The sequence below is a fragment of the Phyllobates terribilis genome, unplaced genomic scaffold (assembly GCF_046119375.1).
Source record: "Phyllobates terribilis strain yellow unplaced genomic scaffold, ASM4611937v1 Scaffold_392__1_contigs__length_1777392, whole genome shotgun sequence".
NCBI lineage: Eukaryota > Metazoa > Chordata > Amphibia > Anura > Dendrobatidae > Phyllobates > Phyllobates terribilis.
Window position 1 is genome coordinate 1,258,223 of NW_027363152.1, and position 72,089 is coordinate 1,330,311.

Below are 72,089 nucleotides of genomic sequence, written 5' to 3' on the forward strand. Positions count from 1 at the left end.
CCAAGGGGCAATAAAATTTTCTTTTTAAGCAACTGTGACCTCCACGTTTCTTCCACGGGGCAGAGATATTTTCTTTTTATTCCACTGCGACATCCACCACTCTTCCAAGGTGCATTGATATTGTCTTTTTATTCCACTGCAACCTCCAACACTCTTCCAAGGGGCAGTAAAACTGTCTTGATAAGCTACTGTGACCTCCACATCTCTTCCACGGGGCGTTGATATTGTCTTTTTATTCCACTGTAACCTTCACCACCTTTCCAACGTGCATTAGAACTGCCTTGTTAAGTTACTGTGGCCTCCCCGTCTCATCCAAGGGGAATTAAAACCATCTTGTTAAACCAATCTGAACTCCACAGCTCTTCCAAGGGGCATTAAAACCGTCTTGTTAAGCTACTGTGACCTCCACGTATATTCCACGGGGCATTTATATTGACTTTTTAATCCAATGCGATCTCCACCACTCTTCCAAGGGGCATTAAAACTGTGTTGTTAAGCTACTGTGACCTCGACATCTCTTCCACGGGGCATTGAAATTGTCTTTTTATTCCACTGTAACCTCCACCACTTTTCCAATGGGCATTAAAACTCTCTTTTTAAGCTACTGTGACCGCCACGTCTCATCCAAGGATCATTAATACCGTCTTTATAAACCACTCTGAACTTCACAGCTCTTCCAAGGTGTATTAAAACCGTCTTGTTAAGCTACTTTGACCTCCACGTCTCTTCCACGGGGCATTAATATTGGCTTTTTATTCCACTGCGACCTACACCACTCTTCCAAGGGGCATTAAAACCATTGTGTTAAGCTACTTCTACGTCCACGTCTCTTGCACGGGGCATTGATATTCTCTTTTTACTCCACTGCGACCTCCACCACTCTTCTAAGGAGCACTAAAACTGTATTGTTAAGCTACTGTGACCACAATGTCTCTTCCAAGGGGCATTAAAACTGTCTTGTTAAACCTCTCTGAACTACACAGTTCTTCCAAGGGGCCTTAAAACAGTCTTGTTATGCTACTGTGACCTTCATGTCTGTTCCACTGGGTATTGATATTGTCTTCTTATACCACTGCGACCTCCACCACTCTTCCAAGGGGCTTTAAAATAGTCTTGTTAAGATACTGTGACCTCCACGTCCCTTCTACGGGGCATTGATATTGTCTTTTTATTCCACTGTATCCTCCACCACTCTTCCAAGGGGCATTAAAACTGTCTTGTTAAGCTACTGTCATCTTCACGTCTCTTCCAAGGGGCATTAAATCCTTCTTGTTAAACCACTCTGAATGCCACAGCTCTGCCAAGGGGCATTAAAAAGTGACTTCTTAAGCTACTGTGGCCTCCACGTCTTTTCCACAGGGCATTGATATTGTCTTTTTTTTTTCATTGTAACCTCCACCACTCTTCCAAGAGGCATTAAAACTGTCTTGTTAAGCTACTGCTACCTCCACGTCTCTTCCAAGGGGCATTAAAACCATCTTGTTAAACCACTCTGTGCTCCACAGCTCTTCCAAGGGGCATTAAAACCATCTTGTTAAGCTACTGTGACCTCCACGTCTCTTCCACGGGGCATTGATATTGTCTTTTTATTCCACAGCGACCCTCACTACTCTTCCAATGGGCATTAAAACCGTCTTGTTAAGCTACTCTGACCTCCACGTCTCTTCCACGGGGCATTGATTTTGTCTTTTTATTCCACTGCTACCTCCACCACTCTTCCACGGGGCATGAAAACCATTTTGTTAAATTTCTGTGACCTCCATGTCTCTTCTACGGGGAATTGATATTGTCTTTTTAGTCCAATACGACCTCCACCACTCTTCCAAGGGGCATTGATATTGTCTTTTTATTCCACTGCAACCGCCACAACTTTTCTAAGGGCCATTAAAACCATCTTGTTAAGCTACTGTGACCTCCACGTCTCTTCCACGGGGCATTGATATTGTTTTTTTATTCCACTGCGACCTCCACCACTCTTCCAAGGGGCATTAAAACCGCTTTGTTAAACTACTGTGACCTCCACGTCTCTTCCACAGGGCATTGGTATTGTATTTTTATTCCACAGCGACCTCCACGACTCTTCCAAGGGGCATTAAAACCGTCTTGTTAAGCTACTGTGACTTCCACGTCTTTTCCAAGGGGCATTGATATTGTCTTTTTATTCCACTGCGACCTCCACCAATCTTCCAAGCGGCAATAAAACTGTCTTGTTAAGCTACTATTACCTCCACGTCTCTTCCACGGGGCATTGATATTGTCTTTTTATTCCACTGCGACCAACATCACTCTTCCAAGGAACATTGATATTGTCTTTTTATTCCAATGTAACCTACACCACGATTCCAATTGGCACTAAAACCGTCTTGTTAAGCTACTGTGACCTCCACGTCTCTTCCAAGGGGCATTAAAACTGTCTTGTTAAACCTCTCTGAACTCCACAGTTCTTCCAAGGGGCATTAAGACAGTCTTGTTATGCTACTGTGACCTTCACGTCTGTTCCACTGGGTATTGATATTGTCTTCTTATACCACTGCGACCTCCACCACTCTTCCAAGGGGCATTAAAATAGTCTTGTTACGCTACTGTGACCTCCACGTCCATTCTATGGGGCATTGATATTGTCTTTTTATTCCACTGCAACCTCCACCACTCTTCCAAGGGGCATTGTTATTGTCTTTTTATTCCACTGCGACCTCCACTACTCTTCCAAGGGACTTTGATATTGTCTTTTTATTACTCTGCGACCTCCACCAAGGGGCAATAAAGCCATCTTTTTAAGCTACTGTGACCTCTAAGTCTCTTCCACGGGGCATTCATATTGTCTTTTTATTCCACTGTAACCTCCACCACTCTTCCAATGGGCATTAAAACTGTCTTGTTAAGCTACTGTCATCTTCACGTCTCTTCCAAGGGGCATTAAATCCTTCTTGTTAAACTACTCTGAATGCCACAGCTCTGCCAAGGGGCATTAAAAAGTGTCTTGTTAAGCTACTGTGGCCTCCACGTCTTTTCCACAGGGCATTGATATTGTCTTTTTTTTTCACTGTAACCTCCACCACTCTTCCAAGAGGCATTAAAACTGTCTTGTTAAGCTACTGCTACCTCCACGTCTCTTCCAAGGGGCATTAAAACCATCTTGTTAAACCGCTCTGTACTCCACAGCTCTTCCAAGGGGCATTAAAACCATCTTGTTAAGCTACTGTGACCTCCACGTCTCTTCCACGGGGCATTGATTTTGTCTTTTTATTCCACTGCTACCTCCACCACTCTTCCACGGGGCATGAAAACCATTTTGTTAAGTTTCTGTGACCTCCATGTCTCTTCTACGGGGATACGGGGAATTAATATTGTCTTTTTAGTCCAATACGACCTCCACCACTCTTCCAAGGGGCATTGATATTGTCTTTTTATTCCACTGCAACCGCCACAACTTTTCTAAGGGCCATTAAAACCATCTTGTTAAGCTACTGTGACCTCCACGTCTCTTACACGGGGCATTGACATTGTTTTTTTATTCCACTGCGACCTCCACCATTCTTCCAAGGGGCATTAAAACCGCTTTGTTAAACTACTGTGACCTACACGTCTTTTCCACGGGGCATTGATATTGTATTTTTATTCCACAGCGACCTCCACTACTCTTCCAAGGGGCATTAAAACCGTCTTGTTAAGCTACTGTGACCTCCACGTCTTTTCCAAGGGGCATTGATTTTGTCTTTTTATTCCACCGCTACCTCCACCACTCTTCCACGGGGCATGAAAACCATTTTGTTAAGTTTCTGCGACCTCCATATCTCTTCCACGGGGCATTGATATTGTCTTTTTAGTCCAATGCGACCTCCACCACTCTTCCAAGGAACATTGATATTGTCTTTTTATTCCACTGCGACCTCCACCCCTTTTCTAAGGGCCATTAAAACCAACTTGTTAAGCTACTGTGACCTCCACGTCTCTTGCACCGGGCATTGATATTGTATTTTTATTCCACTGCAAACTCCACCACTCTTTTAAGGGGCATTACAACTGTCTTTTTAAGCTATTTAGATCTCCACGTCTCTTCCCCGGGGCATTGATATTGTCTTTTTATTCCACTATAACCTCCACCACTCCTCTAAGAAGCAGTAAAACCGTCTTGTAATGCTAATGTGACCACCACGTCTCTTCCAAAAGGCATTAAAACCATCTTGTAAAACCAATCTGAACTCCACAGCTCTTCCAAGGGGCATTAAAACTGTATTGTTAAGCTAGTGTGACCTCCACGTCTCTTCCAAGGGGCATTGAAATTGTATTTTTATTCCACAGCGACCTCCATCACTCTTCCAAGTAGTATTAAAATCGTCCTGTTAAGCTGCTGTGAAATCCATGTCTCTTCCACGGGGCATTGATTTTGTCTTTTTATTCCACTGTAACCTCCATCACTCTTCCAAGGGGCATTAAAACCATCTTGTAAAGCTAATGTTACCTCCACGTCTCTTCCAAGGGTCAATAAAACCATCTTGTAAAACCATTCTGAACTCTACCACTTTTCCAAGAGACATTTAAACCATCTTGTTAAGCTACTGTGACCTCCACGTCTCTTCGAAAGGGCATTGATATTGTCTTTTTATTCCACTGCGACCTCCAGCAATCTTCCAAGGGGTATTGATATTGTCTTTTTATTCCACTGCAACCTCCACCACTCTTCCAAGGGGCCTTGATATTGTTGCTTTATTAAACTGCGAACTCCACCACTCCTCCAACGGGCATTAAAACCGTCTTGTTAAGTTACTGTGACCTCAACGTCTCTTCCACGGGGCATTGATATTGTCTTTTTATTTCACTGTAACCTCCACCACTCTTCCAAGGGCATTAATACCGTTTTTTTAAGCTACTGTAACCTCCACGTCTCTTCCAAGGGGCTTTCAAACCGTCTTGTTAAACCACTCTGAACTCCACAGCTCTTCCAAGGGGGAGTAAAACTGACTTGTTAAGCTACTGTGACCTCCACGTTTCTTCTACTGGGCATTAATATTGTCTTTTTATTCCACTTCGAACTCCAACACTCTTCCAAAGGGCATTTAAACCGTCTTGTTTAGCTACTGTGACCTCCACGTCTCATCCAAGGGGCATTCATTTATTTTTTTTTATTCCACTGCGACCTCCAAAACACTTCCAATGGGCATTGATATTGTCATTTTATTCCATTGCGACCTCCACCACTCTTCCAAGGGGCCGTGATATTGTCTTTTCATTCCACTTCGAAATCCACCATTCTTCCAAGGGGCATTGATATTGTCTTTTCATTCCACTGCGAAATCCACCATTCTTCCAAGGGGCATTAAAACCATGTTGTAAAGCTAAAATGACCTCCACGTCTCTTCCACTGGGAATTGATGTCTTTTTAATCCACTGCGAACTCCACCACTCTTTTAAGCGGCATTACAACTGTCTTTTTAAGCTATTTAGATCTCCACGTCTCTTCCCCGGGGCATTGATTTTGTCTTTTTATTCCACTGTAACCTCCATCACTCTCCAGGGGGCATTAAAACCATCTTGTAAAGCTAATGTGACCTCCACGTCTCTTCCAAGGGTCAATAAAACCATCTTGTAAAACCACTCTGAACTCCACCACTTTTCCAAGGGGCATTTAAGCCGTCTTGTTAAGCTACTGTGACCTCCACGTCTCTTCCAAGGGGCATTGATATTGTCTTTTTATTCCACTGCGACCTCCAGCAATCTTCCAAGGGGTATTGATATTGTCTTTTTATTCCACTGCAACCTCCACCACTCCTCCAAGGGGCCTTGATATTGTCGTTTTATTAAACTGCGAACTCCACCACTCCTTCAACGGGCATTAAAACCGTCTTGTTAAGTTACTGTGACCTCCACGTCTCTTCCACAGGGCATTGATATCGTCTTTTTATTCCACTGCAACCTCCACCACTCTTCCAAAGGGCATTGATATTTTCTTTTTATTCCACTGCAACCTCAAGCACTCTTCCAAGGGGCAAAAAAAACATTTCGTTAAGCTACTGTGACCTCCACTTCTCTTCGACGGGGCATTGATATTGTCTTTTTATTTCACTGTAACCTCCACCACTCTTCCAAGGGGCATTAATACCGTTTTTTTAAGCTACTGTGACCTCCACGTCTCTTCCAAGGGGCTTTCAAACCGTCTTGTTAAACCACTCTGAACTCCTCAGCTCTTACAAGGGGGAGTAAAACTGACTTATTAAGCTACTGTCACCTCCACGTTTCTTCTACGGGGCATTAATTTTGTCTTTTTATTCCACTTCGAACTCCAACACTCTTCCAAGGGGCATTTAAACCGTCTTGTTTCGAACTCCAACACTCTTCCAAGTGGCATTTAAACCGTCTTGTTAAGCTACTGTGACCTCCACGTCTCATCCAAGGGGCATTCATTTATTTTTTTTTATTCCTCTGCGACCTCCACAACTCTTCCAATGGGCATTGATATTGTCATTTTATTCCATTGCGACCTCCACCACTCTTCCAAGGCCCCGTGATATTGTCTTTTTATTACACTGCGAACTCCACCATTCTTCCAAGGGGCATTAAAACCATCTTGTAAAGCTAAAATGACCTCCACGTCTCTTCCACGGGGAATTGATGTCTTTTTAATCCACTGCGACTTCCACCACTCTTGCAAGGGGCATTAAAACCATCTTGTTATGCTTCTTTGACCTCCACGTCTCTTCCCCGAGGCATTGATATTGTCTTTTATTCCACTGCGAACTCCACCATTCTTCCAAGCGGCATTGATATTGTCTTTTTATTCCACTGCGACCTCTACCTCTTCCAAGGGGCATTAAAACCGTAGTTTTAAGATAGTGTGACCTCCACGTCTCTTCCAAGGGGCATTCAAACCGTCTTGGTAAACCACTGTGAACTCCACCACTCTTCCAAGGGGAATTTAATCTGTCTTGTTAAGCTACTGTGACCTCCACGTCTCTTGCAAGGGGCATTGATATCGTCATTTTATTCCACTGTGAGCTCCACCACTCTTCCAAGGGGCATTGATATTGTCTTTTTTTTCCACTGCGACCTCCACCACTCTTCCAAAGGGCCTTGATATTGTGTTTTTATTCCACTGCGAACACCACAACTCTTCCAAAAGGCATTAAAACCATCTTGTTATGCTACTGTGACCTCCATGTCTCTTCCACGCGGCATTAATATTGTCTTTAAATTCCATTGTAACCTTTACCACTCTTCCAAAGGGAAATATAACCATATTGTTAAGCTACTTTGAGCTCCACGTCTCTTCCAAGGGGCATTGATATTGTCGTTTTATTCCCTGCGACCTCCACCACTCTTCCAAGGGGCATTAAAACTGTCTTGTTAAGCTACTGTGACCTCCACGTCTCTTCCACGGGGCATTGATATTGTCTTTCTATTCCACTTTAACCTTCACCACCTTTCCAAGGGGCATTAGAACCACCTTGTTAAGCTACTGTGGCCTCCATGTCTCATCCAAGGGGCATAAAAACCGTCTTGTTAAACCACTCTGAACTCCACAGCTCATCCAAGGGACATTAAAAACGTCTTGTTAAGCTACTGTGACCTCCACATCTATTCCACGGGGCATTGATATTGTCTTTTTATTCCACTGCGACCTCCACCACTCTTCCAAGGGGCATTGATATTGTCTTTTTATTCAAGTACGATATCTACCACTCTTCCAAGGGGCATTAAAACTGTCTAATTAAGCTACTGTGTCCTCCACGTCTCTTCCAAGAGCCATTGATATCGTCTTTTTATTCCATTGCAACCTCCAACACTCTTCCAAGGGGCATTAAAACCGTCTTGTTAAGCTACTGTGACCTCCACGTCTCTTCCACCGGGCATTGATATTGTCTTTTTATTCCACTTTAACCTTCACCACCTTTACAAGGGGCATTAGAACCTCGTTGTTAAGCTACTGTGGTCTCCACGTCTCATCCAAGGGGCATTAAAACCGTCTTGTTAAACCACTCTCAACTCCACAGTTCTTCCAAGGGGCATTAAAACCGTCTTGTTAAGCTGCTGTGACATCCACGTCTATTCCACGGGGCATTGATATTGTATTTTTATTCCACTGCGACCTCCACCACTCTTCCAAGGGGGATTGATATTGTCTTTTTATTCCACTTCGATCTCCACCACTCTTCCAAGGGGCATTAAAACTATCTTGTTAAGCTACTGTGTCCTCCACGTCTCTTCCAAGAACCATTGATATCGTCTTTTTATTCCACTGCGACCTCCACCACTCTTCCAAGGGGCATTAAAACTGTCTTGTTAAGCTACTGTGACCTCCACGTCTCTCCACGGATCATTGATAGTGTCTATTTTTTCCACTGTAACCTCCACCACTCTTCCAAGGGGCAATAAAACCGTATTGTTAAGCTAATTTGACCTCCACGTCTCTTCCACGGGGCATTGATTTTGTCTATTTCTTCCCTGCGACCCCCAACACTCATCCAAGGGGCATTGATATTTAGTGTTGAGCCACCCCCTTAGTGTTCGGGTTCGGTTCGGTTCGTCGAACACCGGGATGTTCGAGGAACTGTTCGTCGGACTGTTCGTCGAACACCTTAGAACACCGTCGAACACCGTTAAAACCAATGGCAGGCAAACAAAAACACATAGGAACACATAGAAAACACCTTCAAAGGTGTCCAAAAGCTCACAAACTGCTCAGAAGACGCTTTCTTTAAAAAAGCCGGCCGGCAATTCAGCAGCGGCATACACCGGTACCCGACAATTTAGACATGAAGGAATAGAGCATCACACATAGATTAGATAGATAGAAACATGTCAGTCACATATATATGAAGTACAGTGACAGTGTTGCTTACTGTACATGTCATTTAGTGTAAAGGATTTATTAAAAAATATAATAGTGTTTTCATGCACCGTCTCTTTAAAAAAGCCGGCCGGCAATTCAGCAGCGGTACCCGACAATTTAGAACAGAAAGATAGAGCTTCACACATAGATTAGATACAGGGCCGGCTCCAGGTTTTTCTGGGCCCCGGGCGAAAGAGTCTCAGTGGGCCCCTTTAACACATACCACGATTCATGATGCAGAGATACGGCGGAGAAATATATATATATAGTACAATGCAAAGATTTCACTTCATGAGTGATATCTATTGTAAATTCCACAATAGCTCAGAAACCGGTGAATCGCTCCACACAGAATAGTGGCCCCCATATAAGGCTCCATACGGAATACTGGTCCCCATATAACGCCCATACGGAATACTGGCCCCCATATAACGCTTCATACGGAATACTGGTCCCCATATAAGGCCCCATACGGAATACTTGCCCCCATATAAGGCCCCATACGGAATACTGGCCCCCATATAAGGCCCCATACGGAATACTGGCCCCATATAAGACCCCATACGGAATACTGGCCCCCATATAAGACCCCATACGGAATACTGGCCCCCATATAAGGCCCCATATGGAATACTGGCCCCCATATGGAATACTGGCCCCCATATAAGGCCCCATACGGAATACTGGCCCCCATATGGAATACTGGCCCCCATATAAGACCCCATACGGAATACTGGCCCCCATATAAGACCCCATACGGAATACTGGCCCCCATATAAGACCCCATACGGAATACTGGCCCCCATATAAGACCCCATACGGAATACTGGCCCCCATATAAGGCCCCATACGGAATACTGGCCCCCATATAAGGCCCCATACGGAATACTGGCCCCCATATAAGGCTCCATGCGGAATACTGACCCCCATATAAGGCTCCATGCGGAATACTGACCCCCATATAAGGCTCCATGCGGAATACTGACCCCCATATAAGGCTCCATGCGGAATACTGGCCCCCATATAAGGCTCCATGCGGAATACTGGCCCCCATATAAGGCTCCATGCGGAATACTGGCCCCCATATAAGGCCCCATACGGAATACTGGCCCCCATATAAGGCTCCATACGGAATACTGGCCCCCATATAAGGCTCCATACGGAATACTGGCCCCCATATAAGGCTCCATACGGAATACTGGCCCCCATATAAGGCTCCATACGGAATACTGGCCCCCATATAAGGCTCCATACGGAATACTGGCCCCATATGGAATACTGGCCCTCATATAAGGCTCCATACGGAATACTGGCTTCCATATAAGGCTCCATACGGAATACTGGCCGCCATATAAGGCTCCATACAGAATACTGGCCCCCATATAACGCTCCATACAGGATACTGGCCCCCATATAACGCTCCATACAGGATACCGGTCCCCATATAATGCTGCATGCAGGCTGTTACCCCCCACATAATGCCCCATACAGGCTGTCCCCCCCTTATAATGCTCCATGCAGGCTGTTACCCCCCACATAATGCCCCATACAGGCCCCTCCCTTTTAATGCTCCATGCAGGCTGTTACCCCCCACATAATGCCCCATACAGGCTGCCCCCCCCTTATAATGCTCCATGCAGGCTGTTACCCCCCACATAATGCCCCATACAGGCCCCCCCTTTTAATGCTCCATGCAGGCTGTTACCCCCCACATAATGCCCCATACAGGCTGCCCCCCCCCCCTTATAATGCTCCATGCAGGCTGTTCCCCCCCACATAATGCCCCATACAGGCCCCCCCCTTTTAATGCTCCATGCAGGCTGTTACCCCCCACATAATGCCCCATGCAGGCTGTCACCCCTCCTCTTTATACTGCCCCATGCAGGCTGTCACCCCTCCTCTTTATAATGCCCCATGCAGGCTGTCACCCCTCCTCTTTATAATGCTCCATGCAGGCTGTCACCCCTCCTCTTTATACTGCCCCATGCAGGCTGTCACCCCTCCTCATTATAATGCCCCAAGCAGGAATCCCCCCCTCTTTATAATGCCCCATGCAGGCTGTTCCCCACCTTATAATGCCCCATGCAGGATGCCCCATGCAGGATGCCCCCCCCCCTCCCCTCTTTATACTGCCCCATGCCTCCATACATTAAAAAAAAAAAAAAATCAAATACTCACCTCCCTTCTCCTCACCTGCTACCTGCTGCCCGCTGCCTGCTGCCTGCTGCCCGCTGCCTGCTGCCCGCTGCCTGGCTCCGAACTCCAGCGTTGTCGGCGTTGTCCCACTCAGCGCTCCCTGTGACGGCTCAGGGGAGGGCGCGGTGTAAAGACGTCACCGCGCCCTCTGACCTGAGACGTCACAGGGAGCGCAGAGCAGGAAGACAGCTGATCTGCGGAGGCACGGGGAGAGGTAAGTATCGGGCTGCCGGGGCCCTGAGCAAGCGGCGGAGAAGGGCGGGCGCAGACACCGCTCTCCTCCGCCCATAGCCCAGCGGGGTGCGCGACCGCCAGTGGGCCCCTCTGCCTGCTCAGGGCCCCGGCATTTGCCCGGGTGCGCCGGGTGCTGACGCCGGCCCTGATTAGATAGATAGAAACATGTCAGTGACATATATAATAAGTACAGTGACAGTGTTGCTTACTGTACTTGTCATTTACTGCAAAGGATTTATTAAAAAAAATAATAGTGTTTTCATGCACCGTCTCTTTAAAAAAGCCGGCCGGCAATTCAGCATCTGTACCCGACAATTTAGAATAGAAGGAATAGAGAATCACACATAGATTAGATAGATAGAAACATGTCAGCCACATATTTATGAAGTACAGTGACAGTGTTGCTTACTGTAATTGTCATTTAGTGTAAAGGATTTATCAAAAAAAATAATAGTGTTTTCATGCACCGTCTCTTTAAAAAAGCCGGCCGGCAATTCAGCATCTGTACCCGACAATTTATAACAGACAGAATAGAGCTTCACACATAGATTAGATAGATAGAAACATGTCAGTCACATATATAATAAGTACAGTGATAGTGTTGGTTACTGTACTTGTCATTTAGTATTAAAATAAAGGATTTATTATTAAAAAAAATTGGCGTGGGGTTCCCCATAATTTTAGTCTCTAGCGGAGGTTAAGCAGACAGCTGGGGCAGATGTTTGAAGCCTGGGAAGGGGGTAATACCCACGGAGCTTCCCAGGCTACTAATATCAGCCCCCAGCTGAATACCTAGCCTTTACTGGCTATTAAAATGGAGGACCCCCCCAAAAAAAATGACGTGGGGTCCCCCCTAATTTAATAGCTAGCAAAGGCTAGGCAGACAGCTGGGGGCTGATATTAATAGCCCAGGAAGGGAGCCATGAATATTGGCCCCCTCCCAGGCTAGAAACACCAGCCGTCAGCCGCCCCAGAAATGGCGCATCCTTCTGGCACTTAGCCTCGCTCTTCCACGCTGCCCTGGTGCGGTGGCAGTGGGGTAATAGGGCTGGGGATGATGTCAGCTTATAATGCCAGCTGACATCAAGCCCAGGTTAGTAATGGAGAGGCGTCTATAAGACACCCCCATTACTAACCCCATAGTCAAAGTTAAAAAAAAAACACAAACACCCAGAATAAAGTCCTTTAATTGAAATAAACACACAATTCTTTATTGTTCTAAATTAAACCATACTTACCATCACGCCCATTCCAGCTGAAGCCAACGATCTCCTGCAATAAAAGAAAAATAATAAAGCAACATCATCCTTACCTTTCCATGGTTCCCACGACAGCTTCAGCTCTGCTACATCGAGATGACAGGCTGGACCGCAGCAGAAAGCTGCCATCCAGCCTGTCATCCCGCAGACACTGAGAAGAGTACGCATGCTTGCGCTCCTCAGTGTCTCGCTGTGACGGCATAAAGATGAGACAAGTTCATGTCCAATGAACTCGGCGCACCTCATGCACGTCACTGACAGCGTGGGAGAATTCTCCTGCACTCAGCACTTCAGCGTGAGAATTCTCCCACGCTGTCAGTGACGTACATGAGGTCAGCTGAGTTCATTGGACATGAATGAGCTCACCTCATGCACGTCACTGACAGCGTGGGAGAATTCTCCTGCACTCAGCGCTACAGCGTGAGAATTCTCCCACGCTGTCAGTGACGTGCATGAGGTGAGCTCATTCATGTCCAATGAACTCAGCTGACCTCATGTACGTCACTGACAGCGTGGGAGAATTCTCACGCTGAAGTGCTGAGTGCAGGAGAATTTTCCCACGCTGTCAGTGACTTGCATGAGGGGCGCCGAGTTCATTGGACATGACCTCAGCTCATCTGGATGCCGTCACAGCCAGACACTGCAGAGCGCAAGCATGCCTGCGCTTCTCAGTGTCTGCGGGATGACAGGCTTGATGGCAGCTTTCTGCTGCGGTCCAGCCTGTTATCTCGATGTAGCAGAGCTGAAGCTGTCGTGGGAACCATGGAAAGGTAAGGATTATGTTGCTTTATTGTTTTTCTTTTATTGCAGGAGATCGTTGGCTTCAGCTGGAATGGGTGTGATGGTAAGTATGGTTTAATTTAGAACAATAAAGGAATGTGTCTTTATTTCAATTAAAGGACTTTATTCTGGGTGTTTGTGTTTTTTTTTTAACTTTCACTATGGGGTTAGTAATGGGGGTGTCTTATAGACGCCTCTCCATTACTAACCTGGGCTTTATGTCAGCTGGCATTATAAGCTGACATCAACCCCAACCCTATTACCCCACTGCCACCGCTACAGGGCAGTGGGAAGAGCGAGGCTAAGTGCCAGAATTGGCGCATCCTAAGGATGCGCCATTTCTGGGGCGGCTGACGGCTGGTGTTTCTAGCCTGGGAGGGGGCCAATATTCATGGAACCCTTCCTGGGCTATTAATATCAGCCCCCAGCTGTCTGCCTAGCCTTTGCTAGCTATTAAAATAGGGGGGACCCCACGTCATTTTTTGGGGGGGTCCCCATTTTAATAGCTAGTAAAGGCTAGGTATTCCGCTGGGGGCTGATATTAGTAGCCTGGGAAGCTCCGTGGGTATTACCCCCTTCCCAGGCTTCAAACATCTGCCCCAGCCGTCTGCTTAACCTCCGCTAGAGCCTATAATTATGGGGATCCCCACGCCAATTTTTTTTTAAATAAATCCTTTATTTTAACACTAAATGACAAGTACAGTAATCAACACTGTCACTGTACTTCATATATATGTGACTGACATGTTTCTATCTATCTAATCTATGTGTGATTCTCTATTCCTTCTATTCTAAATTGTCGGGTACAGATGCTGAATTGCCGGCCGGCTTTTTTAAAGAGACGGTGCACGAAAACACTAATATTTTTTTAAATAAATCCTTTACACTAAATGACAAGTACAGTAAGCAACACTGTCACTGTACTTCATATATATGTGACTGACATGTTTCTATCTATCTAATCTATGTGTGATTCTCTATTCCTTCTATTCTAAATTGTCGGGTACAGATGCTGAATTGCCGGCCGGCTTTTTTAAAGAGACAGTGCATGAAAACACTATTATTTTTTTTTAATAAATCCTTTACACTAAATGACAAGTACAGTAAGCAACACTGTCACTGTACTTCATATATATGTGACTGACATGTTTCTATCTACCTAATCTATGTGTGATTCTCTATTCCTTCTATTCTAAATTGTTGGGTACAGATGCTGAATTGCCGGCTGGCTTTTTTAAAGAGACGGTGCATGAAAACACTATTATTTTTTTTAATAAATCCTTTACACTAAATGACAAGTACAGTAATCAACACTGTCACTGTACTTCATATATATGTGACTGACATGTTTCTATCTATCTAATCTATGTGTGAAGCTCTATTCTGTCTGTTATAAATTGTCGGGTACAGATGCTGAATTGCCGGCCGGCTTTTTTAAAGAGACAGTGCATGAAAACACTATTATTTTTTTTAATAAATCCTTTACACTAAATGACAAGTACAGTAAGCAACACTGTCACTGTGCTTCTTATATGTGTGACTGACATGTTTCTATCTATCTAATCTATGTGTGAAGCTCTATTCTTTCGGTTCTAAATTGTCGGGTACCGGTGTATGCCGCTGATGAATTGCCGGCTTTTCATGTTTCACTGTGAGCACTGTTCCCATCGATTTGGGCAATCACTGTAATGCCACAACCACCATAGCTGTGGCATTACAGTGAGTGGCAGACAATCCCTGCATGATTGGTGCTCTAAATAGCGCCAGACATGCAGGACACGCTTTTAGTGCACGAACAGTTATCGAACATAACCTCGAACAGCCGAATTTTTTGCAAATCGTTCGGGTTCGTCGAACAACTCGAACACCGCCCAAAACAGCTCGAATTTGAGATTGGCGAACAGTTCTAGTCGAACACCGCTCATCTCTATTGATATTGTCTTTTTATTCCACTGCAACCTTCACCACTCTTCCAAGAGGCTTTAAAACCATTTTGTTAAGCTACTGTGACCTCCACGTCTCTTCCACGGGGCAATGATATTGTCTTTTTATTTCACTGTAATCTCGCCCACTCCTCCAAGTGGCATTAATACCGTCTTTTTCAGCTACTGTGACCTCCATGTTTCTTCAAAGGGGCATTCAAACCTTCTTGTTAAACCACTCTGAACTCCACAGCTCTTCGAAGGGGCATTAAAACTTTCTTGTTAAGCTACTGTGACTTCCACGTCTCTTCTACGGGGCATTAACATTGTCTTTTTATTCCACTGCGAAATCCACCACTCTTCCAAGGGGCATTTGAACCATCTTGTTAAGCTAATGTGACCTCCACGTCTCTTCCAAGTGGCATTGATATCGTCTTTTTATTCCACTGCGACCTCCACCACTCCTCCAAGGGGCATTGATATTGTCTTTTTATTCCACTGCGACCTCCACGACTCTTCCAAGGGGCATTGATGTTGTATTTTTATTCCACTCCAAACTCCACCACTCAACCAAGCGGCATTAAAACCATCTTGTTAAGCTACTGTGATCTCCACGTCTCCACCACGGGGCATTGATATTGTCTTTAATTTCCACTGTAACCTCCACCACTCTTCCAAGGGGAAATAAAACCGTATTGTTAAGCTACTTTGACCTCCACGGTTCATCCAAGGGGCATTGATATTGTCTTTTTATTGCCTGCGACCTCCAGCACTCTTCCAAGGGGCAATAAAACCATCTTTTTAAGCTAATGTGACCTCCACGTTTCTTCCACATGGCAATGATATTGTCTTTTTATTCCACTGCGACATCCACCACTCTTCCAAAAGGCATTGATATTGTCTTTTTATTCCACTGTAACCTCCAACACTCTTCCAAGGGGCATTAAACTGTCTTGTTAAGCTACTGTGACCTCCACGTCTCTTCCACGGGGCATTGATATTGTCTTTTTATTCCAATGTAACCTTCACCACCTTTCCAAGGGGCAATAGAACTGAATTGTTAAGCTACTGTTGCCTCCAAGTCTCATCCAAGGGGCATTAAATCCGTCTTGTTAAACCACTGTGATCTCAACAGCTCTTCCAAGGGGCATTAGAACCGTCTTGTTAAGCTACTGTGACCTCCACGTCTATTCCACTTGGCATTGATACTGTCTTTTTATTCCAATGCGACCTCCACCACTCTTCCAAGGGGCATTAAAACCGTCTTGTAAAGCTAATGTGACCACCACGTCTCTTCCAAGGGGCATTAAAACCATCTTGAAAAACCACTCTGAACGCCACAGTTCTTCCAAGGGGCATTAATATCGTAATGTTAAGCTACTGTCACCTCCACATCTCTTCCACGGGGCATTGATATTGTCTTTTTATTCCACAGTGATCTCCACCACTCTTCCAAGTAGCATTAAAACCGTCTTAATAAGCTACTGTGACGTCATAGTCTCTTCCACGGGGCAGTGATTTTTTCTTTTTATTCCTCTGTAAACTCCAGCAGTCTTCCAAGGGGCATTAAAACCGTCTTGTAAAGCTAATGTGAACTTCACGTCTCTTCCAAGGGGCATTAAAACCATCTTGTAAAACCACTCTAAACTCCACAGTTCTTCCAAGGGGCAATAAAATCGTATTGTTAAGCTAATGTGACCACCATGTCTCTTCCACGGGGCATTGATGTTGTCGTTTTATTCCACAGCGACCTCCACCACTCTTCCTAGTAGCATTAAAACCATCTTGTGAAGCTACTATGACTTCCACGTCTATTCCACGGGGCATTGATATTGTCTTTTTATTCCACTACGACCTCCACCACTCTTCCAAGGGCCATTGATATTGTCTTTTTATTCCACTGTTACCTCCTCCACTGTTCCAAGAAGCATTAAAACCATCTTGTTAAGCTACTGAGACCTCCACATCTCTATCAAGGGGCATTAAAACCGTCTTGATAAACCACTCTGAACTCCACAGCTCATCCAAGGGGCATTTAAACCGTCTTGTTAAGCTACTGTGACCTCCACGTCTCTTACAGGGCATTGTTATTGTCTTTTTATTCCACTGAGACCTCCACCACTCTTCCAAGGGGCTTTAAAACCATCTTGTTAAGCTACTGTGTCCTCTACGTCTCTTGCACGGGGCATTGACATTGTCTTTTTATTCCACTGCGACCTCCACCACTCTTCCAATGGGCATTGATATTATCTTTTTATTCCACTGTAACCTCCTCCACTGTTCCAAGGGGCATTAAAACCGTCTTGTTAAGCTACTGAGACCTCCACATCTCTTTCAAGGGGCATTAAAACTTGTTAAACCACTCTGAACTTCACAGCTCTTCCAAGGGGCATTAAAACCGTCTTGTTAAGCTACTGTGACCTCCAAGTCTCTTTTATGGGGCATTGATATTGTCTTTTTATTCCACTGCGACCTCCACCACTCTTCCAAGGGGCATTGATATTGTTTTTTTATTCCACTTCGACTTCCACCACTCTTCCAAGGGGCTTTAAAACCGTCTTGCTAAGCTACTGTGAATGCCACGTCTCTTTCATGGTTCATTGATATTGTCTATTTACTCCACTGTAACCTCCACCACTCTTCCAAGGGGCATTAAAACCGTCTTGTAAAGCTACTGTGACCTCCATGTCTCTTCTGAGGGGCATTAAAACCATTTTCTTAAACCACTCTGAACTGCACAGCTCTTCCAAGGGGTACAAAAAGCGTCAACTTAAGCTACTGTGTCCTCCACGTCTCATCCACGGGGCATTGATGTTGTTATTTTTTTCCACTGTTCCCTCCACCACTCTTCCAAGCGCCATTAAAACAGTCTCGTTAAGCTACTGTGACCTTCACAGCTCTTCCATGGGGCATTAAAACCGTCTTGTTAAGCTACTGTGACCTCCATGTCTCTTCCATGGGGCATTGATATTGTCTTTTTATGCCACTGCGACCTCCACCACTCTTCCAAGGTGCACTAAATCTGCCTTGTTAAGCTACTGTGACCTCCATGTCTCTACCACGGGGCAATGACATTGTCTTTTTATTCCACTGCAACCTCCACCACTCTTCCAAGGGGCAATAAAACCGTCTTGCAAATCCACTGTGACCTCCACGTCTCATTCAAGGGGCATTAAAACCGTCTTGTTAAACCACTCTGAAAACCACAGCTCTTCCAAGGGGCATTAAAACCGTCTTGTTAAGCTAATGTGACTTCCACGTCTCTTCCACAGGCCATTGATATTGTCTTTTTATTCCACTGAGACCTCCACCACTCTTCCAAGGGCATTAAAACCGTCTTGTTAAGCTACTGTGACCTCCACGTCTCTTCCAAGGGGCATTAAAACCATCTTGTTTAGCTACTGTGACCTCCACGTCTCTTCCACGGGGCATTGATATTTTCTTTTTATTCCACAGCGACCCCCACTACTCTTCCAATGGACATTAAAACCATCTTGTTAAGCTACCCTGACCTAAACGTTTCTTCCACAGGGCATTGATTTTGTCTTTTTATTCCACTGCTACCTCCACCACTCTTCCAAGGGGCATGAAAACCATTTTGTTAAGCTTCTGTGACCTCCATGTCTCTTCCACGGGGAATTGATATTGTATTTTTAGTCCAATACGACCTCCACCACTCTTCCAAGGGGCATTAATATTGTCTTTTTATTCCACTGCAACCTCCACCACTTTTCTAAGGGCCATTAAAACCATCTTGTTAAGCTACTGTGACCTCCACGTCTCTTGCACGGGGCATTGATATTGTCATTTTATTCCACTGCGACTTCCACCACTCTTCCAAAGGGCATTAAAACCACTTTGTTAAGCTACTGTGACCTCCACGTCTCTTCCATGGGGCATTGATATTGTCTTTTTATGTCACTGTAACCTCCAGCACTCTTCCAAGGGGCATTAAAACCGTCTTTTTAAGCTACAATGACTTCCACGTCTCTTCCTAGGGGCACTCAAAATGTCTTGTTAAACCACTCTGAACTCCACAGCTCTTCCAAGGGGCATTAAAACTGTCTTGTTATGCTACTGTGACCTCTACGTCTCGTCTACGGGGCATTAGTATTGTCTTTTTATACCACTAAAAACTCCACCACTCTTCCAAGGGGCATTAAAACTGTCTTGTTAAGCTACTGTGACCTCCACGTCTCTTCCAAGGGGTATTAATACCGTCTTTTTAAGCTACTGTGAGCTCCACGACTCATCCAAGGGGCATTCAAACCATCTTGTTAAACCACTCTGAACTCCACAGCTCTTCCAAGGGGCATTAAAGCTGTCTTGTTAAGCTACTGTGACATCCACGTCTCTTCTGTGGGGCAATAATATTGTCTTTTTATTCCGCTGCGAACTCCACCACTCTTCCAAGGGGCACTAAGAACATCTTGTTAAGCGACTGTGAACACCATGTCTCTTCCAAGGGCATTAAAACCGTCTTGTTAAACCTCTCTGAACTCCACAGCTCTTCCAAGGGGCATTAAAACCGTCTTGTTATGCTACTGTGACCTCCACGTCTGTTCCACGGGGCATTGATATTGTCTTTTTATTCCACTGTAACCCACACCACGTTTCCAAGGGGCACTTAAATGGTCTAGTTAAGCTACTGTGACCTCCACGTCTCTTCCAAGGGGCATTAAAACCGTCTTGTTAAACTTCTCTGAACTCCACAGCTCTTCCAAGGGGCATTATAAAAGTCTTGTTATGGTACTCTAACCTCCATGTCTGGTCCACGGGGCATTGATATTGTCTTTTATTCCACTGCGACCTCCACCACTCTCCCAAGGGGCATTAACAGCGTCTTGATAAGCTACTGTGACCTCCACCACTCTACCGAGGGGCATTGATATTGTCTTTTTATTCCACTGCGAACTCCACCACTCTTCCAAGGGACATTGATATTGTCTTTTTATTCCACTGCGATCTTCACCACTCTTCCAAGGGGCAATAAAACCATCTTGTTAAGCTACTGTAACCTCCATGCCATTTTCATGGGGCATTGATATTGTATTTTTATCCCACAGTAACCTCCATCACTCTTCCAAGAGGCATTAAAACCATCTTCTTAAGCTACTGTGACCTCCACGTCTCTTCTACGGGGCATTGATATTTTCTTTTTATTCCCTGCGACCTACACCACTCTTCCAAGGGGCAATAAAATCTTCTTTTTAAGCAACTGTGACCTCCACGTTTCTTCCACGGGGCAGAGATATTTTCTTTTTATTCCACTGCGACATCCACCACTCTTCCAAGGTGCATTGATATTGACTTTTTATTCCACTGCAACCTCCAACACTCTTCCAAGAGGCATTAAAACTGTCTTGATAAGCTACTGTGACCTCCACATCTCTTCCACGGGGAATTGATATTGTCTTTTTCTTCCACTGTAACCCTCACCACCTTTCCAACGTGCATTACAACGACCTTGTTAAGTTACTGTGGCCTCCCCGTCTCATTCAAGGGGCATTAAAAACGTCTTGTTAAACCACTCTGAACTCCACAGCTCTTCCAAGGGGCATTAAAACCGTCTTGTTAAGCTACTTTGACCTCCACGTCTCTTCCACGGGGCATTGATATTGGCTTTTTATTCCACTGCGACCTCCACCACTCTTCCAAGGGGCATTAAAAGCATCTTGTTAAGCTACTTCTACGTCCACGTCTCTTCCACGGGGCATTGATATTGTCTTTTTACTCCACTGCGACCTCCACCACTCTTCTAAGGGGCACTAAACCTGTATTGTTAATCTACTGTGACCACAACGTCTCTTCCACAGTGCATTGATATTGTCTTTTTATTCCACTGCGACCTCCACCAATCTTCCAAGCGGCATTAAAACTGTCTTGTTAAGCTACTATTACCTCCACGTTTCTTCCACGGGGCATTGATATTGTCTTTTTATTCCACTGCGACCAACATCACTCTTCCAAGGAACATTGATATTGTCTTTTTATTCCACTGCGACCCCCACAACTCTTCCAACGGGCATTAAAACCGTCTTGTTAAGCTACTGTGACTTCCACGTCTCTTCCAAGGGTCATTAAAACCGTCTTGCTAAACCTCTCTGAACTCCACAGCTCTTCCAAGGGGCATTAAAACGTCTTGTTATGCTACTGTGACCTCCACGTTTCTTCCACTGGGCATTGATATTGTCTTTTTATCCCACTGTAACCTACACCACGTTTCCAATTGCCACTAAAACCGTCTTGTTAAGCTACTGTGACCTCCACGTCTCTTCCAAGGGGCATTGAAACTGTCTTGTTAAACCTCTCTGAACTCCACAGTTCTTCCAAGGGCATTTAAACAGTCTTGTTATGCTACTGTGACCTTCACGTCTGTTCCACGGGGTATTGATATTGTCTTTTTATACCACTGCGACCTCCACCACTCTTCCAAGGGGCATTAAAATAGTCTTGTTAAGCTACTGTGACCTCCACGTTCCTTCTACGGGGCATTGATATTGTCTTTTTATTCCACTGCAACCTCCACCACTCTTCCAAGGGGCATTGTTATTGTCTTTTTATTCCACTGCGACCTTCACTACTCTTCCAAGTGACTTTGATATTGTCTTTTTCTTACTCTGCGACTTCCACCAAGGGGCAGTAAAGCCATCTTTTTAAGCTACTGTGACCTCCAAGTCTCTTCCACGGGGCATTCATATTGTATTTTTATTCCACTGTAACCTCCACCACTCTTCCAAGGGGCATTAAAACTGTCTTTTTAAGCTACTGTCATCTTCACGTCTCTTCCAAGGGCATTAAATCCTTCTTGTTAAACCACTCTGAATGCCACAGGTCTGCCAAGGGGCATTAAAAAGTGTCTTGTTAAGCTACTGTGGCCTCCACGTCTCTTCCACAGGGCATTGATATTGTCTTTTTTTTCACTGTAACCTCCACCACTCTTCCAAGAGGCATTAAAACTGTCTTGTTAAGCTACTGCTACCTCCACGTCTCTTCCAAGGGGCATTAAAACCATCTGGTTAAACCACTCTGTACTCCACAGCTCTTCCAAGGGGCATTAAAACCATCTTGTTAAGCTACTGTGACCTCCACGTCTCTTCCACGGGGCATTGATATTGTCTTTTTATTCCACAGCGACCCCCACTACTCTTCCAATGGGCATTAAAACCGTCTTGTTAAGCTACTCTGACCTCCACGTCTCTTCCACGGGGCATTGATTTTGTCTTTTTATTCCACTGTAACCTCCATCACTCTTCCAAGGGGCATTAAAACCATCTTGTAAAGGTAATGTGACCTCCACGTCTCTTCCAAGGGTCAATAAAACCATCTTGTAAAACCACTCTGAACTCCACCACTTTTCCAAGGGGCATTTAAACCGTCTTGTTAAGCTACTGTGACCTCCACGCCTCTTCCAAGGGGCATTGATATTGTATTTTTATTCCACTGCGACCTCCAGCAATCTTTCAAGGGGTATTGATATTGTCTTTTTATTCCACTGCAACCTCCACCACTCTTCCAAGGGGCCTTGATATTGTAGTTTTATTAAACTGCGAACTCCACCACTCCTTCAACGGGCATTAAAACCGTCTTGTTAAGTTACTGTGACCTCCACGTCTCTTCCAAAAGGCATTGATATTTTCTTATTATTCCACTGCAACCTCCAGCACTCTTCCAAGAGGCAATAAAACCATTTTGTTAAGCTACTGTGACCTCCACTTCTCTTCGACGGGACATTGATATTGTCTTTTTATTTCACTGTAACCTCCACTACTCTTACAAGGGGCATTAATACCATTTTTTTAAGCTACTGTGACCTCCACGTCTCTTCCAAGGGTCTTTCAAACCGTCTTGATAAAACACTCTGAACTCCTCAGCTCTTCCAAGGGGGAGTAAAACTGACTTGTTAAGCTACTGTGACCTCCACGTTTCTTCTACAGGGCATTAATATTGTCTTTTTATTCCACTTCGAACTCCAAAACTCTTACAAGGGGCATTTAAACCGTCTTGTTAAGCTACTGTGACCTCCACGTCTCATGGAAGGGGCATTCATTTATTTTTTTTTATTCCACTGTGACCTCCACAACTCTTCCAATGGGCATTGATATTGTCATTTTATTCCATTGCGACCTCCACCACTCTTCTAAGGGGCCGTGATATTGTCTTTTTATTACACTGCGAACTCCATCATTCTTCCAAGGGGCATTAAAACCGTCTTGTAAAGCTAAAATGACCTCCACGTCTCTTCCACAGGGAATTGATGTCTTTTTAATCCACTGCGAGCTCCACCACTCTTACAAGGGGCATTAAAACCATCTTGTTATGCTTCTGTGACCTCCACGTCTCTTCCCCGGGGCATTGATATTGTCTTTTATTCCACTGCGACCTCCACCACTCTTCCAAGGGGCATTGATATTGTCTTTTTATTCCACTGCGACCTCTACCACTCTTCCAAGGGGCATTAAAACCTTAGTTTTAAGATACTGTGACCTCCACATCTCTTCCAAGGGGAATTCAAACCGTCTTGGTAAACCACTGTGTACTCCACCACTCTTCCAAGCATTTAAACTGTCTTGTTAAGCTACTGTGGCCTCCACGTCTCTTGCAAGTGGCATTGATATCATCATTTTATTCCATTGTGAGCTCCACCACTGTTCCAAGGGGCATTGATATTGTCTTTTTTTTCCACTGCGACCTCCACCACTCTTCCAAGGGGCCTTGATATTGTCTTTTTATTCCACTGCGAACTCCACAACTCTTCCAAAAGCATTAAAACCGTCTTGTTAAGCTACTGTGACCTCCACGTCTCTTCCACGCGGCATTGATATTGTCTTTAAATTCCACTGTAACCTTTACCACTCTTCCAAAGGGCAATATAACCATATTGTTAAGCTACTTTGATCTCCACGTCTCTTCCAAGGGGCATTGATATTGTTGTTTTATTCCCTGCGACCTCCACCACTCTTCCAAGGGGCAATAAAACCGTCTTTTTAAGGTACTGTGACCTCCACGTTTCTTCCAAGGGGCATTGATATTGTCTTTAAATTCCACTGCGACATCCACCACTCTTCCAAGGGGCATTAAAACTGTCTTGTTAAGCTACTGTGACCTCCATGTCTCTTCCACGGGGCATTGATATTGTCTTTCTATTCCAATTTAACCTTCACCACCTTTCCAAGGGGCATTAGAACCACCTTGTTAAGCTACTGTGGCCTCCATGTCTCATCCAAGGGGCATTAAAACCGTCTTGTTAAACCACTCTTTACTCCACAGCTCATCCAAGGGGCATTAAAAACGTCTTGTTAAGCTACTGTGACCTCCACGTCTATTTCACGGGGTATTGATATTGTCTTTTTTTTCCACTGCGACCTCCACCACTCTTCCAAGGGGCATTGATATTGTCTTTTTATTCCATTGCGATATCCACCACTCTTCCAAGGGGCATTAAAACTGTCTAATTAAGCTACTGTGTCCTCCACATCTCTTCCAAGAGCCATTGATATCGTCTTTTTATTCCACTGCGACCTCCAACACTCTTCCAAAGGGCATTAAAACAGTCTTGTTAAGCTACTGTGACCTCCACGTCTCTTCCACGGAGCATTGAGAGTGTCTTTTTTTTCCACTGTAAGCTCCACCACTCTTCCAAGGGGCAATAAAACCGTATTGTTATGCTAATTTGACCTCCACGTCTCTACCACGGGGCATTGATATTGTCTTTTTATTCCACTGTAACCTCCACCACTCTTCCAAGGGGCAATAAAACCGTATTGTTATGCTAATTTGACTTCCACGTCTCTACCACGGGGCATTGATATTGTCTTTTTATTCCACTTTAACCTTCACCACCTTTCCAAGGGGCATTAGAACCTCGTTGTTAAGATACTGTGTTCGCCACGTCTCATCCAAGGGTCATTAAAACCGTCTTGTTAAACCACTCTCAACTCCACAGTTCTTCCAAGGGGCATTAAAACCGTCTTGTTAAGCTACTGTGACATCCACGTCTATTCCACGGGGCATTGATATTGTCTTTTTATTCCACTGCGACCTCCACCACTCTTCCAAGGGGGATTGATATTGTCTTTTTATTCCACTGCGATCTCCACCACTCTTCCAAGGGGCATTAAAACCGTCTTGTTAAGCTACTGTGTCCTCCACGTCTCTTACAAGAGCCATTGATATCGTCTTCTTATTCCAATGCGACCTCCACCACTCTTCCAAGGGGCATTAAAACCGTCTTGTTAAGCTACTGTGACCTCCACGTCTCTTCCACGGAGCATTGAGAGTGTCTTTTTTTTCCACTGTAACCTCCACCACAACCGTATTGTTAAACTAATTTGACCTCCACGTCTCTTCGACGGGGCATTGATTTTGTCTATTTCTTCCCTGCGACCTCCAACACTCTTCCAAGGGGCATTAAAACTATCTTGTTAAGCTACTGTGACCTCCAGGTCTCTTCCACGGTGCATTGATATTGGCTTTTTATTCCACTGCGACCTCCACCACTCTACCAAGGGGCATTGATATTGTCTTTTTATTCCACTGTCACCTCCACCACTCTTCCAAGGGGCATTGAAACCATCTTGTTAAGCTACTGTGATCTCCACGTCTCTTTCTTGGGGCATTGATATTGTCTTTTTATTCCACTGTAACCTCCACCACTCTTCCAAAGGGCATTAAAACCGTCTTGTAAAGCTACTGTGACCTCCAAGTCTCTTCAGCGGGGCATTAATATTGTCTTTTTATTCCACAGCAACCTCCACCACTCTTACAAGGGGCATTAAAACCATCTTGTTATGCTACTGTGACCTCCACGTCTCTTTCACAGGGCATTGATATTGTCTTTTTATTCCACTACGACCTCCACCACTCTTCCAAGAGGCATTGATATTGTCTTTTTATTCCACTGCAACCTTCACCACTCTTCCAAGAGGCTTTAAAACCATTTTGTTAAGCTACTGTGACCTCCACGTCTCTTCCACGGGGCAATGATATTGTCTTTTTATTTCACTGTAATCACGCCCACTCTTCCAAGGGGCATTAATACCGTCTTTTTCAGCTTCTTTGAGATCCACGTCTCTTCCAAGGGGCATTCAAACCGTCTTGTTAAACCACTCTGAAGTCCACAGCTCTTCGAAGAGGCATTAAAACTGTCTTGTTAAGCTACTGTGACCTCCACGTCTCTTCTACGGGGCATTAATATTGTCTTTTTATTCCACTGCGAAATCCACCACTCTTCCAAGGGGCATTTAAACCGTCTTGTTAAGCTACTGTGACCTCCACATTTCTTCCAAGTGGCATTTATATCGTCTTTTTATTCCACTGCGACCTCCACCACACCTCCAAGGGGCATTGATATTGTCTATTTATTCCACTGCGACCTCCACGACTCTTTCAAGGGGCATTGATGTTGTATTTTTATTCCACTCCAAACTCCACCACTCTACCAAGCGGCATTGAAACCATCTTGTTAAGTTACTGTAACCTCCACTTCTCTACCACGGGGCATTGTTATTGTCTTTAAATTCCACTGTAACCTCCACCACTCTTCCAAGGGGAAATAAAACCGTATTGTTAAGCTACTTTGACCTCCACGGTTCATCCAAGGGGCATTGATATTGTCTTTTTATTGCCTGCGACCTCCACCAGTCTTCCAAGGGGCAATGAAACCATCTTTTTAAGCTAATGTGACCTCCACGTTTCTTCCACGTGGCAATGATATTGTCTTTTTATTCCACTGTGACATCCACCACTCTTCCAAAAGGCATTGATATTGTCTTTTTATTTCTCTGTAACCTCCAACACTCTTCCAAGGGGCATTAAACTGTCTTGTTAAGCTACTGTTACCTCCACGTCTCTTCCACAGGGCATTGATATTGTCTTTTTATTCCAATGTAACCTTCATCACCTTTCCAAGGGGCATTAGAACTAAATTGTTAAGCTATTGTGGCCTCTACGTCTCATCCAAGGGGCATTAAATCCGTCTTGTTAAACCACTGTGATCTGCACAGCTCTTCCAAGGGGCATTAGAACCGTCTTGTTAAGCTACTGTGACCTCCACGTCTATTCCACGGGGCATTGATACTGTCTTTTTATTCCAATGCGACCTCCACCACTCCTCCAAAGGGCATTAAAACAGTCTTGTAAAGCTAATGTGACCACCATGTCTCTTCCAAGGGGCATTAAAACCATCTTGAAAAACCATTCTGAACTCCACAGCTCTTCCAAGGGACTTTAATACCGTATTGTTAAGCTACTGTCACCTCCACGTCTCTTCCACGGGGCACTGATATTGTCTTTTTATTCCACAGTGATCTCCACCACTCTTCCAAGTAGCATTAAAACCATCTTGATAAGCTACTGTGACCTCAACGTCTCTTCCACGGGGCAGTGATTTTGTCTTGTTATTCCTCTGTAACCTCCAGCACTCTTCCAAGGGGCATTAAAACCGTCTTGTAAAGCTAATGTGACCTCCACAGCTCTTCCAAGGGGCAATAAAACCGTATTGTTAAGCTAATGTGACCACCATGTCTCTTCCACGGGGCATTGATGTTGTCTTTTTATTCCACAGCGACCTCCACCACTCTTCCTAGTAGCATTAAAACCATCTTGTTTTGCTACTGTGACCTCCACGTCTATTCCACTGGGGCACTGATATTGTCTTTTTATTCCACTACGACCTCCACCACTCTTCCAAGGGGCATTGATATTGTCTTTTTATTCCACTGTAACCTCCTCCACTGTTCCAATGAGCATTAAAACCATCTTGTTAAGCTACTGAGACCTCCATATCTCTATCAAGGGGCATTAAAACCGTCTTTTTAAACCACTCTGAACTCCACAGCTCTTCCAAGGGGCATTAAAACCGTCTTGTTAAGCTACTGTGACCTCCACGTCTCTTTTACGGGGCATTGATATTGTCTTTTTATTCCACTGCAACCTCCACCACTATTCCAAGGGGCATTGATATTGTCTTTTTATTCCACTGTAACCTCCTCCACTGTTCCAAGGGGCATTAAAACCATCTTGTTAAGCTACTGAGACCTCCACATCTCTATCAAGGGGCATTAAAACCGTCTTGTTAAACCACTCTGAACTCCACAGCTCTTCCAAGGGGCATTTAAACCGTCTTGTTAAGCTACTGTGACCTCCACGTCACTTACAGGGCATTGTTATTGTCTTTTTATTCCACTGAGACCTCCACCACTCTTCCAAGGGGCATTGAAACCATCTTTTTAAGCTACTGTGTCCTCCAAGTCTCTTTCACGGGGCATTGACATTGTCTTTTTATTCCACTGCGACCTCCACCACTCTTCCAAGGGGCATTAATATTGTGTTTTTATTCCACTGTAACCTCCTCCACTGTTCCAAGGGGCATTAAAACCATCTTGTTAAGCTACTGAGACCTTCACATCTCTATCAAGAGGCATTAAAAGCGTCTTGTTAAACCACTCTGAACTCCACAGCTCTTCCAAGGGGCATTAAAACCGTCTTGTTAAGCTACTGTGACCTCCACGTCTCTTTTACGGGGCATTGATATTGTCTTCTTATTCCACTGCGACCTCCACCACTCTTCCAAGGGGCATTGATATTGTCTTTTTATTGCCTTCGACCTCCACCACTCTTCTAAGGGGCAATAAAACCATCTTTTTAAGCTAATGTGACCTCCACGTTTCTTCCACGTGGCAATGATATTGTCTTTTTATTCCACTGCGACATCCACCACTCTTCCAAAAGGCATTGATATTGTCTTTTTATTCCACTGTAACCTCCAACACTCTTCCAAGGGGCATTAAACTGTCTTGTTAAGCTACTGTGACCTCCACGTCTCTTCCACGGGGCATTGATATTGTCTTTTTATTCCAATGTAACCTTCACCACCTTTCCAAGGGGCATTAGAACTAAATTGTTAAGCTACTGTGGACTCCAAGTCTCATCCAAGGGGCATTAAATCCGTCTTGTTAAACCACTGTGATCTTCACAGCTCTTCCATGGGGCATTAGAACCGTCTTGTTAAGCTACTGTGACCTCCACGTCTATTCCACGGGGCATTGATACTGTCTTTTTATTCCAATGCGACCTCCACCACTCTTCCAAAGGGCATTAAAACCGTCTTGTAAAGCTAATGTGACCACTATGTCTCTTCCAAGGGACTTTAAAACCAACTTGAAAAACCACTCTGAACTCCACAGCTCTTCCAAAGGGCATTAATACCGTATTGTTAAGCTGCTGTCACCTCCACGTCTCTTCCACGGGGCATTGATATTGTCTTTTCATTGCACAGTGATCTCCACCACTCTTCCAAAGGGCATTAAAACTGTCTTGATAAGCTACTGTGACCTCAACGTATCTTCCACGTAGCAGTGATTTTGTCTTTTTATTCCTCTGTAACCTCCAGCACTCTTCCAAGGGGCATTAAAACAGTCATGTAAAGCTAATGTGACCTCCACGTCTTTTCTAAGGGGCATTAAAACCATCTTGTAAAACCACTCTAAACTTCACAGCTATTCCAAGGGGCAATAAAACCGTATTGTTAAGCTAATATGACCACCATGTCTCTTCCACGGGGCATTGATGTTGTCTTTTTATTACACAGCGACCTCCACCACTCTTACTAGTAGCATTAAAACCGTCTTGTTTTGCTACTGTGACCTCCACGTCTATTCCACTAGGGCACTGATATTGTCTTTTTATTCCACTACGACCTCCACCACTCTTCCAAGGGGCATTGATATTGTCTTTTTATTCCACAGTGATCTCCACCACTCTTCCAAGTAGCATTAAAACCGTCTTAATAAGCTACTGTGACCTCAACGTCTCTTCCACGGGGCAGTGATTTTGTCTTTTTATTCCTCTGTAACCTCCAGCACTCTTCCAAGGGGCATTAAAAAAAGTCTTGTAAAGCTAATGTGACCTCCACGTCTCTTCCAAGGGGCATTAAAACCATCTTGTAAAACCACTCTAAACTCCACAGCTCTTCCAAGGGGCAATAAAATCGTATTGTTAAGCTAATGTGACCACCATGTCTCTTCCACGGGGCATTGATGTTGTCGTTTTATTCCACAGCGACCTCCACCACGCTACCTAGTAGCATTAAAACCGTCATGTTAAGCTACTGTGACCTCCACGTCTATTCCACGGGGCATTGATATTGTCTTTTTATTCCACTACGACCTCCACCACTCTTCCAAGGGGCATTGATATTGTCTTTTTATTCCACTGTAACCTCCTCCACTGTTCCAAGGAGCATTAAAACCATCTTGTTAAGCTACTGAGACCTCCACATCTCTATCAAGGGGCATTAAAACCGTCTTGTTAAACCACTCTGAACTCCACAGCTCTTCCAAGGGGCATTTAAACCATCTTGTTAAGCTACTGTGACCTCCACGTCTCTTACAGGGCATTGTTATTGTCTTTTTATTCCACTGAGACCTCCACCACTCTTCCAAGGGGCATTAAAACCATCTTGTTAAGCTACTGTGTCCTCCACGTCTCTTTCACGGGGCATTGACATTGTCTTTTTATTCCACTGCGACCTCCACCACTCTTCCAAGGGGCATTGATATTGTCTTTTTATTCCACTGTAACCTCCTCCACTGTTCCAAGGATCATTAAAACCATCTTGTTAAGCTACTGAGACCTCCACATCTCTATCAAGGGGCATTAAAACCATCTTGTTAAACCACTCTGAACTCCACGTCTCTTCCACGGGGCATTGTTATTGTCTTTTTATACCACTATAACCTCCACCACTCTTCCAATTGGCATTAAAATCGTCTAGTTAGGCTACTGTGACCTCCACGTCCCTTTCACTGTACATTGATATTTTCTTTTTATTCCATTTCGACCTCCACCATTCTTCCAAGGGGCTTTGTTATTGTCTTTTAATTCCACTGAGACCTCCACTACTCTTCCATGGGCATTAAAGTCGTCTTGTTAAGCTACTGTGACCTCCACATCTCTTCCACGGGGCATTGATATTGTCTTTTTATTCCACTGCGACCTCCACCACTTTTCCAAGGGGCATTGATATTGTCTTTCAATTCCACTGTGACCTCCTCCACTCTTCCAATCAGCATTACAACCATCTTGTTAAGCTATTGTGATCTCCACATCTCTTCCCCAGGGCATTGATATTGTCTTTTCATTCCACTGTAACCTCCACCTCTCTTACAAGGGGCATTAAAACTGTCTTGTAAAGCTAATGTGATCTCCACATCTCTTCCCCAGGGCATTGATATTGTCTTTTTATTCCACTGTAACCTCAAACACTCTTCCAAGGGGCAGTAAAATAGTTTTCTTAAGCTAATGTGATCTCCACGTCTCTTCCTAAGGGCATTTAAACCACTCATAACTCTACAGCTCTTCCAAGGGGCATTAAAACCATCTTGTTAAGATACTGTGACCTCCACGTCTCTTTCACGGGGCATTGATATTGTATTTTTATTCCACTGAGACCTCCTCCACTCTTCCAAAGGGCATTAAATTCGTCTTTTTTAAGCTACTGTGACCTTCACGTCTCTTCGACGGTGAATTGATATTGTCTTTTTATTCCACTGTGACCTCCACCACTCTTACAATGGGCATTAAAACCATATTATTTAAGCTACTGTGACCTCCACGTCTCCTCCACGGTGCATTGATATTATTTTTTTATTCAACTACGATCTCCACCACTCTTACAATGCGCATTGGTATTGTCTTTTTATTCCACTGCGACCTCCACCTCTATTTCAAGGGGCTTTAAAACCGTCTTGTTAAGCTATGGTGAACTCCACTTCTTTTCCACGGGGCATTGATATTGTCTTTTTATTCCACTGTAACCTCCACTACTCTTCCAAGGAGCACTAAAGCCGTCTTGTAAAGCTACTGTGACCTCCACTTATCTTTCAAGGGGCATTAAATCCGTCTTGTTAACCCACTCTGAACACTACAGCTCTTCCAAGGGGCATTACAACTGTCTTGTTAAGCTACTGTGACTTCCATGTCTCTTCCACAGGGCAGTGATATTGTTTTTTTATTTCACTGCGACCTCCACCACTCTTCCAAGGGCATTAAAACCGTCTTGTTAAGCTACTGTGACCTCCAAGTCTCTTCCACGGGGCATTGATGTTATCTTTTTATTCCACTGCGACCTCCAACACACTTTTAAGGGGCATTACAACTGTCTTGTTAAGCTACTGTGAACTCCACGTCTCTTCCACGGGGCATTGATATTTTCTTTTTATTCCACTGTAACCTCCACCACTCTTCCAAGGGGCAATAAAACCATCTTGTAAAGATAATATGACCTCCACGTCTCTTCCAAGGGGCATTAAAACCATATTGTAAAATGACTCTGAACTCCACATCTCTTCCAAGATGCATTTAATCTGTATTGCTAAGCTACTGTGACCTCCACATCTCTTCCACGGGGCATTGATATTGTCTTTTTATTCCACAGCGACCTCTACCACTCTTCCAAGCATCATTAAAACCATCTTGGAAAGCTACTGTGACCTCCACTTCTCTTTCAAGGGGCATTAAATCCGTCTTGTTAACCCACTCTGAACACTACAGCTCTTCCAAGGGGCATTATAACTGCCTTGTTAAGCTACTGTGACCTCCATGTCTCTTCCACGGGGCAGTGATATTGATTTTTTATTCCACTGCGACCTCCGCCACTCTTACAAGGGCATTAAAACCTTCTTGTTAAGCTACTGTGACCTCCAAGTCTCTTCCACGGGGCATTGATATTGTCTTTTTATTCCACTGCGAGCTCCACCACTTTTCCAAGGGGCATTGATATTGTCTTTTTATTCCACTGCGACCTCCAACACACTTTTAAGGGGCATTATAACTGCCTTGTTAAGCTACTGTGACCTCCACATCTCTTCCACGGGGCATTGATATTGTCTCTTCATTCCACTGCGACATCCACCACTCTTCCAAGGGGCATTAAACCCGTCTTGTTAAGCTACTGTGACCTCCACGTCTCTTCCACGGGGCATTGATATTGTCTTTTTATTCCACTGTGACCTCCATCACTCTTCCAAGTTGTATTAAAACCGTCTTGTTAAGCTACTGTGACCTCCACGTCTCTTCCACGGGGCATTGATATTGTCTTTTTATTCCACTGCGACCACCACCACTCTTCCAAGGGGCATTAAATCGGTCTTGTTAAGCTACTATGACCTCCACGTCTCCTCCAAGGTTCATTGATATTGCCTTTTTATTCCACTGTGACCTCCACCACTCTTCCAAAAGTCATTGATATTGTGCTTTTATTCCACTGTGACCTCCACCTCTCTTCCAAGGGGCATTAATACCGTCTTTTTAAGCTACTGTGACCTCCCTCTCTCCTTCATGGGGTATTTATATTGTCTATTTATTCCACTGTAACCTCCACCACTCTTCCAAGGAGCATTAAAACCGTCTTGTTAAGGTACTGTGTCCTCCAAGTCTCTTCCAAAGGGCTTTAAAACCATCTTGTTAAACCACTCTGAACTTCACAGCTATTCCAAGGGGCATTAAAACCGTCTTGCTAAGCTACTGTGACCTCCACTTTTCTTCCACGGGGCATTGATATTGTCTTTTTATTCCACTGCGACCTCCATCACTCTTCCAAGGGGCATTAAGACAGTCTTGTAAAGCTACTCTGACCTCCACGTCTCTTCCACGGGGCATTGATATTGTCTATTTATTCCACTGTAACCTCCACCACTCTTCCAAGGGGCATTAAAATCGCCTTATTAAGCTACTGTGACCTCCAGATCTCTTCCAATTGGCATTTAAACCATCTTGTTAAACCACTCTGAACTATACAGCTCTCCCAAGGGGCATTAAAACCTTCTTGTTAAGCTACTGAGACCTCCACTTCTCTTCCACAGGGCATTGATATTGTCTTTTTATTCCATTGTGACCTCCACCACTCTTCCAAGGGGCATTAAATCCGTCTTGATAAGCTACTGTGACCTCAATGTCTCCTCCACGGGTTATTGATCTTGTCTTTTTATTCCTCTGTGACCTCCAAGTCTCTAACAAGGGGCATTAAAACCATCCTGTTAAACCACTCTGAACTCCACAGCTATTCCAAGGGGCATTAAAACAGTCTTGTCAAGCTACTGTGACCTCCACGTCTCTTCCACTGGACATTGATATTGTCTTTTTATTCCTCTGCTACCTCCACCACTTTTCCAAGGGGCATTGATATTGTCTTTTTATTCCACTTTGACCTCGACCACACTTCCAAGGGGCTTTAAAACCGTCTTCTTTAGCTACTGCGACCTCCATGTCTCTGCCACTGGGGCATTGATATTGTCTTTTTATTCCACTGTAACCTCCACCACTCTTCCAAAGGGCATTGAAACCATTTTATAAAGCTACTGTGACCTCCACATCTCTTCCAATGGACATTAAAACCATCTTGTTGTACCTTTCTGAACTCCGCAGCTCCTCCAGGGGGCTCTAAAACCATCTTGTTTAGCTACTGTGACCTTCACGTTTCTTAAAAGGGGCATTGATAATGTATTTTTTTTCCACTGTAACCTCCACCACTCTTCCAAGGGGAATTAAAACCGCCTTGTTAAGCTACTGTGACCTCCATGTCTCTCCAAGGGGCATTAAAACCATCTTGTTAAACCACGATGAACTCCACAGTTCTTCCAAGGGGCATTAAAACCGTCTTGTTAAGCTTACTGTGAACTCCACGTCTCTTCCACGGGGCATTTATATTCTCTTTTTTTTCCACTGCGACCTCCACAACTCTTCCACATAGCACTAAATCTGTCTTGTTAAGCTACTGTGACCTCCACGTCTCTTCCACGGGGAATTGATATTGTCTTTTTATTCCACTGCGACCTCCACCATTCTTCCAAGGGGCATTGATATTGTCTTTTTACTCGGCTGCGACCTCCACCACTCTTCCAAGGGGCATTAAAACCGTCTTGTTAAGCTACTGTGACCTCCACGTCTCTTCCAAGAGGCATTAAAACCTTGTTACTAAACCACTCTGAACTCCACAGCTTTTCCAAGGGCATTAAAACCGTCTTGATAAGCTAATGTGACCTCCACGTCTCTTACACTGGGCATTGATATTGTATTTTTATTAGACTGCGAACTCCACCACTCTTACAAGGGGCATTGATATTGTCTTTTTATTCCACTGCGACCTCCACCACTCTTCCAAAGGGCATTAAAACCGTCTTGTTAAGCTACTGTGACCTCCACGTCTCTTCCACGGGGCATTGATATAGTCTTTTTATTCCACTGTAACCTCCACCACTCTTCCAAGGGGCATTAAAGCCGTCTTGTAAAGCTACTGTGACCTCCAAGTCTCTATAAGGGGCATTTATATTGTCATTTTATTCCACTGCAACCTCCACCACTCTTCCAAGGGGCACTAAATCGGTCTTGAAAAAGCTACTGTGACCTCCAAGTCTCTTCCACGGAGCATTGATATTGTCTTTTTATTCCACTGTGAACTCCACCTCACTTCCAAGGGGCATTAAAACCGTCTTGTTAAGCTGCTGTCACCTCCACGTCTCTTTCACTGGACATTGAAATTGTCTTTTTAATCGACTGCGACCTCCACCACTCTTCCAAGGGGTATTAAAACTGTCTTGTAAAGCTACTGTGACCTCCAAGTTTCTTCCAAGGGGCATTATAACCGTCTTGTTAAACCACTCTAATCACCACAGCTCTTCCACGGGGCATTAAAACCGTCTTGTTAAGCTACTGTCACCTCCACGTCTCTTCCACGGGGAATTGATATTGTCATTTTATTCCGCTGCGAACTCCACCACTCTTCCAAGGGCATTAAAACCGCCTTGCAAAGCTACTGTGACCTCCACGTCTCTTCCAAGGGCCATTAAAGCCATCCTTTTAAACCACTCTAAACACCACAGCTCTTCCAAGGGGCATTAAAACCGTCTTGTTAAGCTACTGTGACCTCCACATCTCTTCCACCGGTCACTGAGATTGTCATTTTGTTCCACTGCGACCTCCACCACTATTCCAAGGGGCATTGATATTGTCTTTTTATTCCACTGCGACCTCCACCTCTCTTCCAACGGGCATTAAAACCATCTTATTAATCTACAATGACCTCTACGTCTCTTCCACGGGTCATTAAAACTGTCTTGTTAAACCACTCTGAACTCCACAGATTTTCCAAGGGGCATTAGAACCGTCTTGTTAAGCTACTGTGATCTCCACGTCTCTTCCACGAGGCATTGATATTGTCTTTTTATTCCATTGCGACCTCCACCACTCTACAAAAGGCATTAAAACCATCTTGACAATATCAATGCCCAGTGGAAGAGACTTGGAGGTCACAGTAGCTTAAAAAGATGGTTTTAATGCACCTTGGAAGAGTGGTGGAGGTCACATTGGAATAAAAAGACAACATTGATGCGCCTTGGAAGAGTGTTGGAGGTCGCTGTGGAAAAAAAAGACAATATCAATGCTAAGTGGAAGAGACGTTGAGGTCACAGTAGCTTAACAAATGATTATAATGCCCCTTGGAAATGATGTGAAGGTTTCAGTGGAATATAAAGACAATATCAATGCAATTTGGAAGATTTTTGGAGGTCACAATGGAATAAAAAGACAATATGAATGCCCCGTAGAAGAGACGTGGAGGTCATAGTAGCTTAACAAGATGGTTTTAATGACCCTTGGAGAAGTGGTGGAGGTCGCCGTGGAATAAAAAGACAATATCAATGCCCCTTGGAATAGATGTGGAGGTCACAGTAGCTTAACAATACAGTTTTAATGCCCCTTGGAAGAGCTGTGGAGTTCAGAGAGGTTTAACAAGATGGTTTTAATGACCCTTGGAAGACATGTGGAGGTCACAGTAGCTTAACAAGACAGTTTTAATGCCCCTTTTAAGAGTGGTGGAGGTTACAGTGGAATAAAAAGACAATATCAATGCCCCTTGGAAGAGATGTGGAGGTCACAGTAGCTTAACAAGATGTTTTTTTTGCCCCTTGGAGGAGTGGTGGAGATCGCTGTGGAATAAAAAGACAATATCAATGCCCCGTGGAAGAGACGTAGAGGTCACAGTAGCTTAACAAGACGGTTTTAATGCCTCTTGGAAGAGCTTTGGAGTTCGAAGTGGTTTAACAAGATGGTTTTAATGCCCCTTGGAAGAGACGTTTGTAGCATCAACGTCTCTGCCTCAATACCATGGCATCTTGCCCCGGACCACGGCTTTCTGCACCTCCTCGTTTCGGAGTTGACCCCGCTCAAACTCGGGGCTTCATAAACCAGTGCACCCTGCGCTTTGAACTCTTGGCTCATCAGTTTATCTCCGACCGGGCCAAAGTGGCATTCATCATGTCCCATCTCAATGGGAAGGCACTGGCATGGCTTAACCCCCTGTGGGAGAGAGGGGACCCCCTGGTTTCCGACCTGTCGTCTTTCCTCACTGATTTCCGGAGAGTCTTCGATGAACCGGGGCGTAAGACCTCATCAGCCTCCTCTCTGCTATGTCTCCGCAAGGGACTCTCACCGTGGGCCAATATGCCATATGGTTCCGCACCCTCGCTTCTGAGCTTGCCTGGGATAACAAAGCCCTGGTGTCCATCTTCTGGGAGGGTCTTTCCGCTCTGATTAAAGATGAGCTCGCCGGTCGGGACATTCCTACCACCCTCGATGACCTGGTGTCGCTGGCTACCCGGATTGACATCCGGTTTCAAGAACGCACCAAGGAGACCACCCGTGAGAGAAGGTTTCCCCGCCTCGCTCCTACTTTCCACAGACCTGTCTCCTCTTCTGTCACTCCCCGGGTGCACTCACCCGAGCCCATGCAGATCGACCAGACCATGATGGTCAAATCTCGCCAAGAGTCACGCCGAGCCGAGGGGAGCTGCTTCTATTGTGGCAGTAAGGAGCACCTGATCCGTTCCTGCCCGGAGAGGCCGGGAAACTCCAGTGTCTAGGACCACTCGGAGAGGTCGCCCTAGACAAAAGTAAGCCCTCTCCATCCCTGACTTAGTCTGTTTCTATCTCCTGGGGAGAGGACAGTCACTTTGAACTCGCCCACCTGGATTCTGGATCCGCTGGAAAACTCATCTCCCAGTCCCTGGTTGAGAAATACCATATTCCCACCAAGTCTCTGGCAGAACCATTGTCAGGCGCCTCCGTGGATGGAAGACTCCTTCCGGTGACCATCCTGCTCGTCACGGAACCCATAACCCTGCAGGTGGGAATGCTGCACTCTGAGGTAATCTCCTTCCATGTGCTACCCGGACTCTCCCACTCCCTATTGCTAGGCCTACCTTGGCTCCAGACACATGAACCCGTGTTGAACGGGCATTCCGGTGAAGTACTCCGGTGGGGGCCGCCCTGCCATAAGAGCTGACTGGTTCCGGTTCGTCCGGTTCGTCCACCACCTACCCCAGCTAATTTACCTGGTCTTCCGGCTCCTTACTGTCCCTATGCTGACATCTTCGGTAAAAAGGAAGCGGAGACATTGCCACCTCATAGGCCATATGATTGCCCGATCGACCTGGTACCTGGCGCCACTCCACCCCATGGGCATATTTATCCGTTGTCTGCAGCTGAAACCCGGGCCATGTCTGAGTACATAGAGGAAAATCTGGCTAGGGGATTCATCCGGAAGTCTACTTCCCCGGTTGGAGCCGGATTCTTCTTTGTCAAAAAAAAGGATGGCTCGCTACGCCCCTGTATTGACTATAGAGGACTCAATCAGATCACGGTTAAAAATAAATACCCCCTAACGCTCATCTCCGAGTTATTTGATCACCTTAAAGGTGCCAGAATCTTTTCCAAGCTAGATCTACGTGGAGCGTATAACCTGGTCCGTATCCGTCAAGGAGAAGAGTGGAAAACGGCATTTAATACCCGGAATGGACACTACGAGTACCATGTGATGCCCTTCGGCCTCTGCAATGCTCTTCCAAGTACTGGTCAATAACATCTTCCGTGATCTTCTTTACTCCTGCGTGGTGGTATACCTGGACGACATCTTGATCTTCTCTCCGGATCTTCCCACACACCGGAGGGATGTTCATCAGGTCCTGCTTAGGCTCAGGCAGAACCACCTCTATGCTAAATACGAGAAGTGCCTTTTTGAGCAGACCTCTCTTCTATTCCTGGGCTATGTTATCTCCCAGACAGGCTTGCGAATGGATCCCGAGAAGCTCTCTGCTGTCCTAAAGTGGCCCCGTCCGGAGGGGTTGAAGGCGATACAGCGATTCCTGGGCTTCGCTAATTACTATCGTCTCTTCATTCCACACTTCTCGTCTCGGACTGCTCCTATATCTGCGCTCACCTGTAAGGGAGCAAATCCCAAGGTATGGCCACCCGAAGCTGAGGAGGCCTTCCTTTCCGTGAAGCAAGCCTTCTCCTCTGCCCCTATGCTGCACCGTCCGGACTGCAACAAACAGTTCTACCTGGAGGTTGATGCTTCCTCCTCTGGAGCCGGAGCGGTGCTCACCCAAAAGTCTTCATCCGGGAGAATGGTAACCTGCGGCTTTTTCTCCAAAATCTTCTCCTCCTCTGAGCGCAATTACTCCATAGGAGACCAAGAATTGCTAGCCGTCAAATTGGCACTGGAAGAGTGGCGCTATCTGCTTGAAGGGGCTCTATACCCGGTGATCATCTACACGGATCACAAAACTCTGGCATATCTCCAAAATGCCCAGAGACTTAATCCACGTCAGGCCCGGTGGTCTTTGTTTTTTGCCCGCTTCGATTTCATCCTTCATTTCCTCCCGGTGGACAAGAATGTCAAAGCTGATGCCTTGTCCCGATCCTTCCTGTCCTCCGACCAAGAGGAGGAGCCTATGCAAATTATCGACCCCTCCAAGGTGATGAATGTGGCCCCCTTGGATTTGACTCGTCTTCCACCCGGCAAGACGTTCGTGGCGGTTCCTGACCGTGAGAAGGTTTTTCCCTGGGGTCATTCTTCTAAACTAGCTGGCCATGCCGGCCAAAAGAAGACCTTCCTGCTCATTTCCCGGCATTACAGGTGGTCTACCTGCGTAAGGATGTGGTAGACTTCGTCTCTGCCTGTTCATCTTGTGGCCGCAACAAAGTTCCCAGACACTTACAAGCCAGTCATCTCCTGCCGCTTCCCATAACTGTTGCCCCATGGCAACACATCGCTATGGACTTCATTACCGATCTCCCTGTTTCTGCCGGGTGTACTGTCATTTGGGTGGTCGTGGACCGCTTTTCTAAAATGGCCCACTTCATTCCCCTGCCTGGTCTCCCGTCTGCACCTGAGCTGGCTAAGGACTTTATCCGCCATATCTTCCGTCTCCATGGCCTACCCCTCCACATCGTGTCGGATCGAGGGGTTCAGTTCACCTCACGCTTCTGGAGAGCCACATGTAAACTGCTGGATGTAACCCTGGATTTCTCCTCCGCTTACCACCCTCAGTCCAATGGTCAAGTGAAGCGGATCAATCAGATCCTTACCAGCTACCTCCGGCACTTTGTTAATGCCCATCATTCTGATTGGGTGGACCTACTTCCTTGGGCCGAATTCTCTTATAATAACCACGAGAGCGAATCCTCTTCCAAGTCCCTGTTCTTTTTTGTCTATGGCCAACATCCCCGGATTCCGTTTCCCGTCTCCGCTTCTGTGGACAACCCTGCCGCGGAGTCTCTTGTCAGCGAGTTTTCTACCGTTTGGGAGAGTACTAGGTCCGCACTTCTTCACTCCTTCGAGCGGATGAAGAGATATGCTGATAAGAGACGTCTGGATCCGCCTCAATTCCATCCGGGAGACAAGGTTTGGCTCTCCTCCAAACATGTGCGGCTCAAGATACCCTCCTACAAGTTAGGTCCTCGCTTCATCGGCACTTTCGAAATCCTCAAGCAAATTAATCCAATGGCCTACAAGTTAAAAATCCCGGCCACCTTACGGATTCCCAACTCCTTCCACGTATCTCTCCTCAAACCCGTTGTCTTAAACTCTTTTTCCAACAATCCAGGTACTCCCCCTGCTCCGGTTTTCGCTGAGGACGTCTTTGAGGTAGAGAGTATTCTGTCCACCAAGAGGGTAAGAGGAAAGACCTTTTTTCTGGTGGATTGGAAGGGGTTTGGTCCTGAGGAGAGAACTTGGGAACCCAGGGAGAACATCCACGCCCCGCTTCTCCTTGAAAAATTTCTTACAGGCCAAAAAAAGAGGGGGCCTAAAGGGGGGGGGTACTGTAGCATCGGCATCTCTGCCCCTTGCTAGGCAGAGATGCCATCCCTCTCACCTGCCCGCTCCTGGCGCGGTGTCCTCCAGCGCTTCTCCCCCCGCTGCTGCCGGCACGCGCTCCTTCCCCGGCAATGTGCTTAGGGGGCTCGCACGCGCGCTTCCCCTCTCTTAAAGGGACCACACACGTCGTCTTAAGGAGTCTCCGGCCGATTGCCGGAGGACCTCCCGTATATAAGGCACCTCCTGCAAAATGGAGGTGCCCGAGCAAGTTGTTGCACAGTTACTTATCTCTGCTTCAGCCCTCAGGTCCCGCTGCTAGCCTGACTCCTCGTCCTGTCTGCCAGCCTGTTATCTGCCCGTTACCTGCCGAGCCTGCCAGCCTGCTCACCTGGAGCGCTCACCTGTTACCTGCCTGTTACCTGCTCTGTCTGCCAGTCCGCTCACCTGGGAGCATCTGCCTGTTACCTGCCCTGTCTGCCAGTCCGCTCACCTGGGAGCATCCGCCTGTAACCTGCCCTGTCTGCCAGTCCGCTCACCTGGGAGCATCCGTCTATTACCTGCAGAGTCCGTCAGCCCGCTCACCTGGGAGCGCTAACCTGTTACCTGCCTGTTTCCTGCCATGTCGATCTGCCCGCTCACCTGGGAGTGCCCGCCTGTTTCCTACCAGCCTGTCTGGAGGCTCTGCCGTCACTTGCTGTGACCACCTTCCTGGTAAAACTAGAGACTACTACCTGCTCTGCCGTCACGTAACGTGACCACCTGTCAGCCACCAGAGATTTCTGCCTGCTTGCCATGTTCATCCGCCATACCGGTCAGTCCCAACCATCTGACCCGTGGGAGCCACCTGCTCTCTTACAAGGTCGTCCCCAGAGTAGCACCTGGTCCCTCAGACCGGATCCTCCCTGGTCACGGTGTCGTTAGCTGCTGTCCGACCAGGGTCGGTTCGGGTTGATACTTAGTCACGCCTCTCTGGGTCCCTCCTTGCACCTCGGCACAGAGGTTTCACCACACGGACCCGTAACAACGTTGAGGTCACAGTAGCTTAACAATACGGATTTAATGCCCCTTGGAAGTGTGGTGGAGGTCGCAGAGGAATAAAAAGACAATATCAATGCCCCGTGGAAGAGACGTGGAGGTCACAGTAGCTTAAAAAGACGGTTTTAATGCTCCTTGGAAGAGTGGTGGAGGTCGCAGTGGAATAAAAAGACAATATCAGTGCGCCGTGGAAGAGACGTGGAGGTCACAGTAGCCTAAAAAGATGGTTTTAATGCCCCTTGGAAGAGTGGTGGAGGTCGCAGTGGAATAAAAAGACAATATCAACGCTCCGTGGAAGAGACGTGGAGGTCACAGTAGCCTAAAAAGATGGTTTTAATGCCCCTTGGAAGAGTGGTGGAGGTCGCAGTGGAATAAAAAGACAATATCAACGCTCCGTGGAAGAGACGTGGAGGTCACAGTAGCTTAAGAAGACGGAATTAGTGCAACTTGAAGAGTGGTGGAGGTCGCTGTGGAATAAAAAGACAATATCAATGCTCCGTGGAAGAGATGTGGAGGTCACCGTAGCTTAACAAGCGGTTTTAATGCCCCTTGGAAGAGCTGTGGAGTTCAGAGTTGTTTAACAAGATGGTTTTAATGCCCCTTGGAAGAGAGGTGTAGGTCACAGAAGCTTTACAAGAAGGTATTAATGCCCCTTGGAAGAGTGGTGGAGGTTACAGTGGAAAAAAAATACAATATCAATGCCCAGTGGAAGAGTGGTGGAGGTCGCAATGGAATATAAAGACAATATTAATGCCCCCTGGAAGAGACATGGAGGTTACATTAGCTTAACAAGAAGTTTTAATGCCCCATGGAAGAGAGGTGGAGGTAGCAGTGGAAAAAAAAGACGATATCAATGTGCCGTGGAAGAGACATGGAGGTCACAGTAGCTTAACAAGACCATTTTAATGCCCCTTGGAAGAGTGGTGGAGGTCGCAGTGGAAAAAAAAGACAATATCAATGCCACTTGGAAGAGACGTGGAGGTCACAGCAGCATAACAAGACGCTTTTTTTTCCCCTTGGAAGAGTGGTGGTGATCGCGTGGAGGTCACAGTAGCTTGACAAGACGGTTTTAATGCCTCTTGGAAGAGCTTTGGAGTTCGAAGTGGTTTAACAAGATAGTTTTAATGCCCCTTGGAAGAAACGTTGAGGTCACAGTAGCTTAACAATGCGGATTTAATGCCCCTTGGAAGAGTGGTGGAGGTCGCAGTGGCATAAAAAAGACAATATCAATGCACAGTGGAAGAGACGTGGAGGTCAAAGTAGCATAACAAGACGTTTTTAATGCCCCTTGGAAGTGTGGTGGAGGTCGCAGTGGAATAAAAAGACAACATCAATGCCCCGTGGAAGAGGCGTGGAGGTCACAGTAGCTTAAAAAGACGGTTTTAATGCACCTTGGAAGAGTGGTGGAGGTCGCAGTGGAATAAAAAGACAATATCAATGCCCCGTGGAAGAGAAGTGGAGGTCACCGTAGCTTAACAAGACGGTTTTAATGCCCCTTGAAAGAGCTGTGGAGTTAAGAGTGGTTTAACAAGATGGTTTTAATGCCCCTTGGAAGAGAGGTGTAGGTCACAGTAGCTTTACAAGAAGGTATTAATGCCCCTTGGAAGAGTTTTGGAGGTTACAGTAGAAAGAAAATACAATATCAATGCCCCGTGGAAGAGTCGTGGAGGTTGCAATGGAATATAAAGACAATATTAATTCCCCCTAGTAGAGACGTGGAGGTCACATTAGCTTAACAAGAAGTTTTAATGCCCCATGGAAGAGAGGTGGAGGTCGCAGTGGAAAAAAAAGACAATATCAGTGTGCCGTGGAAGAGAGGTGGAGATCACAGTAGCTTAACAAGATGGTTTTAATGATCCTTGGAAGAGCTGTGGAGTACAGATTGGTTAAAGAAGATGGTTTTAATGCCCCTTGGTAGAGACGTGAAGGTCACAGTAGCTTAACAAGACGGTTTTAATGCCCCTTGGAAGAGTGGTGGAGGTTACAGTTGAATAAAAAGACAATATCAATGCCCCGTGGAAGAGACTTGGAGGTCACAGTAGCTTAATAAGACAGGTTTAATGCCCCTTGTAACAGTGCTGGAGGTCACAGTGGAATAAAAAGACAATATCAATGACCCCTTGGAAGAGTAGTGGAGGTCGCAGTAGTATAAAAAGACAATATCAATGCCCTATGAAAGAGTGGTGGAGATCGCAGTGGAATAAAAAGACAATATCAATGCCCCGTGGAAGTGACGTGAAGGTCACAGTAGCTTAACAAGTCCGTTTGAATGCCTGTTGGAAGAGTGGTGGAGGTCACAGTGGAATAAAAAGACAATATCAATGCCCCTTGGATGAGTGGTGGAGGTCGCAGTGGAATAAAAAAACAATTTCAATGCCCCGTGGAAGAGACATGGACGTCACAGTTGCCTAACAAGATGGTTTTAATGCCCATTGGAAGAGTGGTGGAGGTCGCAGTGGAATAAAAAGACAATATCAATGCCCCGTGGAAGAGACGTGCAGATCACAGTAACTTAACAAGACAGTTTTAATGCCTCTTGGAAGAGTGGTGGAGGTCGCAGTGGAATAAAAAGACAATATCAATGCCCCATGTAAAAGTGGTGGAGGTCGCAGTGGAATAAAAAGACAATACCAATGCCACTTGGAAGAGTGGTGAAGGTCGCAGTGGAATAAAAAGACAATATCAATGCCCCTTGGAAGAGAGGTGGAGGTCACAGTAGCCCAACAAGACAGTTTTAATACCCCTTGGAAGAGCTGAGGAATTCAGAGTGGGTTAACAACATAATTTTAATGCCCCTTGGAAGATAGGTGTAGGTCACAGTAGCTTAACAAGACGGTATTAATACCCCTTGGAAGAGTGGTGGAGGTAACAGTGGAATAAAAATAAAATATCAATGCCCCGTGGAAGAGACGTTGAGGTCACAGTAGCTTAACAATACGGATTTAATGCCCCTTGGAAGAGTGGAGAAGGTCGCAGTGGCATAAAAAAACAATATCAATGCCCCATGGAAGAGATGTGGAGGTCAAAGTAGCTTAACAAGACGTTTTTAATGCCCCTTGGAAGAGTGGTGGAGGTTGCAGTGGAAAAAAAAGACAATATCAATGCCCCGTGGAAGAGACGTGGAGATCACAGTAGCTTAACAAGATGGTTTTATTGCCCCTTGGAAGAGTGGTGGATGTCGCAGTGGAATAAAAAGACAATATCATTGCCCCTTGGAAGAGTGGTGGAGGTCGCAGTGGAATAAAAAGACAATATTAATGCCCCGTGGAAGAGACGTGGAGGTCACAGTAGCTTAGCAAGACGGTTTTAATGCCCCTTGGAAGAGTGGTGGAGGTTACAGTTGAATAAAAAGACAATATCAATGCCAAGTGGAAGAGACTTGGAGGTCACAGGAGCTTAACAAGATGGTTTTAATGCCCCTTGGAAGAGTGGTGGAGGTCGCAGTGGAATAAAAAGACAATATCAATGATCCCTTGGAAAAGTGATGGAGGAAGCAGTTGAATAAAAAGACAATATCAATGCCGAATGCAAGAGTGGTGGAGGTCGCAGTGTAATAAAAAGACAATATCAATGCCCCGTGGAAGAGACTTGGAGGTCACAGTAGCTTAACAACACCATTTTAATGCCCCTTGGAAGAGTGGTGGAGGTCGCGATGGAATAAAAAGACAGTATCAATGCCCCTTGAAAGAATGGTTGAGATTGCAGTGGAATAAATAGACAATATCAATGCCCTGTGGTAGAGATGTGGAGGTCACAGTAGCCTAACAAGATGGTTTTAATGCCCATTGGAAGAATGGTGGAGGTCGCAGTGGAATAAAAAGGCAATATCAATGCCCCGTGGAAGAGACCTGGAGGTCACAGGAGCTTAACAAGACGGTTTTTATGCCCCTTGGAAGAGTGGTGGAGATCTCTGTGGTATAAATAGACAATATCAATGCCTCTTGGAAGAGTGGTGGAGGTTACAGTGGAATAAAAAGTCAATATCAATGCCCCGTGGAAGAGACGTGGAGATAGTAGCTTAAAAAAACGTTTTTAATGCCCCTTGGAAGAGTGGTGAAGGTTACAGTGGAATAAAAAGACAAAACCAATGCCCCGTGGTATAGACGTGGAGATAGTAGCTTCACAAGACGGTTTTAATGCCCCTTGGAAGAGTGGTGGAGGTCGCATTGGAATAAAAAGACAATATCAATGCCCCTTGGAAGAGACGTGACGGTCACAGTAGCTTAACAAGATGGTTTTAATGGCCCATGGAAGAATGGTGGAGGTCGCAGTAGAAGAAAAGGGCAAAATCAATGCGCAGTGGAAGAGACTTGGGGTCACAATAGCTTAACAAGATGGTTTTAATGCCCCTTGGAACACTGGTGGAGGTCACAGTGGAATAAAAAGACAATATCATTGACCCCTTGGAAGAGAAGTGGAGGTCGCAGTTGAATAAAAAGACAATATCAATGCCCTATGGAAGAGTGGTGGAGAATGCAGTGGAATAAAAAAACAATTTCAATGCCCCGTGGAAGAGACATGGACGTCACAGTAGCCTAACAAGATGGTTTTAATGCCCATTGGAAGAGTGGTGGAGGTCGCAGTGGAATAAAAAGACAATATCAATGCCCCGTGGAAGAGACGTGCAGATCACAGTAACTTAACAAGACAGTTTTAATGCCTCTTGGAAGAGTGGTGGAGGTCGCAGTGGAATAAAAAGACAATATCAATGCCCTATGTAAAAGTGTTGGAGGTCGCAGTGGAATAAAAAGACAATACCAATGCCACTTGGAAGAGTGGTGAAGGTCGCAGTGGAATAAAAAGACAATATCAATGCCCCTTGGAAGAGAGGTGGAGGTCACAGTAGCCCAACAAGACAGTTTTAATGCCCCTTGGAAGAGCTGAGGAGTTCAGAGTGGGTTAACAACATAATTTTAATGCCCCTTGGAAGACAGGTGTAGGTCACAGTAGCTTACCAAGACGGTATTAATGCCCCTTGGAAGAGTGGTGGAGGTAACAGTGGAATAAAAATAAAATATCAATGCCCCGTGGAAGAGACGTTGAGGTCACAGTAGCTTAACAATACGGATTTAATGCCCCTTGGAAGAGTGGAGAAGGTCGCAGTGGCATAAAAAGACAATATCAATGCCCCATGGAAGAGATGTGGAGGTCAAAGTAGCTTAACAAGACGTTTTTAATGCCCCTTGGAAGAGTGGTGGAGGTCGCAGTGGAAAAAAAAGACAATATCAATGCCCCGTGGAAGAGACGTGGAGATCACAGTAGCTTAACAAGATGGTTTTATTGCCCCTTGGAAGAGTGGTGGATGTCGCAGTGGAATAAAAAGACAATATCATTGCCCCTTGGAAGAGAAGTGGAGGTCACCGTAGCTTAACAAGACGGTTTTAATGCCCCTTGAAAGAGCTGTGGAGTTAAGAGTGGTTTAACAAGATGGTTTTAATGCCCCTTGGAAGAGAGGTGTAGGTCACAGTAGCTTTACAAGAAGGTATTAATGCCCCTTGGAAGAGTTTTGGAGGTTACAGTAGAAAGAAAATACAATATCAATGCCCCGTGGAAGAGTCGTGGAGGTTGCAATGGAATATAAAGACAATATTAATTCCCCCTAGTAGAGACGTGGAGGTCACATTAGCTTAACAAGAAGTTTTAATGCCCCATGGAAGAGAGGTGGAGGTCGCAGTGGAAAAAAAAGACAATATCAGTGTGCCGTGGAAGAGAGGTGGAGATCACAGTAGCTTAACAAGATGGTTTTAATGATCCTTGGAAGAGCTGTGGAGTACAGATTGGTTAAAGAAGATGGTTTTAATGCCCCTTGGTAGAGACGTGAAGGTCACAGTAGCTTAACAAGACGGTTTTAATGCCCCTTGGAAGAGTGGTGGAGGTTACAGTTGAATAAAAAGACAATATCAATGCCCCGTGGAAGAGACTTGGAGGTCACAGTAGCTTAATAAGACAGCTTTAATGCCCCTTGTAACAGTGCTGGAGGTCACAGTGGAATAAAAAGACAATATCAATGACCCCTTGGAAGAGTAGTGGAGGTCGCAGTAGTATAAAAAGACAATATCAATGCCCTATGAAAGAGGGGTGGAGATCGCAGTGGAATAAAAAGACAATATCAATGCCCCGTGGAAGTGACGTGAAGGTCACAGTAGCTTAACAAGTCCGTTTGAATGCCTGTTGGAAGAGTGGTGGAGGTCACAGTGGAATAAAAAGACAATATCAATGCCCCTTGGATGAGTGGTGGAGGTCGCAGTGGAATAAAAAAACAATTTCAATGCCCCGTGGAAGAGACATGGACGTCACAGTTGCCTAAAAAGATGGTTTTAATGCCCATTGGAAGAGTGGTGGAGGTCGCAGTGGAATAAAAAGACAATATCAATGCCCCGTGGAAGAGACGTGCAGATCACAGTAACTTAACAAGACAGTTTTAATGCCTCTTGGAAGAGTGGTGGAGGTCGCAGTGGAATAAAAAGACAATATCAATGCCCCATGTAAAAGTGGTGGAGGTCGCAGTGGAATAAAAAGACAATACCAATGCCACTTGGAAGAGTGGTGAAGGTCGCAGTGGAATAAAAAGACAATATCAATGCCCCTTGGAAGAGAGGTGGAGGTCACAGTAGCCCAACAAGACAGTTTTAATACCCCTTGGAAGAGCTGAGGAATTCAGAGTGGGTTAACAACATAATTTTAATGCCCCTTGGAAGATAGGTGTAGGTCACAGTAGCTTAACAAGACGGTATTAATGCCCCTTGGAAGAGTGGTGGAGGTAACAGTGGAATAAAAATAAAATATCAATGCCCCGTGGAAGAGACGTTGAGGTCACAGTAGCTTAACAATACGGATTTAATGCCCCTTGGAAGAGTGGAGAATGTCGCAGTGGCATAAAAAGACAATATCAATGCCCCATGGAAGAGATGTGGAGGTCAAACTAGCTTAACAAGACGTTTTTAATGCCCCTTGGAAGAGTGGTGGAGGTCGCAGTGGAAAAAAAAGACAATATCAATGCCCCGTGGAAGAGACGTGGAGATCACAGTAGCTTAACAAGATAGTTTTATTGCCCCTTGGAAGAGTGGTGGATGTCGCAGTGGAATAAAAAGACAATATCATTGCCCCTTGGAAGAGTGGTGGAGGTCGCAGTGGAATAAAAAGACAATATTAATGCCCCGTGGAAGAGACGTGGAGGTCACAGTAGCTTAGCAAGACGGTTTTAATGCCCCTTGGAAGAGTGGTGGAGGTTACAGTTGAATAAAAAGACAATATCAATGCCAAGTGGAAGAGACTTGGAGGTCACAGGAGCTTAACAAGATGGTTTTAATGCCCCTTGGAAGAGTGGTGGAGGTCGCAGTGGAATAAAAAGACAATATCAATGATCCCTTGGAAAAGTGATGGAGGAAGCAGTTGAATAAAAAGACAATATCAATGCCGAATGCAAGAGTGGTGGAGGTCACAGTGTAATAAAAAGACAATATCAATGCCCCGTGGAAGAGACTTGGAGGTCACAGTAGCTTAACAACACCGTTTTAATGCCCCTTGGAAGAGTGGTGGAGGTCGCGATGGAATAAAAAGACAGTATCAATGCCCCTTGAAAGAGTGGTTGAGGTTGCAGTGGAATAAATAGACAATATCAATGCCCTGTGGTAGAGATGTGGAGGTCACAGTAGCCTAACAAGATGGTTTTAATGCCCATTGGAAGAATGGTGGAGGTCGCAGTGGAATAAAAAGACAATATCAATGCCCCGTGGAAGAGACCTTGAGGTCACAGGAGCTTAACAAGACGGTTTTTATGCCCCTTGGAAGAGTGGTGGAGATCTCTGTGGTATAAAAAGACAATATCAATGCCTCTTGGAAGAGTGGTGGAGGTTACAGTGGAATAAAAAGTCAATATCAATGCCCCGTGGAAGAGACGTGGAGATAGTAGCTTAAAAAAACGTTTTTAATGCCCCTTGGAAGAGTGGTGAAGGTTACAGTGGAATAAAAAGACAAAACCAATGCCCCGTGGTATAGACGTGGAGATAGTAGCTTCACAAGACGGTTTTAATGCCCCTTGGAAGAGTGGTGGAGGTCGCATTGGAATAAAAAGACAATATCAATGCCCCTTGGAAGAGTGGTGGAGGTCGCAATGGAATAAAAAGACAATATCAATGTCCCGTGGAAGAGACGTGACGGTCACAGTAGCTTAACAAGATGGTTTTAATGCCCCATGGAAGAAAGGTGGAGGCCGCAGTGGAATAAAAAGACAATATCAATGCCCCGTGGAAGAGACGTGAAGCTCACAGTAGCTTAACAAGATGGTTTTAATGGCCCATGGAAGAATGGTGGAGGTCGCAGTAGAAGAAAAGGACAAAATCAATGCGCAGTGGAAGAGACTTGGGGTCACAATAGCTTAACAAGATGGTTTTAATGCCCCTTGGAACACTGGTGGAGGTCACAGTGGAATAAAAAGACAATATCATTGACCCCTTGGAAGAGAAGTGGAGGTCGCAGTTGAATAAAAAGACAATATCAATTCCCTATGGAAGAGTGGTGGAGGTTGCAGTGGAAAAAAAAGACAATGTCAATGCCCCGTGGAAGAGATGTAGAGGTCACAGTAGCTTAACAAGACCGTTTTAATGTCCCTTGGAAGAGTAGTGGAGGTCACAGCGGAATAAAAAGACAATATCAATGCCCCTTGGAAGAGTGGTGGAGGTCGCAGTGGAATAAAAAGACAATATCAATGCCCCTTGGAAGAGTGGTGGAGGTCGCAGTGGAATAAAAAGACAAAAAGAGACAATATCAATGCCCCGTGGAAGAGACGTGGAGGTCGCAGTAGCCTAACAAGATGATTTTAATGCCCATTGGAAGAGTGGTGGAGGTCGCAGTGGAAAAAAAAGACAATATCAATGTCCCGTGGAAGAGACCTGGAGGTCACAGGAGCTTAAGAAGATGATTTTAATGGCTCTTGGAAGAATGGTGGAGGGCGCTCTGGAAAAAAAAAGACAATATCAATTCCCCCTGGTAGAGACGTGGAGGTCAGAGTAGCTTAACAAGATGGTTTTAATGCCCCTTGGTAGAGTGGTGGAGTTTACATTAGAATAAAAAGACAATATCAATGCCCCGTGGAAGAGACGTTCAGATCACAGTAGCTTAACAAGACGGTTTTAATGCCCCTTGGAAGAGTGGTTGAGGTCGCTGTGGAATAAAAAGACAATATCAATGCCCCTTGGTAGAGTGGTGGAGGTCGCAAAGGAATAAAAGGACAATATCAATGCCCCGAGGAAGAGACGTGGAGGTCACAGTAGCTTAACAAGTCGATATTAATGCCACTTGGAAGAGTGGTGGAGGTTACAGTGGAATAAAAATACAATATCAATGCCCCGTGGAAGAGACGTGGAGATCACAGTAGCTTAACAAGATGGTTTTAATGCCCCTTGGAAGAGTGGTGGTCTTCGAAGTGGAATAAAAAGACAGTATCAATGCCCCGTGGAAGAGAAGTGGAGATCACATTAGTTTAACAAGACGGTTTTAATGCCCCTTGGAAGAGCTGTGGAGTTCAGATTGGTTTAACAAGATGGTTTTAATGACCCTTGGAAGAGACGTGAAGGTCACAGTAGCATAACAAAACGGTTTTAATGCTCCTTGGTAGAGTGGTGGAGGTTACAGTTGAAAAAAAGAACATATCAATGCCCAGTTGAAGAGACTTGGAGTTTACAGTAGCTTAACAAGATGGTTTTAATGCCCCTCGGGAAAGTGGTGGAGGCCGCAGTGGAATAAAAAGACAATATCAATGACCTCTTGGAAGAGTGGTGGAGGTCGCAATTGAATAAAAAGACAGTATCAATGCCCCGTGGAAAAGACTTGGAGGTCACAGTAGCTTAACGGCACCGTTTTAATGCCCCTTGTAAGAGTGGTGGAGGTGGCAGTCAAATAAAAAGACAATATCAATGCCCCTTGTAAGAGTGGTGGAGGTCACAGTGGAATAAAAAGACAATATCAATGACCTGTGGAAGAGACGTGGAGGTCACAGTAGCCTAACAAGATGGTTTTAATGCCCATTGAAAGAGTGGTGGAGCTCGTAGTGGAATAAAAAGACAATATCAATGCCACGTGGAAGAGACCTAAAGGTCACAGTAGCCTAACAACATGGTTTTAATGACCCTTGGAAGAGTGGTGGAGGTCTCTGTGGAATAAAAAGACAATATCAATGCCCCGTGGAAGAGATGTGGAGGTCACAGTAGCTTAAAAAGATGGTTTTAATGCCCCTTGGAAGAGCTGTGGAGTACAGATTGGTTTAACAAGATGGTTTTAATGCCCCTTGGTAGAGAAGTGGAGGTCACAGTAGCTTAGCAAGACGATTTTAATTCCCCTTGGAAGAGTGGTGGAGGTTACAGATGAATAAAAAGACAATATCAATGCCCAGTGGAAGAGACTTCGAGGTCACAGGAGCTTAACAAGATTCTTTTAATGCCCCTTGGAAGAGTGGTGGAGGTCGCAGTGGAATAAAAAGACAACATCAATGCCCTATGCAAGAGTGGTGGAGGTCACAGTGGAATAAAAAGACAATATCAATGAGCCGTGGAAGAGACTTGGAGGTCACAGTAGCTTAACAACACCGTTTTAATGCCCCTTAGAAGAGTGGTGGAGGTCGCGATGGAATAAAAAGACAGTATCAATGCCCCTTGAAAGAGTGGTTGAGGTTGCAGTGGAATAAAAAGACAATATCAATGCCCTGTGGTAGAGATGTGGAGATCACAGTAGCCTAACAAGTTGGTTTTAATGCCCATTAGAAGAGTAGTGGAGGTCGCAGTGGAATAAAAAGACAATATCAATGCCCCGTGGAAGAGACCTGGAGGTCACAGTAGCTTAACAAGACAGTTTTATTGCCCCTTGGAAGAGTGGTGGAGGTTACAGTGGAATAAAAAGTCAATATCAATGCCCCGTGGAAGAGACGTGGAGATAGTAGCTTACAAAAACGTTTTTAATGCCACTTGGAAGAGTGGTGGAGGTTACAGTGGAATAAAAAGACAAAATCAATGCCCCGTGGTAGAGACATGGAGATAGTAGCTTAACAAGACGGTTTTAATGCCCCTTGGAAGAGTGGTGGAGGTCGCAGTGGAATAAAAAACAATATCAATGCGCCGTGGAAGAGACTTGGAGGTCAAGTAGATTAGCAAGATGGTTTTAATGCTCCTTGTAACACTGGTGGAGGTCACAGTGGAAAAAAAGACAATATCAATGACCCATTGGAAGAGTAGTGGAGATAGTAGCTTAAAAAAATGTTTTTAATGCCCCTTGGAAGAGTGGTGGAGGTTACAGTGGAATAAAAAGACAAAATCAATGCCCCGTCATAGAGACGTGGAGATAGCAGCTTAACAAGACTGTTTTAATGCCCCTTGGAAGAGTGGTGGAGGTCGCATTGCAGTAAAAAGATAATATCAATGCCCCTTGGAAGAGACGTGAAGGTCACCGTAGGTTAGCAAGATGGTTTCAATGCCCCTTGTAACACTGGTGGAGGTCACAGTGGAAAAAAAAGACAATATCAATGACCCCTTGGAAGAGCAGTGGAGATAGTAGCTTAACAAGATGGTTTTAATCCCCATTGGAAAAGTGGTGGAGGTTACAGTGGAATAAAAAGACAAAATCAATGCCTCGTGGTAGAGACGTGGAGATAGGAGCTTAACAAGATGGTTTTAATGCCCCTTGGAAGAATGGTGGAGGTCGCATTGGTATAAAAAGACAATATCAATGCCCCTTGGAAGAGTGGTGGAGGTCGCAATGGAATAAAAAGACAATATCAATGTCCCGTGGAAGAGACGTGAAGGTCACAGTAGCTTAACAAGATGGTTTTAATGCCCCATGGAAGAAAGGTGGAGGCCGCAGTGGAATAAAAAGACAATATCAATGCCCCGTGGAAGAGACGTGAAGGTCACAGTAGCTTAACAAGATGGTTTTAATGCCCCATGGAAGAATGGTGGAGTTCGCAGTCGAATAAAAAGACAATATCAATGCGCTGTGGAAGAGACTTGTAGGTCACAATAGCTTAACAAGATGGTTTTAATGCCCCTTGGAACACTGCTGGAGGTCACAGTGGAATAAAAAGACAATATCATTGACCCCTTGGAAGAGTGGTGGAGGTCGCAGTGGAAAAAAAAGACAATGTCAATGCCCCGTGGAAGAGATGTAGAGGTTACAGTAGCTTAACAAAACCGTTTTAATGCCCCTTGGAAGAGTGGTGGAGGTCGCTCTGGAAAAAAAAGACAATATCAATTCCCCGTGGAAGAGACGTTCAGATCACAGTAGCTTAACAAGACGGTTTTAATGCCCCTTGGAAGAGTGGTTGAGGTCGCTGTGGAATAAAAAGACAATATCAATGCCCCTTGGTAGAGTGGTGGAGGTCGCAAAGGAATAAAAGGACAATATCAATGCCCCGAGGAAGAGACGTGGAGGTCACAGTAGCTTAACAAGTCGATATTAATGCCACTTGGAAGAGTGGTGGAGGTTACAGTGGAATAAAAATACAATATCAATGCCCCGTGGAAGAGACGTGGAGATCACAGTAGCTTAACAAGATGGTTTTAATGCCCCTTGGAAGAGTGGTGGTCTTCGAAGTGGAATAAAAAGACAGTATCAATGCCCCGTGGAAGAGAAGTGGAGATCACATTAGTTTAACAAGACGGTTTTAATGCCCCTTGGAAGAGCTGTGGAGTTCAGATTGGTTTAACAAGATGGTTTTAATGACCCTTGGAAGAGACGTGAAGGTCACAGTAGCATAACAAAACGGTTTTAATGCTCCTTGGTAGAGTGGTGGAGGTTACAGTTGAAAAAAAGAACATATCAATGCCCAGTTGAAGAGACTTGGAGTTTACAGTAGCTTAACAAGATGGTTTTAATGCCCCTCGGGAAAGTGGTGGAGGCCGCAGTGGAATAAAAAGACAATATCAATGACCTCTTGGAAGAGTGGTGGAGGTCGCAATTGAATAAAAAGACAGTATCAATGCCCCGTGGAAAAGACTTGGAGGTCACAGTAGCTTAACGGCACCGTTTTAATGCCCCTTGTAAGAGTGGTGGAGGTGGCAGTCAAATAAAAAGACAATATCAATGCCCCTTGTAAGAGTGGTGGAGGTCACAGTGGAATAAAAAGACAATATCAATGACCTGTGGAAGAGACGTGGAGGTCACAGTAGCCTAACAAGATGGTTTTAATGCCCATTGAAAGAGTGGTGGAGCTCGTAGTGGAATAAAAAGACAATATCAATGCCACGTGGAAGAGACCTAAAGGTCACAGTAGCCTAACAACATGGTTTTAATGACCCTTGGAAGAGTGGTGGAGGTCTCTGTGGAATAAAAAGACAATATCAATGCCCCGTGGAAGAGATGTGGAGGTCACAGTAGCTTAAAAAGATGGTTTTAATGCCCCTTGGAAGAGCTGTGGAGTACAGATTGGTTTAACAAGATGGTTTTAATGCCCCTTGGTAGAGAAGTGGAGGTCACAGTAGCTTAGCAAGACGATTTTAATTCCCCTTGGAAGAGTGGTGGAGGTTACAGATGAATAAAAAGACAATATCAATGCCCAGTGGAAGAGACTTCGAGGTCACAGGAGCTTAACAAGATTCTTTTAATGCCCCTTGGAAGAGTGGTGGAGGTCGCAGTGGAATAAAAAGACAACATCAATGCCCTATGCAAGAGTGGTGGAGGTCACAGTGGAATAAAAAGACAATATCAATGAGCCGTGGAAGAGACTTGGAGGTCACAGTAGCTTAACAACACCGTTTTAATGCCCCTTAGAAGAGTGGTGGAGGTCGCGATGGAATAAAAAGACAGTATCAATGCCCCTTGAAAGAGTGGTTGAGGTTGCAGTGGAATAAAAAGACAATATCAATGCCCTGTGGTAGAGATGTGGAGATCACAGTAGCCTAACAAGTTGGTTTTAATGCCCATTAGAAGAGTAGTGGAGGTCGCAGTGGAATAAAAAGACAATATCAATGCCCCGTGGAAGAGACCTGGAGGTCACAGTAGCTTAACAAGACAGTTTTATTGCCCCTTGGAAGAGTGGTGGAGGTTACAGTGGAATAAAAAGTCAATATCAATGCCCCGTGGAAGAGACGTGGAGATAGTAGCTTACAAAAACGTTTTTAATGCCACTTGGAAGAGTGGTGGAGGTTACAGTGGAATAAAAAGACAAAATCAATGCCCCGTGGTAGAGACATGGAGATAGTAGCTTAACAAGACGGTTTTAATGCCCCTTGGAAGAGTGGTGGAGGTCGCAGTGGAATAAAAAACAATATCAATGCGCCGTGGAAGAGACTTGGAGGTCAAGTAGATTAGCAAGATGGTTTTAATGCTCCTTGTAACACTGGTGGAGGTCACAGTGGAAAAAAAGACAATATCAATGACCCATTGGAAGAGTAGTGGAGATAGTAGCTTAAAAAAATGTTTTTAATGCCCCTTGGAAGAGTGGTGGAGGTTACAGTGGAATAAAAAGACAAAATCAATGCCCCGTCATAGAGACGTGGAGATAGCAGCTTAACAAGACTGTTTTAATGCCCCTTGGAAGAGTGGTGGAGGTCGCATTGCAGTAAAAAGATAATATCAATGCCCCTTGGAAGAGACGTGAAGGTCACCGTAGGTTAGCAAGATGGTTTCAATGCCCCTTGTAACACTGGTGGAGGTCACAGTGGAAAAAAAAGACAATATCAATGACCCCTTGGAAGAGCAGTGGAGATAGTAGCTTAACAAGATGGTTTTAATCCCCATTGGAAAAGTGGTGGAGGTTACAGTGGAATAAAAAGACAAAATCAATGCCTCGTGGTAGAGACGTGGAGATAGGAGCTTAACAAGATGGTTTTAATGCCCCTTGGAAGAATGGTGGAGGTCGCATTGGTATAAAAAGACAATATCAATGCCCCTTGGAAGAGTGGTGGAGGTCGCAATGGAATAAAAAGACAATATCAATGTCCCGTGGAAGAGACGTGAAGGTCACAGTAGCTTAACAAGATGGTTTTAATGCCCCATGGAAGAAAGGTGGAGGCCGCAGTGGAATAAAAAGACAATATCAATGCCCCGTGGAAGAGACGTGAAGGTCACAGTAGCTTAACAAGATGGTTTTAATGCCCCATGGAAGAATGGTGGAGTTCGCAGTCGAATAAAAAGACAATATCAATGCGCTGTGGAAGAGACTTGTAGGTCACAATAGCTTAACAAGATGGTTTTAATGCCCCTTGGAACACTGCTGGAGGTCACAGTGGAATAAAAAGACAATATCATTGACCCCTTGGAAGAGTGGTGGAGGTCGCAGTGGAAAAAAAAGACAATGTCAATGCCCCGTGGAAGAGATGTAGAGGTTACAGTAGCTTAACAAAACCGTTTTAATGCCCCTTGGAAGAGTGGTGGAGGTCGCTCTGGAAAAAAAAGACAATATCAATTCCCCGTGGTAGAGACGTGGAGGTCACAGTAGCTTAACAAGATGCTTTTAATGCCCCTTGGTAGAGTGGTGGAGGTCGCAGTGGAAAAAAAAGACAATGTCAATGCCCCGTGGAAGAGATGTAGAGGTCACAGTAGCTTAACAAAACCGTTTTAATGCCCCTTGGAAGAGTGGTGGAGGTCGCTCTGGAAAAAAAAGACAATATCAATTCCCCGTGGTAGAGACGTGGAGGTCACAGTAGCTTAACAAGATGCTTTTAATGCCCCTTGGAAGAGTGGTTGAGGTCGCAGTGGAATAAAAAGACAATATCAATGCCCCGTGGTAGAGTGGTGGAGGTCGCAAAGGAATAAAAGGACAATATCAATGCCCCGAGGAAGAGACGTAGAGGTCACAGTAGCTTAACAAGTCGATATTACTGCCACTTGGAAGAGTGGTGGAGGTTACAGTGGAATAAAAATACAATATCAATGCCCCGTGGAAGAGACGTGGAGATCACAGAAGCTTACCAAGATGGTTTTAATGCCCCTTGGAAGAGTGGTGGTCTTCGCAGTGGAATAAAAAGACAATATCAATGCTCCGTGGAAGAGAAGTGGAGATCACAGTTGTTTAACAAGACGGTTTTAATGCCCCTTGGAAGAGCTGTGGAATTCAGATTGGTTTAACAAGATGGTTTTAATGCCACTTGGAAGAGACGTGAAGGTCACAGTAGCATAACAAGACGGTTTTAATGCCCCTTGGAAGAGTGGTGGAGGTTACAGTTGAATAAAAGAACATATCAATGATTAGTTGAAGAGACTTGGAGTTCACAGTAGCTTAACAAGATGGTTTTAATGCCCCTTGGGAGAGTGGTGGAGACCGCAGTGGAATAAAAAGAAAATATCAATGACCTCTTGGAAGAGTGGTGAAAGTCGCAATTGAATAAAAAGACAGTATCAGTGCCCTATGGAAGAGTGGTGGAGTTCGCAGTGGATTAAAAAGACAATATCAATGCCCCGTGGAAGAGACTTGGAGGTCACAGTAGCTTAACGGCACCATTTTAATGCCCCTTGTAAGAGTGGTGGAGGTGGCAGACGAATAAAAAGACAATATCAATGCCCATTGTAAGAGTGGTTGAGGTCACAGTGGAATAAAAAGACAATATCAATGCCCTGTGGAAGAGACGTGGAGGTCACAGTAGCCTAACAAGATGCTTTTAATGCCCATTGAAAGAGTGGTGGAGCTCATAGTGGAATAAAACACAATATCAATGCCACGTGGAAGAGACGTGGAGATAGTAGCTTAACAAGACAATTTTAATGCCCTTGAAAGAGTGGTGGAGATCGCAGTGGAATCAAAATACAATATCAGTGCCCCTTGGAAGAGTTGTGGAGGTCGCAATGGAATAAAAAGACAATACCAATGCCCCATGGAAGAGACGTGAAGGTCACAGTAGCTTAACAAGATGGTTTTAATGCCCCATGGAAGAGTGGTGGAGGTCGCAGTGGAATAAAAAGACAATATCAATGCGCCGTGGAAGAGATGTGGAGGTCACAGTAGCTTAACAAGATGGTTTTAATGCCCCTTGGAACAGGGGTGGAGGTCGCAGTGGAAAAAAAAGACAATATCAATGCCCCTTGGAAGAGTAGTGGAGGTCGGAGTTGAATAAAAAGACAATATTAATGCCCTATGGAAGAGTGGTGGAGGTCACAGTGGAATAAAAAGACAATATCAATGCCCCATGGAAGAGTGGTGGAGGTCGCAGTGAAATAAAAAGACAATATCAATGCCCCTTGGAAGAGACGTGGAGGTCACAGTAGCCTAACAAGATGGTTTTAATGCCCATTGGAAGAGTGGAGGAGGTCGCAGCGGAATAAAAATACAAAATCAATGCCCCATGGAAGAGACCTGGAGGTCACAGTAGCTTAACAAGACGGTTTTAATGCCCCTTGGAAGAGTGGTGGAGGTCGCTGTGGAATAAAAAGACAATATCAATGCCCCTTGGAAGAGTGTTGGAGGTTGCTGTGGAAAAAAAGGACTAAATCAATGCACCATGGTAGAGACGTGAAGGTCACAGTAGCTAAACAAAACGGTTTTAATGCCCCTTGGAAGAGTGGTTTTGGTTACATTGGAATAAAAAGACAATATCAATGCCCCGTGGAAGAGACGGGCAGATCAAAGTGGCTTAACAAGACGGTTTTAATGCCCCTTAGAAGAGTGGTGGAGGTCGCAGTGGAATAAAAAGACAATATTAATGCCCCTTGGTAGAGCGGTGGAGGTCGCAATGGAATTAAAAAGACAATATCAATGCCCCGTGGAAGAGTGGTGGAGGTCGCAGTGAAATAAAAAGACAATATCAATGCCCCGTGGAAGAGACGTGGAGGTCACAGAAGCCTAACAAAATGGTTTTAATGCCCATTGGAAGAGTGGTGGAGGTCGCAGTGGAATAAAAAGACAATATCAATTCCCCTTGGAAGAGTGGTGGAGGTCGCAGTGAAATAAAAGGACAATATCAATGCCCAGTGGAAGAGAAGTGGAGGCCACAGTAGCTTAACAAGATGGTTTTAATGCCCATTGGAAGAGTGGTGGAAGGATGCAGTGAAATAAAAAGACAATATCTATACCCTGTGGAAGAGACGTGGAGGTCACAGTAGCCTAACAAGATGGAAGAGTGGTGGAGGTCGCAGTAGAATAAAAAGACAAAATCAATGCCCCATGGAAGAGACCTTGAGGTCACGGTAGCTTAAAAAGATGGTTTTCATGCCCCTTGGAAGAGTGGTGGAGGTCGCTGTGGAATAAAAAGACAATATCAATGCCCCTTGGAAGAGTGGTGGAGGTCGCTGTGAAAAAAAACGACAAAATCAATGCCCCGTGGTAGAGACGTGAAGGTCACAGTAGCTAAACAAGAAGATTTTAATGCCCCTTGGAAGAGTGGTGGAGGTTACATTGGAATAAAAACACAATATCAATGCCCCGTGGAAGAGACGTGCAGATCACAGCAGCTTAACAAGACAGTTTTAATACCCCCTGGAAGAGTGGTGGAGGTCGCAGTGGAATAAAAAGACAATATCAATGCGCCGTGATAGAGATGTGGAGGTCACAGTAGCTAAACAAAACGGTTTTAATGCCCCTTGGAAGAGTGGTGGAGGTTACATTGGAATAAAAAGACAATATCAATGCCCCGTTGAAGAGACGGGCAGATCAAAGTGGCTTAACAAGACGGTTTTAATGCCCCTTAGAAGAGTGGTGGAGGTCGCAGTGGAATAAAAAGACAATATTAATGCCCCTTGGTAGAGCGGTGGAGGTCGCAATGGAATTAAAAAGACAATATCAATGCCCCGTGGCAGAGTGGTGGAGGTTGCAGTGAAATAAAAAGACAATATCAATGCCCCGTGGAAGAGACGTGGAGGTCGGAGTTGAATAAAAAGACAATATCAATGCCCATTGGTAGAGTGGTGGAGGTCGCAATGGAATTAAAAAGACAATATCAATGCCCCGTGGAAGAGTGGTGGAGGTCGCAGTGAAATAAAAAGACAATATCAATGCCCCGTGGAAGAGACGTGGAGGTCACAGTAGCCTAACAAGATGGTTTCAATGCCCATTCGAAGAGTGGTGGAGGTCGCAGTGGAATAAAAATACAATATTAATGCCCCTTGGTAGAGTGGTGGAGGTTGCAATGTAATTAAAAAGACAATATCAGTGCCCCGTGCAAAAGACATGGAGGTCACAGTAGCTTAACAACACAGTTTTACTGCCCCTTGGAAGAGCTGTGGAGTTCAGAGTCGTTTAACAAGATGGTTTTAATGCCCCGTGGTAGTGACTTGGAGGTCACAGTAGCTTAACAAGACAGTTTTAATGCCCCTTGTAAGAGTCGTGGAGGTCGCAGTGGAATAAAAAGACAATATCAATGCCCCTTGGAAGAGTGGTGGAGGTCGCAGTGGAATAAAAAAAAAAAATCAATGCCCCTTGGAAGAGTGGTGGAGGTGGCAGTGGATTAAAAAGACAATATCAATGTCTCGTGGAAGAGACATGGAGGTCACAGTAGCCTAACAAGATGGTTTTAATGCCCCTTGAAAGAGTGGTGGAGGGCGCAGTGGAATAAAAAGACAATATCAATGCCCAGTGGAAGAGACGTGGAGGTCACAGTAGCTTAACAAGACGTTTTTAATGCCCCTTGGAAGAGTGGTGGAGGTTGCTGTGGAATAAAAAGACAATATCAATGCCCCGTGGAAGAGATTTGGAGGTCACAGTAGCTTATCAAGACGGTTTTAATGCCCCTTGGAAGAGCTGTGGAGTTCAGCGTGGTTTAGCAAGATGGTTTTAATGCCTCTTGGAAGAGTGGTGGAGGTTACATTGGAATAAAAAGACAATATCAATGCCCCGAGGAAGAGACGTGCCGATCACAGTAGCTTAATAAGACGGTTTTAATGCCCCTTGGAAGAGTGGTGGAGGTCGCAGTGGAATAAAAAGACAATATTAATGCCCCTTGGTAGAGTGGTGGAGTTCGCAATGGAATTAGAAAGACAATATCCATGCCGCGTGGAAGAGTGGTGGAAGTCGCAGTGAAATAAAAAGACAATATCAATGCCCCATGGAAGAGACGTGCAGATCACAGTAGCCTAACAAGATAGTTTTAATGCCCATTGGAAGAGTGGTGGAGGTCGCAGTAGAATAAAAAGACAATATCAATACCCCTTTGAAGAGTGGTGGAGGATGCAGTGAAATAAAAAGACAATATCAATACCCCGTGGAAGAGAAGTGGAGGTCACAGTAGCCTAACAAGATGGAAGAGTGGTGGAGGTCGCAGTGGAAAAAAAAGACAAGAACCAATGCCCCATGGAAGAGACCTGGAGGTCACAGTAGCTTAAAAAGACGGTTTTAATGCCACTTGGAAGAGTGGTGGAGGTCGCTGTGGAATAAAAAGACAATATCAATGCCCCTTGGAAGAGTGGTGGAGGTCGCTTTGAAAAAAAAGGATAAAATCAATGCCCCGTGGTAGAGACGTGAAAGTCACAGTAGCTAAACAAGTCGGTTTTAATGCCCCTTGGAAGAGTGGTGGAGGTTACATAGGAATAAAAACACAAAATCAATGCCCCGTGGAAGAGACATGCAGATCACAGCAGCTTAACAAGACAGTTTTAATACCCCTTGGAAGAGTGGTGGAGGTCGCAGTGGAATAAAAAACAATATCAATGCGCCGTGATAGAGATGTGGAGGTCTCAGTAGCTTAACAAGATGGTTTTAATGCCCCTTGGAACAGTGGTGGAGGTCGCAGTGGAATAAAAAGACAATATCAATGCCCCTTGGAAGAGTAGTGGAGGTCGGAGTTGAATAAAAAGACAATATCAATGCCCTATGGAAGAGTGGTGGAGGTCGCAGTGGAATAAAAAGACAATATCAATGCCCCTTGGAAGAGTGGTGGAGGTCGCAGTGAAATAAAAAGACAATATCATTGCCCCGTGGAAAAGACGTGGTGGTCACAGTAGCCTAACATCATGGTTTTAATGCCCATTGAAAGAGTGGTGGAGGTCGCAGCGGAATAAAAAGTCAAACTCAATGCCTCATGGAAGAGACCTGGAGGTCACAGTAGCTTAACAAGATGGTTTTAATGCCCCTTGGAAGACTGGTGGAGGTCGCTGTGGAATAAAAAGACAATATCAATGCCCCTTGGAAGAGTGGTGGTGGTCGCTGTGGAAAATAAGGACAAAATCAATGCCCCGTGGTAGAGACGTTAATGTCACAGTAGCTAAACAACACGGTTTTAATGCCCCTTGGAAGAGTGGTGGAGGTGACATTGGAATAAAAAGACAATATCAATGCCCCGTGGAAGAGACATGCAGATCACAGTAGCTTAACAAGACGGATATAAAGCCCCTTGGAAGAATGGTGGAGGTCGCAGTGAAATAAAAAGACAATATCAGTGCCCCGTGGAAGAGACGTGGAGGTCACAGTGGCCTAACAAGTTGGTTTTAATGTCCATTGGAAGAGTGGTGGAGGTCGCAGCGGAATAAAAAGACAAAATCAATGCCCCATGGAAGAGACCTGGAGGTCAGAGTAGCTTGCCAAGATGGTTTTAATGCCCCTTGAAAGAGTGGTGGAGGTAGCTGTGGAAAAAAAGGACAAAATCAATGCCCCGTGGAAGAGAAGTGGAGGTCACGGTAGCCTAACAAGATGGAAGAGTGGTGGAGGTCGCAGTGGAAAAAAAACACAAAATCAATGCCCCATGGAAGAGACCTGGAGGTCACAGTAGCTTAAAAAGACGGTTTTAATGCCACTTGGAAGAGTGGTGGAGGTCGCTGTGGAATAAAAAGACAATATCAATGCCCCTTGGAAGAGTGGTGGAGATCACTTTGAAAAAAAAGGACAAAATCAATGCCCCGTGGTAGAGACGTGAAAGTCACATTAGCTAAACAAGTCGGTTTTAATGCCCCTTGGAAGAGTGGTGAAGGTTACATTGGAATAAAAACACAAAATCAATGCCCCGTGGAAGAGACATGCAGATCACAGCAGCTTAACAAGACAGTTTTAATACCCCTTGGAAGAGTGGTGGAGGTCGCACTGGAATAAAAAGACAATATTAATGCCCCTTGGTAGAGTGGTGGAGGTCGCAATAGAATTAAAAAGACAATATCAATGCCCCGTGGAAGAGTGGTAGAGTTCGCAGTGAAATAAAAAGGCAATATCAATGCCCCGTGAAGAGACGTGGAGGTCACAGTAGCCTAACAAGATGGTTTTAATGCCCATTCGAAGAGTGGTGGAGGTCGCAGTGGAATAAAAAGACAATATCAATGCCCCTTGGAAGAGTGGTGGAGGATGCAGTGAAATTAAAAGACAATATCAATACCCCGTGGAAGAGACGTGGAGGTCACAGTAGCCTAACAAGATGGTTTTAATGCCCATTGGAAGAGTGGTGGAGGTCGCTGTGGAATAAAAAGGCAATATCAATGCCCCTTGGAAGAGTGGTGGAGATCGCTTTGAAAAAAAAGGACAAAATCAATGCCCCGTGGTAGAGACGTGAAAGTCACATTAGCAAAACAAGTCGGTTTTAATGCCCCTTGGAAGAGTGGTGGAGGTTACATTGGAATAAAAACACAAAATCAATGCCCCGTGGAAGAGACATGCAGATCACAGCAGCTTAACAAGACAGTTTTAATAACCCTTGGAAGAGTGGTAGAGGTCGCAGTGGAATAAAAAACAATATCAATGCGCCGTGATAGAGATGTGGAGGTCTCAGTAGCTTAACAAGATGGTTTTAATGCCCCTTGGAACAGTGGTGGAGGTCGCTGTGGAATAAAAAGACAATATCAATGCCCCTTGGAAGAGTGGTGGTGGTCGCTGTGGAAAAAAAGGACAAAATCAATTCCCCGTGGTAGAGACGTGAATGTCACAGTAGCTAAACAAGACGGTTTTAATGCCCCTTGGAAGAGTGGTGGAGTTGACATTGGAATAAAAAGACAATATAAATGCCCCGTGGAAGAGACGTGCAGATCACAGTAGCTTAACAAGATGGATATAAAGCCCCGTGGAAGAGTGGTAGAGGTCGCAGTGAAATAAAAAGGCAATATCAATGCCCCGTGAAGAGACGTGGAGGTCACAGTAGCCTAACAAGATGGTTTTAATGCCCATTCGAAGAGTGGTGGAGGTCGCAGTGGAATAAAAAGACAATATCAATGCCCCTTGGAAGAGTGGTGGAGGATGCAGTGAAATAAAAAGACAATATCAATATCCCGAGGAAAAGACGTGGAGGTCACAGTAGCCTAACAAGATGGTTTTAATGCCCATAGGAAGAGTGGTGGAGGTCGCAGTGGAATAAAAGGACAAACGCAATGCCCCTTGGAAGAGTGGTGGAGGTCTCTGTGAAAAAAAAAGGACAAAATCAATGCCCCGTGTTAGAGACGTGCAGATCACAGTAGCTTAACAAGACAGTTTTAATGCCCCTTGGAAGAGTGGTGGAGGTCGCAGTGGAATAAAAAGACAATATAAATGCCCCTTGGTAGAGTGGTGGAGGTCGCAATGGAATTAGAAAGACACTATCATTGCCCCGTGGAAGAGACGTGGAGGTCACAGTAGATTAAGAAGACAGTTTTAATACCCTTTGGAAGAGTGGTGGAAGTCGCTGTGGAATAAAAAGACAATATCAATGTCCCGTGGAAGAGACATCGAAGTCATAGCAGCTTAACAACACAATTTTAATGCCCCTTGGAAGAGCTGTGGAGTTCAGAGTGGTTTAACAAGATGGTTTTAATGCCCCGTGGAAGAGACGTGGAGGTCACAGTAGCTTAACAAGACAGTTTTAATGCCCCTTGGTAGAGTTTTGGATGTCGCAATGGAATTAAAAAGACAATATCAATGCCCCGTGGAAGAGTGGTGGAGGTCGCAGTGAAATAAAAAGACAATATCAATGCCCCGTGGAAGAGACGTGGAGGTCACAGTAGCCTAACAAGATGGTTTTAATGCCCATACGAAGAGTGGTGGAGATCGCAGTGGAATAAAAAGACAATATCAATGCCCCTTGGAAGAGTGGTGGAGGATGCAGTGAAATAAAAAGACAATATCAATACCCCGTGGAAGAGACGTGGAGGTCACAGAAGCATAACAAGATGGTTTTAATGCCCATTGGAAGAGTGGTGGAGGTCGCAGTGGAATAAAAAGACAAAATCAATGCCCCAAGGAAGAGACCTGGAGGTCCCAGTAGCTTAAAAAGACGGTTTTAATGCCCTTTGGAAGAGTGGTGGAGGTCGCTTTGAATAAAAAAGGACAAAATCAATGCCCCGTGGTTGAGACGTAAAGGTCACAGTAGCTAAACAAGACGGTTTTAATGCCCCTTGGAAGAGTGGTGGAGGTTACATTGGAATAAAAACACAATATCAATGCCCTGTGGAAGAGACGTGCAGATCACAGTAGCTTAACAAGACAGTTTTAGCGCCCCTTGGAAGAGTGGTGGTAGTCCCTGTGGAATAAAAAGACAATATCAATGCCCCGTGGAAGAGACATGGAGGTCACAGTAGCTTAACAACACAGTTTTAATGCCCCTTGGAAGAGCTGTGGAGTTCAGAGTGGTTTAACAAGATGGTTTTAATGCCCCGTGGAAGAGACGTGGAGGTCACAGTAGCTTAACGAGATGGTTTTAATGCCCCTTGGAAGAGTGGTGGAGGTCGTAGTGGAATAAAAAGACAATATCAATGCCCCTTGGAAGAATGGTGGAGGTCGCAGTGGAATAAAAAAACAATATCAATGCCCCTTGGAAGAGTGGTGGAGGTGACAGTGGATTAAAAAAGACAATATCAATGCCTCGTGTTAGAGAAATGGAGGTCACAGTAGCCTAACAAGATGGTTTTAATGCCCCTTGAAAGAGTGGTGGAGGGCGCAGTGTGTGGGTCTGGGAGGCGGAACCTCTGAGCAACTATACAAGGGGGCGGTCCTTGTAAGGAAGCGGGTGGCGACCAGGGAAGATGGGCAGGTAGTCACAGCAGGTGACCGGGACAGTCTCTGGGTAAACGGGCAGGAGGTCACGGCAAGTGACCGGGACAGTCTCTGGGTGAACGGGCAGGGGGTCACAGCAAGTGACCGGGGCAGTCTCTGGGTGAACGGGCAGGAGGTCACGGCAAGTGACCGGGACAGTCTCTGGGTAAAGGGTAGGTACGACCTGTGACGGCTGAGCCTCCAGGTAGGCTAGCAGGCAGATGGCAGATGTGTGCTCCCAGGTGAGCAGGCGAGAGTCTCTGGATAAGCAGGTGGTAACAGCATGTGACGGCGGAGCCTCCAGGTAGGCTAACAGGCAGGTAGCAGATGAGCGCTCCCAGGTGAGCGGGCAAGAGTCTCTGGACTGGCAGGTGGTCACAGCACATGACGGCGGAGCCTCCAGGTAGGCCAACAGACAGGTAGCAGGTGAGCGCTCCCAGGTGAGCGGGCAAGAGTCTCTGGACAGGCAGGTGGTCACAGCACGTGACGGCGGAGCCTCCAGGTAGGCTAGCAGGCAGGTAGCAGGTGAGCGCTCCCAGGTAAGCGGGCAAGAGTCTCTGGACAGGCAGGTGGTCACAGCACGTGACGGCGGAGCCTCCAGGTAGGCTAGCAGGCAGGTAGCAGATGTGCGCTCCCAGGTGAGCGGGCAAGCTGGTCCATAGACAGACTGACAGGTGTCAGAAGGCAGACCGTCGGACCTCAGGCTAGCAAGCAGGTAAGCGGATTATCAGGCAGGAATCAGACAGCAAACTGGCAGGAAACTGGCAGGTAACTGGCAGGTAACTGGAGACGGGACCTGAGGGCTGAAGCAGAGTAGTGAACAGTGCAACAACATTGCTCGGGCACCTCCATTTTGGAGGAGGTGCCTTATATATGGTGAAGTCCTCCGGCCATTGGCCGGGGACTCCTTAGGACGGCGCGCGCGGCCCCTTTATGAGGGGGGGGGAGTGCGCACGCTCTAAGCACCGTGGCCGGGAAGGAGCGCGAGCTGCCAGCAGAGCGGGAGGAGGACGCCGGGCTCGGAGCGGAGAGGTGAGGGGAACAGCGTCCCTGCCTAGCAGAGGGCAGGGACGCCGACGCTACAGTACCCCCCCCTTTAGGCCCCCCTTTTTTAGGCCAGACAGAAATTTAGCAAGGATGAGAGGGGCATGGATGTTCTCCCGGGGCTCCCACGTTCTCTCTTCAGGACCAAACCCCTTCCAATCTACTAGAAAAAAGGTCTTTCCTCTTACCATTTTGGTGTCCAGAATGTTCTCTACCTCAAACTCGTTTTCAGCGGAAACCGGAGCAGGAGGCGTACCTGTAGACTTGGAAAAAGAGTTAAGTACCACGGGTTTGAGGAGAGATACATGGAAGGAGTTAGGGTTCCGCAAGTTGGCCGGGAGTTTCAATTTATAGGCCACCGGGTTGATCTGACTGATGACCTCCAGAGGACCGATGAACCGAGGCCCTAACTTATAGGAAGGAATCTTGAGCCGGACATACTTGGACGAGAGCCAGACCTTATCCCCTGGACAGAATTGAGGAGGATCCAGACGTTTTTTGTCAGCATGTCTTTTCATACGCTCGGACGACTGAAGGAGTGCGGACTGGGTACTCTCCCATGTGGAGGAAAATTTGTTAACAAGAGATTCCGCAGCCGGATTATCCACTGAGGTGGAGACAGGAAATGGGATCCGAGGATGCTGACCGAAGACTACAAAAAACGGGGATTTGGAGGAAGATTCGCTCTCGTGATTGTTGTAAGAGAATTCGGCCCATGGCAGGAGATCCACCCAGTCAGAATGGTGGGCATTAACGAAGTGCCGGAGGTAACTGGTCAGGATCTGATTGATCCGCTCCACTTGACCATTAGACTGTGGGTGGTAAGCGGAGGAGAAGTCCAGGGTGACGTCTAGCAACTTACAAGTGGCTCTCCAGAAACGTGAGGTGAACTGTACCCCACGATCCGACACGATGTGGAGGGGCAGGCCATGAAGACGGAAGATGTGGCGGATAAAGTCTTTAGCCAGCTCGGGTGCAGACGGGAGGCCTGGCAGGGGAATGAAGTGAGCCATCTTGGAAAAGCGGTCAGCGACCACCCAAATGACCGTACAACCGGCAGAGACGGGGAGATCAGTTATGAAGTCCATAGCTATATGCTGCCAGGGGACAGCAGGTACAGGAAGCGGAAGGAGGCGACCGGCTGGCAGGTGTCTCGGAACTTTGTTGCGGGCGCAGGACACACAGGCAGAAACAAAGTCTATTACGTCCTTGTGCAGGGTAGGCCACCAGTAGTGCCGGGTAATAAGCTGGAGGGTCTTTTTCTGACCGGCGTGGCCAGCTAGTTTAGACGAATGACCCCAGTGTAGGATCTTCTCCCGATCAGGTACCGATACGAAAGTCTTACCGGGAGGGAAACGATTTAGACTCACGGGAGCCACCTGCATTACTCTGGCGTGATAGATGATATGTTTAGGTTCTTCCTCGAGATCAGACACCAGAAAGGATCGGGACAAGGCGTCCGCTTTGATGTTTTTGTCAGCCGGGCGAAAATGAAGAACAAAATCAAAGCGAGCAAAAAACAAGGACTACCGGGCTTGGCGCGGGTTAAGTCTCTGGGCATGCTGGAGGTAAGCCAAGTTCTTGTGGTCAGTGTAAATTATTACCGGGTGAAGAGCCCCCTCGAGTAGGTAACGCCACTCCTCCAATGCCAGCTTGATGGCCAATAACTCTCGGTCTCCTATGGAATAGTTGCGCTCAGAAGAGGAGAAGAGTTTGGAGAAGAAGCCGCAAGTTACCATTCTCCCGGAAGACGATTTTTGGGTAAGTACCGCTCCGGCTCCAGAGGAGGAGGCGTCAACTTCCAGGAAGAACTGCTTGTTGCCGTCCGGGCGATGCAGCACCGGGGCGGAAGAGAAGGCCTGTTTTAAGGAAAGAAAGGCCTCCTCTGCTTCGGGCGGCCACTTTCTGGGATTAGTGCCCTTACGGGTGAGCGTGGAAATTGGGGCAGTCCGGGAAGAGAAGTGCGGTATGAAGAGGCGGTAGTAGTTGGCGAAGCCCAGGAACCGCTGAATAACCTTCAACCCCTCCGGTCGAGGCCATTTCTCGATGGCAGACAGTTTCTCTGGATCCATTCGTAGGCCGGTCTGAGAAATAATGTAGCCCAAAAACGGAAGCGAGGTCTGCTGAAAGAGGCACTTCTCATATTTAGCGAAGAAGTGATTCTGCCTGAGCCTGAGCAGGACCTGACGAACATCCCTCCGGTGAGTCTGGAGTTCCGGAGAGAAGACCAAGATGTCGTCCAGGTACACCACTACGCAGGAGTAGAGAAGGTCCCGGAAGATGTCATTGACCAACTCTTGAAAGACGGCAGGAGCGTTACAGAGACCAAAGGGCATTACCAGATATTCATAGTGGCCGTCCCGGGTGTTAAATGCAGTCTTCCATTCATCCCCCTGACGGATACGGACCAGGTTGTACGCCCCACGGAGGTCCAGTTTGGTGAAGATTCTAGCCCCCCTCAGACGATCAAATAATTCTGGAATGAGCGGAAGGGGGTACTTATTCTTCACCGTGATCTGGTTAAGGCCTCTATAGTCTATACAGGGACGGAGAGAGCCGTCCTTCTTTTTAACAAAAAAGAAGCCTGCTCCCGCCGGGGAGGTAGATTTCCAGATGAATCCCCGGGCCAGATTCTCCTCAATATATTCGGACATCGACCGGGTCTCAGCAGCGGACAATGGGTAAATACGCCCACGGGGAGGCGTAGTACCGGGTAACAGGTCGATAGGACAGTCGTATGGTCTATGAGGGGGTAATGTCTCTGCCTCCTTTTTATTAAAGACATCAGCAAATGACCAATAAGGAATCGGAAGTCCAGGTAGATTAGTTGGGGTAGGAGAAGGACGGACGGGATGAACGGGAACCGAACAAGTCTTATGGCAGTCCTGTCCCCAGCGAAGGACTTCTCCGGTCTGCCAGTCAAGCACGGGTGCATGTTTCTGGAGCCAAGGTAGGCCTAGTAAGAGGGCGTGAGAGAGTCCAGGCAGAACATGAAAAGAGATGCTCTCAGAATGCAGCATTCCCACCTGCAGAGTAATGGATTCGGTGATGAGTTGGATGGGACGTGGTAAGAGGCCCCCATCCACGGCAGCGACAGACAAGGGTACAGCCAGAGGTTTGGTGGGAATGCGGTATTTTTCTACCAGGGACTGTGAAATAAGATTCCCGGCTGCTCCAGAGTCAAGTTGGGCTAGTTCGAAATAACGGTTCTCCCCGCAGATAATTGAGACTGACAGCAGCAGAGATGGAGAGGATTTATTCTTGTCTAGGTCGACCTCTCTGAGCGAACCTAGACACAGGCGTTTCCCGACCTCTCCGGGCAGGTACGGATCCGGTGCTCCTTACTGCCACAGTAGAAGCAGCTCCCCTCGGCACGGCGTAAGTCCTGACGGGTTTTGACCATCTTGGTCTGGTCGACCTGCATAGGCTCAGGAGAGTGTACCTGGGGAGAAACGGAGGGAGTGACGGGTTTCTGGAAGGTAGGAGCTAGACGTGGAAACCTCCTCTCACGGGTGACCTCTTTGGCACGCTCCTGGAACCGTAGGTCAATCCGGGTGGCAAGAGTTATTAAGTCGTCGAGAGTGGTAGGAATGTCCCGACCGGCGAGTTCATCTTTAATACGGCCGGACAGACCCTCCCAGAAGACAGATACCAGAGCGTCGTTATCCCAGGCCAGCTCCGAGGCAAGGGTACGGAACCGTATGGCATATTGGCCCACGGTGAGACTTCCCTGACGGAGGCGTAGCAGAGACGATGCGGATGAGGTCTTCCGTCCGGGTTCGTCGAAGACTTTCCGGAAAGCCATGAGAAA